Genomic DNA, 71,890 nt, shown 5'->3' on the forward strand with positions numbered 1-71,890 from the left:
TTCCTAACTGACTGACGACTTTTATCCCGCTGTGCTGAATGTAGCGGAGTAAGAGTAGAGTTTGTTCTTCACGAAAATACTCAAGTGAAAGTAAAAAAGTATGGTGCAGTAAAACTACTCATAGAAGTACTTGTATTTCTAAAAGTTGCTCAAGTATGTGTAACTGAGTAAATGTAACGCATTACTACCCAGCTCTGTAAATTAACATCACTCTCAGCAGTAGGAAGTTCAGGTCATGTGACCAACCAGTGACCACTTAACCAATCATGTGACTGGAAGCTGACAGAGCAAGAAACTTCCCAACTCATCATGAGAATAGAAAACTGATCACTTCTGGACCATGATCGTATCAACAATGAACGATATCTGAGGAGCAAGAAGCAGAACAGTGAGACAGAATTTACTAAATCAATCCTTTCTTTCATTTTTCTGAATTCTTCATATTGGGTCTGACCACACTGGTAAGTCTGATCTAATTCTGAACTAATGTCTACACAGAAATAATGTCTGTAACTTCTCTCACTGTTTGAAGCAATAGAATCAAGTAGAAGTAGAGTTGAAGGTGAACTAACTTCAGTCTAACTTAGAGTGCAGTACTTGTACTTTGAACAGTAGTGAGTATTTCCACAGTGAGACATCAATAGTTTTCATTCAGTTGTGCGACTGTTGTTAGAAACTCTGACGTCAGTGAGATGATTGACTGTTGTCATGTAGTTCACTTTGAACTGAACTAACTTCAGTTCAGTTGTTGTGAAATAATCAGATGTAGTTTGTTGATCAAGTCATTTTCTGTAGACGGAGAGATTGTGTCTGATCAAATCAGTGGATCTCAGTCCTTCTGTGTGTCAGTGAGTGTAAATGTTCGTCCATCATCCTGTGTGTGCTGGGCTGCAGCTTCATGCCTCCATCTAGTGGACTGATAGTAGAAGTAGAGCAGCTGATGGCAGCTTCCTCTGCCTCCCACTGCTGTCTGACTGCATTCAAGTGACACTGATATGAAAGAGGAAAGAAGAGCCAATCAGTGGAGGAGCAGCTGATCTTTGTCCAGGAGAAATGATGGAAAGGAGGATTTCAGTTTTCACTGCACATCAATGATTTGTGTTTCCTCTCCACATGAAGGTAGAAAGTGTGTGTGAGCTGATGTGGATGTGGATTCAGCAGCATGGATCAGTGTGAGGACAGAGAGGAGGGAGTCCCTCCCTCTAAAAGCACTCTGTGTGGGGACCATGAGAGCCAGACCAAAGCTCAGAGGTGAGATGAGGATCTCTAACTGTCCATGACTCTTCTCCATGTCAGAGCTCAGCACCAACAATCACTGCTCCATCAATATTCACACTGAAAGCTTTGTGTGTGTTGTGTTACAGTGCAAAGCAGCAGAAACCAGACTGTGCTGGACCTGGACCTGAACCCAGCTGTGTGTCTGTCCGGTCACATGATGGCCTCATTAATTTTAAAGCACAACAACCCCTTGCTGTTCCCAGGTGAGCTGTAAATAAACCAATAAATGAACCATGTGACCACTAAGGTAGAAACTTGTCAGTGAGAACAACTGGACTGGGATCAGCTGGGCCCTGTTCCAGTAACAGAGACCACTTTAACTCGGAGTTACTGCCTGTTGAGCTAAGTTGCTGCAGCTTCTCGGCAACACATTAAATTGTGTTTTCAGAACTGTGTGAAGCTTTGGAAACATGGGACACTGATGTAGGAAGAATCATGTCTCATGTTTGATGGATCGTTATAATCGTAGTTATTGATCAAATTGGAGATGATGTGATGGTTCAGAGTGATTTAACAACTAGGCTAAATATAGTCTGAATAATGGGAACAGTTTTAACAGCTTTTCAGTTTCTCTGTTAAAGTTGTCTACATGTTGAAGCATAGTTCTATAAAAATAGTTACTGTACCAAGACTGTTAAACACTCAACACTTTGTCACCTGCACATCACCAGAATCTTTGTCAGTGCGTCAGAACTTGACATTGAGCTCAATTAGAATGTGATGTTGACTCTGTTAACATCTTGTGGTCCCCATTCCCCTGCAGGAGCAATGTCAGTGTTGGTGCAAACTCAGGTCTTACGAGATGTGGAAGTAGAGTCATTAGAACTGGACTTCCTTCTTGTTGTTGTCCACTTGTCATGATTCAACTTCCAGATAACTTCACCTGGATAATGTTTTATTAGGCTGCGCCTACTCTTACAATTGTCCTGGCACCAGGAGAACTTGAGTGAACTCGTATGGGGCAACAGGCCCAGCTTGGTCTGTGTTTGAAGTTGCCATAGGGGTCATATTGTATGCGGCCTGGTAGCACAGTGGGTAGATCATCTGCTTTGAATGCAGAAGGTTCAGGGTTCAAACCCCACCAAAGACACCAGGTGTGTCCTTGAGCGAGACACTCCATGGGCGCTGTATGTAGCTGCCCACTGCTCCCCCAGGGGATGGGTTAAATGCAGAGGACAAATTTCATTGTAACATGTAAATGTGACTTATGACGATTAAAGGCTTTCTTCTTATTGACTCCCAGCACAACTCCACCTACTCATAAAACATTCCTCCCAGTAATGATGTATTCCGTCTGTCTTTCATTTTACACCTTGCTGGAGCTCGAAGCGCCAGTGTTGGTGGTCATGAAAGATGCCCATAGGCCGTGTTTTGGAGAATATGTCTACAGACAAAGTGACATACTGTATCTGAAAAAGTCTGTGCTGTCAGGGGCTGAACACAGTTGGAAGACGTAGTTGTACCAAAGGTCCACACATTATTCACTGTGTCCTGGCTGCAATTCAGTTGTTCAGTCATTCACTGGTGGTTTAAATCTACGTTTGTCCAGTTTCAGTATTTGGTTGGATCATACAGTGAAGTGACCTGACAGACTGAAATCATTCAGTATAAAAAGTTTAACTTTTTATTGATCTGTTCTGTTCAAAGTTTTCTAGTTTCTCCTGAAGCTCAATGACTCAAGATTAAAAAGTGAATTTCCATCTCTGGTGTCTTTTCCTCTGTCTACCAGGATGCATAAGAGGTCACCACAAGCTGGACCTGAACCTGAACCTGAATGTGTGTCTGTCCGGTCGCATGATGGCCTCATTAATTTTAAAGGACAACAACTCCCTCCTGTTCCCAGGTGAGCTGTAAATAACATGACAATATCAGTGACTGATGTTTCAACAGTTGTTTCTCCAGAAAAGTTTGATTCAAAGTGTTTCTGATCATTTCTGTTGTCGTATCTGAAAACTGAGCAGTAGAACCAGTTCTGAACTACAGACCTCTGCTTCATAGTTTCTCTCCTCTCTCTGACTGTTGGATCCTCTGTTGTTGTTTGAAGACTGTTTGGGTGGAAACAAGTGGGTTTCCTGAAGCAAACAGATGCTAACAGCTAACCAATGCTAACCTTGGTCACAATGAGCTCATCCATCAAACCAACACTGAACCATGAACCACAAATTAGAAACGTGTCAGTAAGTTTTATAAAGATTAGGTACTGTGTCAGGGGAACTCTGAACAATGTGATGTAAACTTTCTCTGATGATAAATTATTGTGTTCTTTGGATTTCGGGATATTTCTGATGTGAGTAAGTTTATTTCTGTTTGAACTGTTGATTTGAAGGAGAAGATTTCTTCACTATTCTTCCAGCAAACACTCTGATCATGGATCAAATCTCCATCCAGCCAGTTGCTAAACCACTGATCCTGTAGAGGGTCTCAGGGGGCTGCTCCTCTTCTAATGAAGTGCTGACTTGCAGGCAGACGTCAAAGGAAGCAGCTGAACACCACAAATGTTGAACTCTGATCAAATCTTTGTGATTGAAGTTCTCCAAATGAAGATTTTGGTACAAATGTCTTAAAGAATCTTGACTTCTTCACTTCCTGTTGGAAGACTTTAGTTGTAATGTTGTTGAAGTCAGTGTAGAGGACTGTTTGTCCCCAGTGTCAGTACCAGAGCTGACGTCTGGAGATTCATTTAGGATCCACCAACTAATGAATAAATGAAGTTGTTCAAATGTGAATTAGTCAAAGTGAATTGTGTGAGCAGCAGCACTCTGCCTCATACTCACACAGTTCAACATATTCAGACTGGGAGCTGCCCAGTACAACCAGTGTGATCCAAGCAGACTCTGTCTCTAGATGCCTTGTTCCAACACTTGAGCATTGTTCAGTGAGGGAGGCAGAGTTATCTGTTGTTCAGAGCTGCTGAGACTAAACCAAAGTGACTGGTGACAGTAAAGCTTCACCACTACAGGGAGTCTCTGATTCACTGTTCACATCAAATCTCTCTTCATGGACCTTTACCTTGTGTGTGTCTCTGTGTGGACAGACATACTGTGAGCTCATTCTTGATGATTCCTCCACAGAGTGGACCAGGAGAGCTCAGAGGTTCCCAGTGGTCAGTCTGCCCAGCAGCATCCAACCCAGCTGGACTCCATATTTCTGGTCTGTACATGTCCAGCTACTACTTTTCCATCTGTTGTGTTTCCAATAATCTCCATGCTGCACTTTTTAGACCAGTGGATTGTCAGTCTGTCCAACATGGATCTGATGTTTGGCTCCATGATTTGAGTTGGATTGTGTCATTCATATAGTTTCTGTTCCAGCTGCTGGAGGAGAACATTGTCACTTTTGTGAAGAAGGAGCTGAAGAAGATCCACAAGGTTCTGAGTCCAGATTACCCACAATGCTTAGAGAGACAGAGGGAGGATGAGGAGGTGTTGGATGGTGAGGATGAAGAGCAGAGGAGGAGCAGCAGAGAGGCATTTGTGAAGATCACACTGAACTTCCTGAGGAGAATGAAGCAGGAGGAGCTGGCTGACTGTCTGCAGAGCAGTAAGAGGATTTCTCTAAACATTTAACATCATGGACAAATGAGACGTTTACTGAGAGCTGAAGATGTGGAGTGTTAATATGTTGAAATGTGAATCATTTAGGGTCATGAAACTGTCAAACTGTGATTTCAGAAATTATATTGATCATGTTTTTGTGGTTTCATTCAGGAACTCCTGGTGCAGTTTGTCAGCGTGAACTTAAATCTTATCTGAAGAAGAAGTTCCAGTGTGTGTTTGAGGGGATTGCTAAAGCAGGAAACCCAACCCTTCTGAACCAGATCTACACAGAGCTCTACATCACAGAGGGAGGGACTAGAGAGGTCAATGATGAACATGAGGTCAGACAGATTGAAACAGCGTCCAGGAAACCAGACAGACCAGAAACAACCGTCAGACAAGAAGACATCTTTAAAGGCTCACCTGGAAGAGAGGAACCAATCAGAACAGTGATGACAAAGGGAGTGGCTGGCATTGGGAAAACAGTCTTAACACAGAAGTTCACTCTGGACTGGGCTGAAGACAAAGCCAACCAGGACATACAGTTCACATTTCCACTGACTTTCAGAGAGCTGAATGTGCTGAAAGAGAAAAAGTTCAGCTTGGTGGAACTTGTTCATCACTTCTTTACTGAAACCAAAGAAGCAGGAATCTGCAGGTTTGAAGAGTTCCAGGTTGTGTTCATCTTGGACGGTCTGGATGAGTGTCGACTTCCTCTGGACTTCCACAACAATCAGATCCTGACTGATGTTACAGAGTCCACCTCAGTGGATGTGCTGCTGACAAACCTGATCAGGGGGAACCTGCTTCCCTCTGCTCGCCTCTGGATAACCACACGACCTGCAGCAGCCAATCAGATCCCTCCTCACTGTGTTGACATGGTGACAGAGATCAGAGGGTTCACTGACCCACAGAAGGAGGAGTACTTCAGGAAGAGGTTCAGAGATGAGGAGCAGGCCAGAAGAATCATCTCCCACATCAAGACATCACGAAGCCTCCACATCATGTGTCACATCCCAGTCTTCTGCTGGATCACTGCTACAGTTCTGGAGGATGTGTTGAAAACCAGAGAGGGAGGAGAGCTGCCCAAGACCCTGACTGAGATGTACATCAACTTCCTGGTGGTTCAGTCCAAAGTGAAGAACATCAAGTATGATGGAGGAGCTGAGACAGATCCACACTGGAGTCCAGAGAGCAGGAAGATGATCAAGTCTCTGGGAAAACTGGCTTTTGAGCAGCTGCAGAAAGGAAACCTGATCTTCTATGAATCAGACCTGACAGAGTGTGGCCTCGATATCAGAGCAGCCTCAGTGTACTCAGGAGTGTTCACACAGATCTTTAAAGAGGAGAGAGAACTGTACCAGGACAAGGTGTTCTGCTTCGTCCATCTGAGTGTTCAGGAGTTTCTGGCTGCTCTTCATGTCCATCTGACCTTCATCAACTCTGGAATCAATCTGCTGTCTGAAGAAAAGTTAACTTCTCCGAGGTCCAAACTGTTTAAAATTGAAGTAAAATTTCTCCACCAGAGTGCTGTGGACAAGGCCTTACAGAGTCCAAATGGACACCTGGACTTGTTCCTCCGCTTTCTCCTTGGTCTTTCACTGCAGACCAATCGGACTCTCCTACGAGGTTTGCAGACAAAGACAGGAAGTAGATCATCAACCAATCAGGTAACAACCGAGTACATTAAGAAGAAGATCAAAGAGACTCCCTCAGCAGAGAAAAGCATCAACCTGTTCCACTGTCTGAATGAACTGAATGATCATTCTCTAGTGGAGGAGATCCAACAGTACCTGGACTCAGAAAGTCTCTCCACAGATAAGCTGTCTCCTGCTCAGTGGTCAGCTCTGGTCTTCATCTTACTGTCATCAGGAAAAGATCTGGATGTGTTTGACCTGAAGAAATACTCTGCTTCAGAAGAGGCTCTTCTGAGGCTGCTGCCAGTGGTCAAAGCTGCTAAAAACGCTTTGTAAGTATGTGGAAAGTTGAATGTCCATTAAAGTCTTGACCAGAGAATCCAGATTGTGAATTGGAAACCTCAAAGTTTAAATAACTGGGAGAGAACAAAAAGTCTAAATTTCTTAATATCAGGATTTTTGACTTGCAGAGGTTTCCCATCAGCAGTTTATTTTTATTATATAGAAATTCTTTGTCTTCTAGTCTGATTATATTTCATTGTGTCTTTTTAATTCAGAGTCAACATTAAAGATTGTAATTTCACAGTTTTCAACACAAATGTTGTCATCTTATACATCACTATTTTTCAGATTGAGAGGCTGTAACCTTTTACAGAGAAGCTGTGAAGCTCTGTCCTCAGTTCTCAGCTCCCAGTCCTCTAGTCTGAGAGAACTGGACCTGAGTAACAACAACCTGCAGGATTCAGGAGTGAAGCTTCTGTCTGCTGGACTGGAAAGTCCACACTGTAAACTGGAAATGCTCAGGTCAGGTCAAGTTTCTGTTTTAAAAAACTGGAGATGTTTAAAGTGTCCAAAACTGCTGATGTGAGAAAGACCTGAGCAGATTAAACATTGTAATGTGACACATTTTAAGTTACAGAAGTTTCCCATTAGTATTTTACCAATATATAAAATAACTGTACTTTTCTCTCCGTTTTTTTTTTATTGTGTTGTATCTTTTAAGTTAAGTGTCAACATTAAAGGTTATTGCAGTTTAACACAAACATTGTCATGTTATACATCACTGTTTTTCAGACTGAGTGGCTGTAACCTCTTGGATAGAAGCTGTGAAGCTCTGTCCTCAGTTCTCAGCTCCCAGTCCTCTAGTCTGAGAGAAGTGGACCTGAGTAACAACAACCTGCAGGATTCAGGAGTGAAGCTTCTGTCTGCTGGACTGGATAATCCACACTGTAAACTGGAAACTGTCAGGTTAGGTCAATTTTCTGTTTTAAATAATTGGAGATTTATATTTTTTCTTAATTGAAAAGAGAAACAAGCAGATTAGACATTCTTATTCCACGAGTTTATAATAATAATAATAATAATAATAATAATAATAATAATAATAATGAATACTTTATTGATCCCCTTGGGGAAATTTTAAATTGCTGTTGATGGTTTTTAAGTTTCTCATCAGTATTTTTACATAATACACTGCCCTGCCTAAAAAGAAAGTCACCACCTGGATTGAGCAAAGTAAATTGGTAAGAGCCTCTCATTGGTTAATGACTGCAATGAGGATTATGTTTTACCTGCCAATAAGTTATTTAACTGATGCAGTGAGTAGCTTCTAGTTTCTTAAACATCCTAAAACAAAATAAATATCCTGTGGTCTTGGAAAAAATGTTAATCTATTTCAGAAGGGTCAAATTATCGGCATACGTCAAGCAAAGAAAAATCTAAGGTGATTTGGACAGTTAAGAACTGTCCAATGGAAGAAGGTCATGTGGTCTGATGACTTCAGATTTACCCTGTTCCAGAGTGATGGGAGCAGTAGGGTTAGAAGAGAGGCAGGTGAAGTGATGCATCAATCATGCCTCGTGCATAATGTACAAGCCTGTGGGGGCAGTGCGATGATCTGGGGTTGCTGCAGTTGGTCAGGTCCAGGTTCAGCAACGCTATGTATCCATAGAATGAGGTCAGCTGACTACCTGAATATACTGAATGACCAGTGTTGTAGAATTTTTTTCTCTTCCTCTAAATGTTGTAGACATGTGTAGACTTCAAGGAAGGACTCAGTGTGACGAACCATCTCTGTTTAATACGTAAATGGAAGCATGGAGGAAACACCACAATCATTTAAATGCCTTCTGCTCTACCTCTCTAACCCTCATACTTATACTTCACAGGGCCCCCTCCACATAACATTCCTGAGGAACTAGGTATATGTGTACCATAAAGAAAACATAAATTCTTCTACACATAGGCCGAATGTTAATACCATAAGTTTCCACTACAGCTCTGTATTTTTCACTTGTGACCTTGTGACCCCAAACTCATCTCCTACCCATTTCCTATCTGTGAAACCTTGTCCTGTTTAGTATATCTTATCTTCTTTCATACTGAAGTTGCTCTTTTCTCCTACACCAGGTTATTCTATCAATAGATTTTTTTTATTTCTAGTTCAGAGTCAACATTAAAAGTAATTGCAGTTCAACAGAAATGTTGTCATGTTATACATCACTGTTTTACAGACTGAGTGGCTGTAACCTCTCAAAGAGAAGCTTTAAAGCTCTGTCCTCAGTTCTCTGCTCCCAGTCCTCTAGTCTGAGAGAACTGGACCTGAATAACAACAACCTGAAGGATTCAGGAGTGAAGCTTCTGTCTGCTGGACTGGAGAATTCTTACTGGAAACTGGAAACGCTCAGTTTCGGATTCATTATCTTAAGTACATTTTTATGCAGCAGATTTCTTGGACTCAGAGATTGTTAATTTGTGCATAAATTAGTCATTAAATCTGGCATTATTTTGTTGAAAGTCACAAAAATAAACAACCACAGCATGAAATACGCGTCTTCCTTTTCTACTCTCTTGTACTTACATCTCATGAAACAGAAACTTTTTTTTGATAGCACTTTGCTTTGATGTTTTTCTCTTTGACTTGGATTTTGTTTTGTTTCCCTTGTTCCTCACTTTCATTTTTTATTTATTAGACATGTAGCTCCAAACTACACCTCTATTCTTTATTGTATTGATTTGACTCCAGGTTTGCTAACACCTGACTCTAGTTGACATTGCGTGATGTTAGTATTTTGTTTATTTTTTCCACCATCACTCTGTTTGTGACTAAATTTCCTTCAAATACAAATAGAATGTGATGTTGGTCACAGCACCAAGTCTACTGTATGTTGTTTTGTGTGTCTGCAGATTGTCAGGCTGTCTGATCACAGAGCAAGGCTGTGCTTCTCTGGCCTCAGCTCTAAGCTCCAACCGCTCCCATCTGAGAGAACTGGACCTGAGCTACAATCATCCAGGAGACTCAGGAGTGAAGCTGCTGTCTGCTGGACTGGAGGATCCATACAGGAGACTGGACACTCTCAGGTATGGAGAGGCCTGCTGCAGCCACAGACAATGTCTGATGGAGAAGGAAGTAGGGATGTTAATGATTGTTCATGAATCAATATTAGTAATTTAATAAATTAAAATCTATATTAACTGATTGTGCAGAAGTTGAGAATAAGAGATGTAACTGTCAGAAATGTCCTGTATTGGTCTGTCATACCTGGTTGTTCCACTGTTTGTTTAAATGAGTAAACCAAACGCACCTTTTTGCCATTAAACGAAGAAAAATGTGTCAGCATTAGTTTGTTTCTCACTGTGGATTCGTGTTGATGAACACTGCAGCAGAAAGTAGTTTTGTGCTGAGAACATTTCCTCATATCTGATGAAAAATCTTCACTGAAGCACTTTACATTCAGCAAAGAAAAGAGGGGAGCTGCTGTAATTAAAATTGAACTAGACAATTGAAATCTTTCCTCCATGTCACCTCCCTGCTCCGTAGAATCCCAAGATAAGGACTCCAATTCCTTAGTTGTTTGCTGAATGTCCATCCCTACATACAAGCCTCCATTAGAACAGAACCAGAACACACTGTGTGTATGAGAGCCATGTAATGTCCATGTGTGCATGCTGAAAGAGAATGTGCTGCTCTGACCCCCCTCCTCCTTTCAGGGTGGAGCCTGGTGGAGTCCGATGGTTGAGACCAGGTCTGAGGAAGTGTAAGTGTGTTTTTAATGAGACTGATGAAAACAAAGCAGCAACATTCAACCATCTTCAAACTGTCACATCACTCCTTCAAATCCCTGATGTCATGAGTCCTCATCAAACTGATGATAGATTAATAACTGCAGCTGGATTGTGTCTTGTTCTCTCCATCAGATTTCTGTCAACTCACCATTGACACAAACACAGTGAACAGAAAACTACGACTGTCTGACAACAACAGGAAGGTGAAACGTGTGGAGGAGGATCAGTCATATCCTGATCATCCAGACAGATTTGACCAGTGTCGCCAGCTGCTGTGTAGTAATGGTCTGACTGGTCGCTGTTACTGGGAGGTCGAGTGGAGCGGATGGGTTTATTTATCAGTGACTTACAGAGGAATCAGAAGGAGAGGAGACAGTAAAGACTGTTGGTTTGGATACAACGATCAGTCCTGGAGTCTAAACTGCTCTGATGATGGTTATTATGTCTGTCACAATAACAGAGTAACATTCATCTCCTCCTCTGTCTCTCACAGAGTATCAGTGTATGTGGACTGTCCTGCTGGGACTCTGTCCTTCTACAGAGTCTCCTCTGACAAACTGATCCACCTCCACACCTTCAACACCACATTCACTGAACCACTTTATCCTGGGTTTAGGTTCTGGTATTCTGATTCCTCAGTGTCTCTGTGTTCAGTGTAGTACTGAGAGTCTCGTCCTGTCAGAGAAACGTCGTCTCTGTTGAACAGATCAGTTCAGTCTGTACATTTCTGTCTCTTTCACTCACACACACGTTTTCAGATTCATGGATTCAATCAGTTTCTTCTTGAACCTGTTCTAAATGATTCCTTGTAATCTTGTTCCTCTTCTAGTGAAGTACTTGTACTTTCCTTCAATGTAGTATTTTAGAAGTATTAATTGTGTACTTACCACCTCTGTCCACAACACTGTACAGTGTGGAGACAAGAAGCTGTTCATCAAGTGTGTAGGACATGTTTTTTTAAGTTGTTAGAAGTTGAACTAACTAAAGTTACAGCTGCAGTTTAAACTCCATACTACAGTTTGAACTACAGTCAGACAGATTCTCATCTGTGGTTTTAGGTGATTTGACATGACTTCCTGTCATTCTGATCATAAATGTGTCCATCAGCAGCTTCACAGGCCTGAATGTGAACTACAACCTACAGACATGATCCAATAGATATGTCTTTCAGGTCAGGTCGACCATGAGCAGATGATGCATAAACACATCCACCCTGACAGTCACATCAACAGCACGGACGGCTGAAGATACCTTTGAAACTCCACCCAGTCCATTTGGTGTTTTTATACCAAACAGACTGAAATAAAGAAAACAGTCAATATTGTCCAATCTGCCTTATGTTGATCTAGTGGTTCTTATTGGGATGGACTGTACATGTATTATTCCAACACTAGGCCCACAGAAATACTGCTCTAAGACTGTTTCTGACATGATGTGCTACTTTATTAATCCTCTCCCATGTAAACAGAGTGCTGACATCACAGAAACACTGGTCCTGGTTTCAAACAGAGGGAATAATGACTGTGACTCCATTAGTGACAGTCCAGTATGTTACAGCAGCAGATGACCATGTCAGCGATGCTCTCATGTTGGCACCAAACAGTGCACTTCAGCTCCATCCCTGTTATTTCTTCTATGCACCTTCCTTGAAGCAAACAGTCGCCTACGAAGTGAGACTGAATGTTGTTGGAGCTCTGCTTCAGCGTTACAGAGACTGACTTTAAATTCCACAGTACAGTTCCACATGAACAAGAAACTAGAACAATAGTTCCACATGTCATTGTGGGTTCAGAGTGTTTTGTGGATCAACAGTGGTTTTAACTTTCCTCTGTTTCACTGTCACATGTCCTCTTTGCATTGAAGTCAATGCTTCAGTTCAGGCTTTCACTCCCGACAGTGTGAGAGTGGACTGGGCAGGCGTAGTGTCGTCATTGTTTAGAGAACAACTGGATAAGAAATATTTAGTGTACTTTTACTGAAGTACATGAGGGAAACAACCGTTTATCAACCTTATGTAGCAGGTGGAATGAGGACTATGTTGATTAAGATGAATAATAATAAGAATTGATCCTCTTGATGAAATTCATTTTGGACAGGAAGCTGCATTTTAGGCAACAAGGGTTCAGGGTTCAGTGTCTTGTCCAGGGACACTTCAACATGCAGCCAGGAATCGGGGGGTGAACTGGGAATCGTCGCCTCTAAAGAACAGTTTAGTTTAATCCTAAAACCCATCGTAAAAAAACCCTCTGTGCTTTTCTTTCTTCTTTTACTTCTTATAATGAACTATTTTATTTCATGTGGTTATTATCAGAGGTGAAAAGTAACAAAGTACATTTACTCAAGTACTGTGGTTAAGTACAGTTCTGAGGTATTTGTACTTTACTGGAGTATGTCTTCTTCACTACATTTATTTTACAGCATTAGTTACTAGTTACTTTTCACATATTGTAAAAAACTAATAAACAGCTGATGTTTTTTTCATTTTAATAACATATTTATCAAAATTTCACTTTACTAGAGTATAAAAAGTTAAAGAGTACAAATACTTTTTCCTTTGCTCAGTTCTTGACTTTGTGTACTGTAAACACCTGGTTCTTATCCTGTGTTACTACAAACTGAGCAGAAGACCAGTTCACAGTATTTGTACCTTTTGATTTCTAGTGTGTGTCTAGTGTGATTCTACTTGTTAGAGTTTGATCCCGTGTTTCGCAGCACAACTTGTTCCATTAAACATTTTCTGTATCTCAGTGACTCGTGAAGCTGTTTCCTGAATGATCCACACACAAACACTCACAGTGATGGAGACAGAATTTCATCCACTTCATCAGTGAACTGATGTTTTTAATGTTTTACATGTTAAATCAAAGGAACTGAAGCTGTTAAACAAAGACGCAGTGAGCTGAGAGCTGCATTAAAAAGCCTGTTGAGGAGCACAACCAACAGAAAACAAGCCTTTGTATTATTACACAACACAAACTGGTCAATTCAAATGATTTGTACCATTGAACCTGAGGATGGGTCTGAATGTTCTCATGTAGCTCTGAGAGGAATCAGAACAGTGGACACAAACAAACCAAACTTTATTCTAAATACTCTGAATTACAAAGAATCATGTGTTTGTCGGTAAAGAATTTCATGTTGTAAATGTGATATTGTTCATGATTCAAATAGAAATATATCATAACCAGCAACGTACTAAAACCTTGGTGAGATGGTGTCAGACTAACTTTCCTGTGAACTAATGAGGGGGGAGTGTTTTTGAAAGTAAAACCTACAGCTCAGTTTCACACAGTCAAGAAAGTGACTGAGTAAAAACCAAAGTGGAAATAAATTCCAATCAAACGTCAGTCAACATGTGGTCTAAATGTAAAATGTCTTCCAGAGCAGCCACAGTAGAGATGCTCCCTCCATCCCAACACTGGCTGATAGAACTGGAGATGATCTCCTTCGTCTGTGATCGGGACTGTCAGTGCTGTGGTTTCCTCAGCACAGACAATTCAATATTTTCTCTGAGCAGTTGGAACAAGGCAGAGAAATGAGAACAAATCAAATACTGAAGTCCAGATGAAAAGAAACAGCTGAATGAGAACACCAGCACCTGTGTGGTGCGTTCACTGACGTAAGTCCAGGTCTAGATAGAAACGATTTCATCAAGATGGAGTCGTTGTTCACTTGGACTGACCCAGTGGAGCTGCTCAGTAACCAGCAGGTCAGACTGTGGTTGTACTGGGCAGATTGTGAAGCGGCTGTTCAGTAAAAACTAATCTGGAACATTAAGATCAAATGTGAGGATCCACTGTGTAGGTGCACATCATCACTCTGCAGGACAGTGGGACGTTTTCATTGGCTTCATTCAAATGTGCAGCTAATCTGGAGACACACAAACATCCTGTGACCTTCAACAGGTCAGTCATTAGCTTTAAGACGTTTGACACTAGAAACCAGAGTCCACAGTCTCTGTTGAAGACTTTAGTCATTTTGAGGGGAATGGTTCAGTGTAAGAAGGAGCTGGGTTTGAATCCACAGGTCGGCCGGGTGCCTTTCTGTGTGGAGTTTGGATGTTCTTCCTGTCTTTGAGCGGCTTTTCTCCAGGTTCTCCGGCTTCCTCCCACAGTCCAAACACATGTCTGTAGGTTAATGGACTCTAAACTGTCCCTGGGTGTGAATGTTTGTCTGTCTCTGTGTGTCAGCCCTGTGATAGACTGGACACCTGTCCAGGTGGACCCTGCCTCTCACCTAATGACAGCTGAGATAGGATCCAGCACTGCTGAGACCCTTCAGAGGACAACTGAGGACAGAATAATGGAGGGAGAATGGGTGGCTCAGTGGAGACACTGGTTGGAAGACAATGAGGTTTCACTGTATGTGGAAATGTGGAGAAAGGTTAAATAAGTTGTTGGACTCTGAGCGTCAGTCCCTCACCTGGAGACTCTGAACTGACCTCAGAAATGTTCTGGTAACTCAGTGAAGTCACAGTCTGTGTTTCTGTAACACAAGAATAGAGATAGAGAAGTTTTATATTAACGAAGACGCTCACAAAAAATTTGATCCTTCAGATAAAGTTCAGAGATGTTCACTGTGTGAATGTGATGGATTCAATGTCGGGTGGTAAGAATGAAATAAACAAGAACTAAATCCATAACTTAATAAATCTGGATTGAAACGGGTTCAGATCAGACTGTGAAAGCCTCGTTATTCAGTGAAAAGTTATCAGACCTGTCCCAGATGATCCAGTTCAGTTCGATCATCAGTGATCGCTCACAGAGCAGCCGGTTACTTTTCTGTCCGACTTGATCCCGACCTGCTCTGACGTCATTTGATGTAAACAACGATAACGTTTCCTGTTTGATTCACTTTGAAATGTTTCGATTTCATTAGTCACAGTTTAAAGATCAATTCTTTTACAGAACAGATGGGATTTATGAGAAAATATGATTTTACTCTCAGAGTAGATGATTCAGTGACAGAGTTCTTACAGATTATTAAAATAACATCAGATGTTTCAGTCTGAATATCTGACAGATCAATAATCAAATCTAGATCTCAGGTTTCTATTGACTTAATGTTTTACATTTATAGTTTAAACAACAAACTGACACAATTACTGTTTTCTTTGAATTTTAACACATTTCATGTGAAATATTTGAGTCATATGAAGGTTAAAATAATAAACTCTTCATCTCCTGTGAAGCTTTTTAACAACAAACTGAAGTAGAACAGAAAACTGAGTAAAGAACATTTTATTTATTCTGTATCGACCTCACAGGATGTGAGTAGTTCGTATTTTTCGTTCATCTTGACCGAGCTCATCATCATAATCTGTTTCAGCTGCCTTTTCCCACAGTGATTACCTACTTCCTCCTTGTTATCACCTGTTCACCTGTCTTCACCATCTTCTCTCAGACTGTCCTCTTATCTCCTGAGCCCCTCAACCCCCTGCTCCCTCCACAATCTTCATTTATTTGTCTTTTTTTAAACCTCTTTTCATTGTTCAGGTTCCAAACAGATAAAACAAACAGCTAAGTTTGTTCCTGAAGGTGGAGACAGTCGTTTACAGAAACTCAGTGTCCTGCTGTTCAGGTGAGTTAATGAGCTGTGTTCTCACTGATCAGTGTTCGAACCTGTAGATTTACTGCTGCTAACAGGAAACTGTTGATGTTCTCTGAGTAAACTGGTCTAAAAGACGTTACTTCACTAGTTTCTTATTGAAATCTTCACTCAGACTTTACTGTTGTAAGCAGATAGAGAGAGATGAGCTGTCAGGGCGAGGCTCCTTCTTCTGACCAATCAGAGAAGATCAAACCCACTGAGGTGACAGAATAACCTGAGAACCACTGACAGGTAACAGGTTGTGGATAAGTGGTTCAGACACAGAGTGTTTGACTAAAGTCTGAAGTTACAACTGATTTAATCCTAAAAGTCTTTAAAGTCTTTAAACTTTGTCCAGAGACGTCGTTACTGTGAATCCACTTGGACCTCAGTAAGAAACTGAACACGACACTGAACTAAAAGAACTGGAAGTATATACTGGAGTATTTTACTGAGTAGTTCTACTGTATTTACTGCGGTAAAACTAGTGACAGTAAAATAAAGACTGAAGACAGTAAAACCAGAATAAATGTTAATTTCACCCACAGTCACGTCTACTGCTTATTTCCTTTCCTGTCTCCTTGCTTGTCTCCTTGCCTGTCTCCTTTCCTGTCTTCTTTCCTAACCCCCAGTAAAAACCAGCATCCGTTTGTTAAATTGAACTTTTTTAAATTTATTAAACTACAAATCAAACAACTGATGGAAACAGACCTGTTGTCATGGTTACCGTGGTTAGTCTGGTTATGACCTGTTAAACTGGTTACCATAGCGACAACACTCTCTGGATGCAGACCAATGTTAGGTTTCCTGGTCCAATTGATCCTGTTTTCTCTTGGATCAGTCCTACACTGTTTCTGTGTAAACCAGCTGGACCCCGAGTGCTGGTCTGAGGGTGACCACATGGTCACAGGTACCGTCCTAAACCTAGTTCGGGCCAGGTTCATGGTGGTGGTGGTCTCTGATGTAAGAGCACTGAGTCAGTTTGAGTATGTTGAAGACTTCAGGTGTCCTGGTCTCCAGATTCTCCAGTTTTCAGGCTGATCAAGAATCTGTGAGAGAAGCTGGATCAAGTCTGATCCACATCAGGTTCATTTCCAGCTACTGGGACTGCTGCTTGTGTCCTGGTGCCAGACCCCAATGAGAACTGCCGAGGTCTGCAGAGTCCGGGTCTCAGGAGACCAACAGGTTAGAGAGGTGGTCTCAGTGATCCAGATCATCAGCATGTGTTGTGTACAGTGCGAGTCAGGGATCTGAGGATGTGGTTCTCTCTCTGAAGCTGCTGGTTTTTCTCCTGTAGGTCTCTAATCTGGTCCCTCAGCAGCTCCACCTCCTCCCTGACGGCCTGCAACAGGTGACTCTTCACCAGGTCCTACGGACACACAACGACAAGAACACACACACACACACACACAGACAGGGATCACAGAGTCACAGTGAAACTAAAGTAAAGTCACTGTAAAACTACAGTATTCACAGTAAAACTAAAGTAGTCTTAGTAAAACTACAGTAGAGTCACAGTAAAACTACAGTAGTCTTAGTAAAACTACAGTAGAGTCACAGTAAAACTACAGTAGAGTCACAGTAAAACTACAGCAGTCACAGTAAAACTACAGCAGTCACAGTAAAACTACAGTATTCACAGTAAAACTAAAGTAGTCTTAGTAAAACTACAGTAGAGTCAAAGTAAAACTACAGTAGAGTCACAGTAAAACTACAGCAGTCACAGTAAAACTACAGCAGTCACAATAAAACTACAGTATTCACAGTAAAACTAAAGTAGTCTTAGTAAAACTACAGTAGAGTCACAGTAAAACTAAAGTAGTCTTAGTAAAACTACAGTAGAGTCACAGTAAAACTACAGCAGAGTCACAGTAAAACTACAGTAGAGTCACAGTAAAACTACAGTAGAGTCACAGTAAAACTACAGTAGAGTCACAGTAAAACTACAGCAGTCACAGTAAAACTACAGTAAAGTCACTGTAAAACTACAGTATTCACAGTAAAACTACAGTAGAGTCAAAGTAAAACTACAGTAGTCTTAGTAAAACTACAGTAGAGTCACAGTAAAACTACAGCAGTCACAGTAAAACTACAGTAAAGTCACTGTAAAACTACAGTATTCACAGTAAAACTAAAGTAGTCTTAGTAAAACTACAGTAGAGTCACAGTAAAACTACAGTAGTCTTCGTAAAACTACAATAGAGTCAAAGTAAAACTACAGTAGTCACAGTAAAACTACAGCAGAGTCAAAGTAAAACTACAGTAGAGTCAAAGTAAAACTACAGCAGTCACAGTAAAACTACAATAAAGTCACTGTAAAACTACAGTAGTCTTAGTAAAACTACAGTAGAGTCACAGTAAAACTACAGTAGTCTTAGTAAAACTACAGTAGAGTCAAAGTAAAACTACAGTAGTCTTAGAATCAGAGTAGAATCAGAGTAGAATCAGACTCACCATTGCCTGCTCAATTTTGTTGTCGATGGCAATCAGACTGCTACTGGAAACACTGTGGAGAGACAGACAGGTGAGAGACTAATCAATCAGAAGAAGCCCCACCCCTGGTTGCCATGGCTACCTGTGAAAAAACAGCAGCAGTGACATCATTGTGGAGTCGGAGCCCCGCCCAGTGAGTGGTGCTCCAGGATGGATTGACCAATGAGGGTGGGGGGCTGGCAGGGTCAACGGAGGCTGTGATTGGTTGTTGGTTCTGGGACTAACCCTTGTGATTGGCTGAGCCACACAGGTTGGGGCTGTCAGCCTGGCACCAGGCCAGGACTCCCTGACACCCGTCCTGTGAACTTTGACCTTTCTTTCTCTCCGTAAGGTGTGTCTGGTTGCTTAGCAACAAACTGCAGACTCCTGAGGGGGAGGGGTGGGGTTGACGGGGGACGCCGCGGAGGATGAGGAGTGGAGGAGGTTTCAGAGATCCGTCCCCCATAGTTAATTTTCTTTACACCACTAAACATCTCTGACCAATCACAGCCCTACGACACACAAAACCGTCCAATCAGAGCTCAGCAGGAACATGATGACCAATCACAACTCAGAGATTTAAAGATACTGATCCTGATTTTAAGTCCCCTCCTGCCCATGTTTCCCGATGACGCCTCCAGTTTCATGTTGAAGTCTGTGGTCCCACTTTAAGCTGTAACGTTCCTTGTTAAGGTCTGCCGTTAATACTCAGACCTCATTAAGGACTCATGTCCTTTGTCGAAGTCACTGTCCTTCATATCCCTCATTAAAGTCCTGCATCTGTCCCGCGTTAAACTTCTCTGTCTCACTCATTAAGATCCAAAATGTCTTTAGTCCCTCGTTTTCCTCATCAGTGAGTGGTTGGTTTTCTGTGACCTAACAGGTCTTTAATGAAGACCTAAGACCTGGTCCAGTCAGAAGCTCAGTTTGTCCAGATGTGGACTTGGTGATGAAGTAGACATCAGGTCTACATGTGGACCCACTGCCTGTCTCTGTCCTACACACACTGTCTGTTCTCTGACTGGCTGCTCCTTATTCCAGCTCCCACCCACTCACTGTCTCAGCCAATAGGAGGGAAGCAGTGAGAATCTGCTCCCACCCACTCACAAAACAGCTACAGACTTTATAGAAATTATTTTATCAGTTTAATAGATCATCTAATTTATAATATTTACATATAAAATATATCAGGTTCTTTAAACAAGATATGTTCAGTGTATTTTTAATTATTTTTATTTTTTAATTATTAAAAATTAGTAAGAAAACATACTTTATATTTACTGTAATGAACTTCAGATTTCTTTTCTTCATATGTTTCATGATTAAAATGTTTTGTTACAGTTCCTTCCTTCGTCCTTCCTTTCCTTCCTTTTGTCACCTGGTCCCCCTCACTCTCCTGCCACTTCCTGTTTGCCCCTATATGGACTTCCTCTTCCTCCACTCTGTTGGACCTCAATTATGGATTTGATTCACCTGTGGGTCCCGTTTTCTTTATAGGCTTCCCTAACTCCTTTGTTCACTGCTGGTTTGTTGCACATTGGACTCCATACTGGACTTTACCACGTTAGTTAATTAATTGGATTTCACGTAGTGATGGGCAAATGATACTGAGGCTTTGGAGCTTGTGTCACTCTTCCTGAAGCACAGTGATTCAAATCACTGTATCGTAAATAGTATCGAAACACGCGACAGATGACGTTCGAAGCTTTGAATGTCATTGCTGTTACAGATTAGAGTTGTTTGGTGCTGAACCAGCTATATAAGATGCTTCATTATGCTTCAAATAAGGTTGTGAGGAGACAGAGATTTGGGAGTATTTTGGCAAGTTTCATGGTGAGTACCACTAATAAGAGATGTTCTAAAGTTTGGGATCATTTTGTCTCATACCACCAGACACTGTGACACTTGCTTGTCAGTCATGAGCCGACTGATCCTGCAACAGTAGAAAAAATTATATTTCTCAATAAAAACCTGTGAAGACAACTAATGTGTCTGCTTCTGTAAATAATCATTTAAAATCAACCATACAAGTCCTCAACTGACAAACCATTATCTGTAAAGGTTTTCCGTGAAAACGCACACAAAAAAAGATACAATCTTTCTGAATTCAAACACTGATCATTTACAAAGTAGGAAGGATCTCTAATCCTGTTAGGGATAATAAACCCTAATAAACCTTAATAAATAAATCTTAACCAACATTTAACCCATATTATTATATTGATTCTTGGGGTTAATCTGGAATGCGTTTTAGAGTATGGGAGAGAGCATCTGCATATTTTATTGTAATGACTTTATAATCATTATTTGGTGTGAATGAACAAAACACTTGAATGACCACACAGACCTTTCTGAACTTTTATTACTGTCATGTAAAAAATTTTATTAACTTTTATTACTGTCATGTAAAAAATGTAAAAAAAAAATGGGATTGAAACAGTGTCAGTGCTTCAGTCGTGCTCTTTAGAGGTTACTATGGCTTCAGTTGTCCACCAGATGTCACCGTCACTGAGGCCTTGAAGCTTTAAACCTTATTGGACGCAATTGTTAGGAAAGCCTCAGTGCTTCATGAGGCTTCATTTGCCCACCACTAATTTCACCACATGCTTGTTGGTCAACTGGACTGCACTTTACCACATGTTCATTTGTTTGCTTGTTCGTTCGATTACTCTGGATGTCATTTGTTGGACTTCATTCCCTGTTTGTGAGTTGGTTTTACTGCCTTTTGAAGTGTTTTTGTTTAATATTTTGTATTGGTGAGTTTGTTTGAGTCTGATCTTTGAATCAGATTTTTGTTTGTACTTTGTATTTTGAGTTAGTTCATTAGTTTGTATTTTGTTTTGCTTCTGAGCTTTTATTTTGTTACTTTGTGTGCTCAGTTAGTGTGTTAGTTTGTATTTTGCCTGTGTTACAATAGCGTTTTCCGTTGTTACTTTGTACATTTGATTAGTGTATTAGTTTGTATTGTCCCTGCGTCAGTACAGTGGTTTTTCATTGTTATTTTGTACGTCGCCATTTTCCGGGTCTCTTTATGTTGTTACTTTGTTTGATTATAATCGTGCTTGTTTAGTTTTTTCCCTTGTCTTATTGAGTCCCCGTGTCCTGTGTTTTCGGACTGAGTTGAAATTAAATACCTTTTAGTTTGTCAGCCTCTTGCCTCGTTCGTCTGTTAGTCAGATCGTAACATGTTCAAACTAAATCCAACATGCAACTAAGTCAAGCTGTCAGTGATGAAGGAGAACGCATGGTCATTGTGCTGATTTACAAAATAATGGAGGAACAAAGTTTCTCTGTTCTGAAATCTCACTTTGACACCTGAGGGTTAATGACATCACCATCGACAGCCAATCAGGGTCCAATATGAAACTGTGTGATGTGATCTCTACTGATCCACATTCCCACAAATGTGGGATCCACTCATCCACATTACACTTAACTTAAAAACTATAAGCTACACTGATTTTTTTTTTTTTTTTTTACGCAGGTAATGGAACCTGGTATTGGTAGTGTGAATTTTAACATGATGTCTGATACACTTTCAAAACATTACTGGTGGATGAATTGTAATGAGGTTTTACTAATTTTGCATATGTTAGATCTGATTTGGACTCAAACTCACAGTTGTTGCTCATCGAGTAAAACATGAATATAAAGGATTAAGGTCACAGATTCAGTTTCCTGAAGCTACGTGTGGGTGATAAGGGTTAACCCTAACCCTAACCCAGGCATAAAAACATCCCTGATTTTTCTCAGCTGAACAGACACAAACCTGTTTTTTTCCAGTAAAAGTCTGAGTCAGTCGGTCTGGTGAAGACAGTTTGTGGCTGCTTACAAAGATCAGAACTGATTGTTGCTTCAGTAGCTCTTACATTTTGTCAATACGTGTTTGACTTCTTCACAACTCTGAGTCTTGTTGTACGTGGACCAGATGCCTGGAAACAGCAGCACTGGCCCCACATAAACTCAAGCAAGTCACCAGGAGTATTCACGGAACACATGTACAGTAAACAGGGCCTATACAGCAGTACGCAGACGACACTGTTCCATACATCACTAAATAAAAGCTGCTGAACCCAAACTCTGAGACTGGTAAACACTACCACAGGAAAACTCATGTAAAGTCAAACACATAAACAGGAAGTCACCTATAATCCCCCGGCAGGTTGAAAACCGTCTTATCCAGACTAAAAGCTGAAGAAGTCTGAAACGGGGTCAGTGTTGGTTGGTACGGTCCAGCAGGGGGTGAGCTGGGTTGAGAGTGGGAAAACCTAAGGACAGACTGGACACAGAGACAAGTCACAAGTTAAAGACAAACTTCTTCCAACAGACATTTGTGACTTTTTGTCTGCATACCCGCCTATTAGCATCCATGTCCAATCTCAGTGGAGGAGGAGGCTTTCGTGGGTGGGGTGATGTAGGTGGAAGGGTGGAGTCTAAGCCCTGAACTCCCTTTGGTTGCTTTTGGTCCAGGAGGCAGATGTTGATTGGTTCTTGGTGTGTGGGGGAGGGTGGGCTGCTGTGCATCTTCTCCCTCCTTCTGACTGGCTGAGCAAGCAGGTGGGAGGTGTCTTGGGAGTGGACCCACCCCCTTTCTCTATCTCGACCAATCATCTCCAAAGACTCCAGCGAATGGGTGTTTCTCATGCTGTCCATCACCCTTCTGATACCCGCCCCCTCAGGTCTCTCCATTAAGTCAGTGCATGTCCAGCGTCCACGGCGATACAGCTTGCTTCGCCCACCTCCACCAGCCCCGCACACAGACAACCGCACAACCCTGAACCTGGAGGAAGAACCCCCTCCCTGCCCTTGGGCATCATAAGTGATGTATTTCCTCTTCAGACAGGGCGTGGTTGGCTGGGAGGAGCTTCCCTGACGGCTGCAGGAGGAGGCCTCTGATTGGAGGAGGTTTAGGACCATGCTGGGAGCTGATTTGCCAGCTGGGATCAGGTTTGGGTCTGAGGTGACACTGGTGATCTGGAAACTGCTCCTCGTCTTACCGCTGCTCATCCTCACACACAGACACAAGCACTGAGACTGAGACGCAGACAAAGACATTAGTGTAAAGTAGTGTCTGCTGGAGTCTTTGTAAAAGTATCTGGTTTGTTCTTTTCAGCACTTTAGCCAGGCTGCCAAAGAGTCATAGCTCTGTTGAGCCTAGTATTCCCTCAACTCTCAGCAGCAATGATTTTATGAATTTCTTTACAAATAACATCATAACTATAAGAGAAAAAATTGATCAGATCCTCCCTGCATACAGCATGGATTGTACAACAACTCTAGATTCATTTGTAAGACCACGCTTCATCCTACGAATTCTACATTTAAACCATCAACATGTCTCTTAGATCCCATCCCGACTAGACTCCTCAAAGATGTCTTACCTTCGATCAACACGTCCATATTAGATCAGATCAATCTATCTTTACAAATAGGCTACATACCACAGGCTTTTAAGGTTGCTGTAGTCAAGCCCCTGCTCAAAAAGTCTACTCTGGACTCAGGGGTTTTAGTGAATTATAGACCAATATCCAATCTGCCCTTTATCTCTAAAATCCTTGAAAAGCAATTGTACGACCACCTGCGTAGCAATAACTTGTATGAAGATTTCCAGTCAGGATTTAGAGTACATCATAGTACAGAAACAGCACTGGGAAAGGTTACTAATGATCTTCTATTAGCATCAGACAATGGTCTACTCTCTATACTCGTCATGTTAGATCTTAGTGCTGCATTCGACACTATAGATCACAACATTTTATTACACAGACTGGAACATGTTATTGGGATCAAAGGAACAGCACTAGAGTGGTTTAAATCGTATCTATCGGATAGATTTCAGTTTTAGTCGCTGCCTGTTGCACAATAACTATGAACACTGTGTGTTGAGTTCAGGTGCTGCTGGATTCCTCCACTCTGTCCTTCTACACGTCCAACAGCTGCAGCAACATGTTTCACACCACATGTTTCTCAGGTCACAGAGGTTTTGTCAGAACAGTTGAGAACAGGTTTGAACAGGTGTGAACAGGACCAGGAAACTGTTCTTCACATGTCTCAGTTTAAACATTTCACTGTGACGGACATTAAATATCTGATGTTTCTGATTTAAACTGGGACTGAAGTTAAAATCCACTGATCAAACTGGTTCCTGACTGATTTTCTATCAATAGACTGATCAATTGAGCAGCTGACGACAGCAGATCCACCTGAGACTGGACCACCTGCACAAACCGGTCTCACAGTTTAAATTGTTCAGATTGTGGCTGGAGTTTGGTTCAGGAGCTCAGCTGCTGTCCTACAATATTTATGAATTTCTAACTGGTCTGGCTGGTTTCTGCTGGTCTGACTGGTCCTCATTATCTACTTGAACAAGTTAAAAACCGAACCCGGTCCAGGGTCTGAACTGTTGTTGTAAACACATACTCACGTGTGCGGTCCGGGTCCTGATCCGGATCCCTCCGGTCCTCTTGGACATGACGTCACTATCAAGCCCGGCAGCACAATCGGTCCGTTATTCTCCCATACAGGCGCATGCGCGTTAGTGTCCGAGGGCCGAGGGGGCGGGAGCGCGCACAGAAACTGTCTTCCGAGTTCTTCTTCTAATGATTCTGCTGAGACTCTTCTTCTAAAGTCAGTCCGAGCTCCTCCTCCTCCTCAGTCAACAACACCTTTATCATCAGGTCCGGGTCTGTAGGTCTGATCTAGGATCAATGTGCAGTTTCTGAACTTTAACGCACGGACCTGCGCGTGACCGAGCGCAGAGAGCGAAGCGCGTACACGTGAAGAGTGTCTGAGACTGTTGGGCGCCAGCGCAGTAAGAGAGAGAGAGGAGCTTTAATCACAGCACAGTCACCGTTTCATTAAGTTTCTACAATGTCTCAACATTTATTCTCGTCTAGATCTTGTTTTCTTCAGCACATTCAATTGAATTCAATTCAGTTTTATTTGTATAGCACCAATTCGCAACAGAAGTTATCTCAAGGCACTTTACAGTGTTTAAGGTTTAAGACCTTACAGAGAATAATTATACAAAAAATGATATAGAAAACCCAACAATCCAATTTGAGCAAGCTTTAGGCAACAGTGGAGAGGAAAAACTCCCTTTAGAGGAAGAAACCTCCAGCAGACCCAGGCTCATAGTGGGCGGCCATCTGCCTCGACCGGTTGTGGTGAGTGGAAAGTGAAGAGAGAAAAGAACAGCAGGCAATAAAGACAACAACAAGCATCAAGAACATTGGGCAGATGAACTGGATTCTGGAGATGTACAGCTCCAGGCCGAGGATACCTGCAGAAAAGTACAGAGAGAGGGAGACACAGAGGAGGAAACACAACTAAAAGAGAGAGAAGACACAAAGTTAATGACATGCAATGGTGGACTTGCATTGATACAAGAGAAAGGAGAGAGGAGAGGAGCTCAGTTTATCTGTATCATGTGGAAAGGGTGTCTGCCTCCAGAACCTGAACTGGGAGCCGGTTCCACAGGAGAGGGGCTTGGTAGATAAAGGCTCTGTCTCCCATTCTACATTTGGAAACTCTAGGAACCACAAGTAAACCTGCAGTCTGAGAATGGAGAGTTCTGCTGGGAAAATATGGAACTATGGGTGTAGTAAAGCTTGGTAGTGTAAATTCAAATGTTATTAAGAAATGGTCAGATAAAAGAGGGTTTTGGGGAAAAACTATTAACTGATCCGCACCGTATGTCAGAATAAGATCAAGGGTGTGGTTAAAACAGTGAGTGGGTTTATTTACATTTTGGGTAAAACCAATAGAGTCTAATAGTGAATTAAATGCAGTGTTGAGGCAGTTATCATCAACATCTACATGGATATTAAAGTCACCCACTATAATGAACTAACCTAACTTTCAGATAGAAAGTCTGAGAATTAAAAACTCAGAGTAAGGGACAGGAGGACGGTACACAATTACAAACAGGACTGGTTTTTGATTTTTGCTGTTAGGATCAGAGAGGCTAAGAGTGAGGCTCTCAAACTAATTAAAACTATGTTTAGGTCTGGGGTTGATTAACAAACTTGAGTGGAAGATGCTGCTACTCCTCCACCCCGACCTGTGTTTCTAGGAACATGATAATTAACATGACTTGAAGGGGTCGACTCATTCAGAGAGACATATTCATCCTGCTGCAGCCAGGTTTCAGTAAGACAGAATAAGTCTATTTGATGGTCAGTTATCAAATCATTCACTAACAGGGATTTAGAGGTGTGTAAGACTGCGTCTCTGCGTCCTGGGCTCCACTCTGACATGTCAGGGTTTAGGTCGTCTAATAAACTCTGTCATATTTCTAGAGAGTTGAGACGAACAATCTAAAGTGGGATGGATGCCGTTTCTTCTAATCAGCCCAGGTTTAGTCTCTGTAGCCCACGTTGTTAGCGGGACACCACTTAGACAGCCAGCGGTTAAATGACGTCATGCGGCTAAACATGTCGTCACTGGTCAGATTGGGAAGGGGTCCAGAGAAAACTACGGAGTCCGACATCATTTTAGCAAAGGTACACACCGATTACACATTAATTTTAGTGACTTCCAATTGACGTAATCGGGCTTTGAAGCCGAGGAGAAACTAAACATATAACAAACTGAGCAAGAGAAGAAGAGGGAGAAGCAGCCATGGCTAACAGAGTAGAGCTAACAGACCCCACAACACAAGAAATTTAAAAAATGGTCCTTAAGTAACACAAGTGTGTGTTACAACTCTTACTCCAGTAGTGCTGTTCACTAAAACTATGAATTTAGTTTTAAGTTGGTTAAAGTTAGCAGAACAAACACAGGGAAACTGAATAACAAGTCAGCGTCGACAACAGGAAGTGATGCAATACGCCTACTGTAGGAGGAGCAGCACATCCCAAACATTCTCTGTGGGGTTAAGGTCTGGACTCTGTGGTGCCAATTACTGTGTGACAATGATTCTTCCTGCTCCCTGAACCACTCTCACACTCACACTTTGAGCCTGATGAATCCTGACATTGTCATCTTGGAATATGTCCTTATGTAAACCTCCATAAATGGAATAAACTGGTCATTCAATATATTCAGGTAGTCAGCTGACCTCATTCTTTGGACACATAACGTTGCTAAACCTGGACCTGACCGACTGCAGCAACCCCAGATCATAGCACTGCCCCCACTGACTTTTACAGTAGGCACTAGACATGATGGGTGCATCACTTCACCCACCATAGTTAGACATTGTAGATAAGTGTTCATATTTTCAAATTAAAATTCACTTGCGCTGGTCACATTTACTCAAAAGTACTAGTAAGTATAAATGAGCAGCACCTCCCTCAGCTGTAGATTCTAATTAGGACGGTTTCTGTAGAGAACTGGTTATTCATTACCTCTGTCCTTTCTTATTCAGTCAGTCCTCTAGTGTCTGATTTCTCTTTGTTTAATTACAGCTGACATCTTTTCATCTAAATTTCACTCTTGTTCAGTTAATGAGAAGTTTGCTGCTCCAGTTTTTTAACAGTAACTCAGTGGTCAATATCTGTTGTCTGTTTAATAATCTTATGCCAGATTTATGTGTCTACATCTGAGAGAGTCTCTGCAGCCTCTTTTCCTAAACATGATCTCTGGTAAAAGTAGATTAGAAACCTGGTTACACGACATGACAGAAGAAATCAGCTGGAGAAAGAGCTGAGTGAAGACAGCTGGTTCTACTTATTCTGCTTTAAAACTGAACCTGTAGGTTCTTATCATTTTACAATATAGAGAAAATATATTAATGATATTCGTGATGGATCAGTTTTTACCCCAGTCTGACCTCTCTGTCCTCTCCAGAGTGTATGGGCCAATCAGGCAGCTCCATCCCTGTGATGTCACACTGTGACTAAATGACCCACCTGTCAATCATGTTACAGCATCATCTCCGTGGCATTGTGTGACTTTATTTTTTACTTGTTTTTTATTAACAACAGATTTTCACAGACAGAAATGTACCGTGTTAGCTTTCTCTATTTAAATGAGTGTGCAGAGTTAGCATGTTGCTAACTGTTCATACGGACTGTTAAAACTCAGACAGTTTAATGTCAACACCTGGTACAGTTCACCTGGCGGTCAGGTGACGGTCAGGTGATTCTAAAAAGGTGAACTGAGTCAGGTCATATGTAGGTGAGGTGCTGGTCCTCTCTGAGACCGTAGGTGTGTTTGTGCTGCTCGAACAGGTCAGTCAGACTCTGCAGGTAAAGCTGGTGAAGACTGTTGATGTCCTCGCTGCTGGGACTGGGAGTCTGGACCACCGGGATCGGCTTCCCCACTGACAGAGGACAGAACACAGAGCAAGAACTGATCCGGGGGGCTGGCAGCTCCACATGAGGCTAAATAAAGCTAAATGATGCTAACTAAATCTAAATTATAGCTAAACGATGGTAACTGAAGCTAAATAAAGGTAACTGATGCTAAATGAAGCTAAACGATGCTAAATGAAGCTAAACGACACTAAATAATGATGATAATAATAATAATTAATACGGTGTTTCCCTTGGAGAAATTAAGCTAACTGAAGTTAAATGATGCCAACTCCACGTGTCCAAACACAGTTAAACTAATATAGTATCTGTTCCACTGTATGAGCTGTGTGGGCTTTTATGATGTTAGTTTACCATTAATCTAATGTTAGTTTAACGTTAATCTAAAGTTAGTTTAACGTTAAAGAAGCCTGCAGTCTTACCCACAGTGTGTATGGGCTTATCTAAAGTTAGTTTAACGTTAGTTTAAAATGTATTTAAAGTTAGTTTAATGTTAGATAAACGTTACGTGAAGCCTGCAGTCTCACCGACAGTGTGTATGGGCTTCCTGTAGGGTATCAGGCCGAAGCTGTACTGAAAAACTCCCCTGGCGTGAATCAGAGGCAGCGCTACTCCCATGATGCTCTGCAGCCGATTCTGTGGACACACGACAACTAGCTGTCATCCCATAATACTTTACATCAGCACTGTTACCAGATTTCCATGAGGTTTTAGGTGGTTGTTGGTTGGTTTCTATAAAGTTCTGATGTGGAACAGGTTTTAAATGTGGTCCTGGGAGGTGGGTTGAGTTTCTATGTGGTTACTGAGCATGCCTGGTTCCAGGTATTTACTAACTACTGTCTGAATGAAGGTTTCTTGCTGGATATTCGACCTGGTTCTTTGGGTCTGATCCTGAACCTGCTCACACTTCTTCTTCTCTTTCGGCTTTTCCCATCAGGGGTCGCCACAGTGAATCATCCTTTTCCATCTCACTCTATCATGAACATCTTCTACCCTAACATTAGCCAACCTCATGTCCTCTGTTAAGACATCCATATATCTCCTCCTTGGTCGTCCTCTTGTCCTCCTGCCTGGCAGCTCCATCTCCAACATCCTTCTACCAATATACTCACTATCCCTCCTCTGAACATGTCCGAACCATCTCAGTCTGGCCTCTCTGACTTTGTCGCTAACACAGGCAACGTGAGCCGTCCCTCTGATGTACTCGTTCCTTATTCTGTCTAACCTGGTCACTCCTAAGGAGAACCTCAACATCTTCATCTCTGCTACCTCCATCTCAGCCTCTTGTCTCTGTCTCACTGCTACCGTCTCTAACCCATAGAGCAGAGCTGGTCTCACCACTGTCTTGTACACCTTTCCTTTGAGTCTTGGTGACACTCTTCTGTCACACAACACTCCTGACACTTTCCTCCACCCGCTCCAACCTGCCTGCGCTCGCCTCTTCACCTCTTTTCCACACTCTCCATCACACTGAACTGTTGACCCCAAGTACTTAAACTCCTGCACCTTCTTCACCTCAGCCCCCTGTAACCTAACACTTCTACCTTGATCCCTCTCATTTAGACACATGTATTCTGTCTTACTACGACTGACCTTCATGCCTCTTCTTTCCAGAGCAAACCTCCACCTTTCCAGCTGTTCCTCCACCTGCTCTCTACTCTCACTGCAAATCACAATGTCATCCGCAAACATCATTGTCCAGGGAGATTCCTGTCTGACCTCATCTGTCAGCCTGTCCATCAGCATAGCAAACAAGAAGGGACTCAAAGCTGATCCTTGGTGTAGTCCCACCTCCACCTTGAACTCCTCTGTCTGACCTACAGCACATCTCACCCCCGTCATACTTCTCTCATACATGTCCTGAACTACTCTGAGGTACTTCTCTGCCACTCCCAACGACCTCATACAGCACCACAGCTCCTCCCTCGGCACCCTGTCATATGCCTTCTCTAAATCTACAAAGACACAATGCAGCTCCTTCTGACCATCTCTGTACTTTTCCATCAACATTCTCAAAGCAAAAATGGCATCAGTGGTGCTGTTACGGGGCATGAAACCATACTGCTGCTCACAAATCTCCACCTTCTTCCTAAGCCTGGCTTCCACTACTCTTTCCCACAGCGTCATTGTGTGGCTCATCAACTTTATTCCTCTATAGTTCCTGCAGTTCTGCGTGTCACCCTTGTTCTTAAAGATCGGAACCAGAACGCTTCTCCTCCATTCCTCAGGCATCTTCTCACTCTCTAGAATCCTATTGAACAAACTGGTTAGAAACTCCACTGCTGTCTCTCCTAAGCACTTCCACACCTCCACAGGTATGTCATCAGGACCAACAGCCTTTCCACTCTTCATCCTTTTCAGAGCCTTCCTAACCTCATCCCTGTTCCAGAGACAAACACACTCAACTCCACAAACTTACCGGAGTCTTCAACCTTCAGGTTCACAGTGTTGATGAGTTCAGGGTCACCTCTCCTTGTCCCCCTCCAATTCCACATCCATATGTTCCAGCATGGCTGATGTTGACACTCTGCAGAATCAAAGACACTTCTCCATGCTTCATCTCTGGATCTCTCAAATAATTATTTTAGACAGGCTACAGCCACAACCACAGCAACACCGTCATCCCATCATGGTCACAGGTAGCCTAGAACCCCTCTCAGCTGGCCTGAGCAGCATCTTCTGACCAACAATAAGAGCTGGTTAATGAGCTCTGTTTACTGATCCTGCTGTCTGAAGGTGGATACGTGCACTCGGTGGCATATATGACAATACAGGTCAGCCTTTCTACAGATCAGACGTTTTGCAGGTGGAGCTCAGAAACCAGAATTACCAAACTGTAGTTGTATGTTTCCACTAAGCAGCCAAATGATCTGTGTTGTTAACAGAACTCAGTGTAGAAAACATCTGAACAGCAGCTTCACTGCTGATCGTCGCTGTTGTTGGTTCAAATATCAAATAGTGGCTCAGACAAGACGTCACTAACTAATGTTAACTCCATTATTTAAACTGATGAGAGGCCAAAGTTCAAGTCCCACTCTGCAGGTTTGTGGTAAACTGCCTTTAATCCTACACAGATGGCCGCCCACCCTGAGCCTGGTTCTGCTGAACGTTTCTTCAGTTAAAGGGAGTTGTTCCTCTCCACTGTCTCCTAGTGCTGCTCAGATGGGATTGTTGGGTTTTTCTATCATTCTCTATAGTTGATTGTTGTATTTTCTAAAGTGTCGTACACTGTAAAGTACCTTGAGATGAGTTCTCCTGTGATTTGGTGCAGTTCAGTTTAACTGAATTGAATTCTGTCTTCTTGTTAAAACATCATGACGGCCCCTTCTAACGAGCTGTGACATTTAATCCACAAACAGCTAGGGCTCATGGGAAATGTTGTTCTTAAAGGCAGCTCCAAACCTATGAAAACACCAATATGAGGTCATTTCTCAGTAACCTGCTGTACTTATCTAGTATCTATCCAGGAATAAATTGTTGACTTGGTTCCAGACTTGGTGGTAAGACTTTGTTTTGTGGACCAGGGAGGAAACAGCCTTTTCTTCCCTCGTATGTTGAGCTCCTACCCTCTAGACAGGGGCGTCACACACTCAACATGTTTGATTTGTTGTCTCTTCATCTTCAGGACATATTCCCACAGAATAATGAGTCTGTTCCCCTCAGCCCTGACTGTGGATTTAGTTTAGTTTAAATACATGAAGCACAGAACAGAACAGAGCTTTCAGACCTGAATCAACAGTTTCCTGGAAATCACTTGTTCTCTGTATGGTTTTTAATCATCTGCAACTGTTCAAACATCATTTCACCTCAAACATGTCAAATGAAGAGTTTAAAGTCAGAGAAGAGGACGATGTTTTGCTGAAAACGCATCTGTCCTCTTCTTATTTTAAGTGTTTTTTAAATGGAGTTCTGAACTGAGAACAAAGACACAGAAACATGAGGTTTTCTGACTTGTTTTTGTTCTTTTCTGACCTCAGAGCTGTGAAATGAACCAGACTTCATTCACAAAACATGGAAAATAACTAAACTGTGATTTTAGTTGAATGAAAACATGTGTAAGAAGAAGTTTCTCTACAATCCCTCCAAAACTTGGAGGATGCAGACGTGTCATATTGAACATTTGAATTTGCTGTAATAAAATTCAGCATCAGCTTCTTCCAGCTGTTTTTCTCTCCACATGTGTGAAGTAGCTGTTTTCCGAGTCCCAACACAAATGTTCTCCCATCTGAACATCAATACTGATCAGTACATATTGATCCTGATGATCAGTGTGAATCTCAGTGTGATGTAGTGTTGTAGTGAGTCAGTGGGCAGTAAATCCTCAGATTATTTCTCCATCAGTCAGTTCAGAAACAACAATCTGACTATTGATCAGTATTTACAGCAGTTTCATCACATCTGCGTTCACATAGAGTCAGTATCACACTTATCTACTCAACAGCTGGATGGGGATGTTAGTCACATTAGAGCTGATCATTAATTAATAAAGTTGTCATCAAACAGCAGCTATTTTTATTATCTATTTATGACTTTAAGTCTTTGTTTATAAATAAAACATTACATTCTATTTAGGCCACTCTCTACAAATGTTGACGCTCTACTTACTTGTTTTACTCTTGATCTAGTCATGTGATCATGTTTTTTCCTATAAAACTAATTATAGACAAAACATTTGGCAAACATCAGCTGCTGTCAACACTGACTCATCCACATCGTCCTCATATGATCTCTGGTTCCTGTTTAAAGATTAGTTTCAGTTCCTCTGATGGTCGTGCTGCAGTGAATTATCTCCATGTAAAGATAATGTCAGTGACATTAGTTTGTGTTTTTGTCTTTCTGATGCTGTTTGTCACCGTTTTGGCCTGGCACCCGTCCGGCTTTGGATTTTCTCCAGTTCTTCTTCTCCCTCTGGTCTCCGCCCACCAGCCACTTCTCTCCCTATGCTCTTAGTACTTGATTGCAAATTGGCTCCACCTGTGTCACCCTCTCTTCAGTCCTCTGCCTGCTCTCAAACCTGTTTTCTTCCCTCCCGGACCCTCTGAACTTTTATATATATATTATTTATATATTTATATAAATTAATCGTAATTTATATTAATCACCAGTTTTCTATGAGTTGTCTGTCTGCCATTAAGCAGTAGTTTTCTTTTGTATTTTTGTTTCTTGTTTGTTACTTTGTCCTTGTGTTTTTGTATGTTGTTTTAGGGTCAGTTGACAGCCCCCTTAGTTCCCTGTTTTGTGTTTTTTTTCTGTGAATAAATTCTAGTTTTCAGTTCATACCTGCCTCGTCCCTTTCCCCTTCCCTTACTTGTGACACTGTTCACACCAACTACTGTTAGTTTGTTCCAGTAGAAACAGCAGAAATCTGCTGCTCACTTGTTAAAGTAATTCTACATATTAACTTTACTCTCAGCAGTAGGAAGTTCAGGTCATGTGACCAACCAGTGACCACTTAACCAATCATGTGACTGGAAGCTGACAGAGGAAGAAACTTCCCAACTCATCATGAGAATAGAAACCTGATCACTTCTGGACCATGATCGTATCAACAATGAACGATATCTGAGGAGGAAGAAGCAGAACAGTGAGACAGAATTTACTAAATCAATCATTTCTTTCATTTTTCAGAATTCTTCATATTGGGTCTGACCACACTGGTAAGTCTGATCTAATTCTGAACTAATGTCTACACAGAAATAATGTCTGTAACTTCTCTCACTGTTTGAAGCAATAGAATCAAGTAGAAGTAGAGTTGAAGGTGAACTAACTTCAGTCTAACTTAGAGTGCAGTACTTGTACTTTGAACAGTACTGAGTATTTCCACAGTGAGACATCAATAGTTTTCATTCAGTTGTGCGACTGTTGTTAGAAACTCTGACGTCAGTGAGATGATTGACTGTTGTCATGTAGTTCACTTTGAACTGAACTAACTTCAGTCCAGTTGTTGTGAAATAATCAGATGTAGTTTGTTGGATCAAGTCATTTTCTGTAGACGGAGAGATTGTGTCTGATCAAATCAGTGGATCTCAGTCCTTCTGTGTGTCAGTGAGTGTAAGTGTTGGTCCATCATCCTGTGTGTGCTGGGCTGCAGCTTCATGCCTCCATCTAGTGGACTGATAGTAGAAGTAGAGCAGCTGATGGCAGCTTCCTCTGCCTCCCACTGCTGTCTGACTGCATTCAAGTGACACTGATATGAAAGAGGAAAGAAGAGCCAATCAGTGGAGGAGCAGCTGATCTTTGTCCAGGAGAAATGATGGAAAGGAGGATTTCAGTTTTCACTGCACATCAATGATTTGTGTTTCCTCTCCACATGAAGGTAGAAAGTGTGTGTGAGCTGATGTGGACGTGGATTCAGCAGCATGGATCAGTGTGACGACAGAAGAGGGAGTCCCTCCCTCTAAAACCACTCTGTGTGGGGACCATGAGAGCCAGACCAAAGCTCAGAGGTGAGATGACTGAGACCATCGGACTGATTCTGTCTCCAAGTCTCATCTAGAATTGAATATTTTAAGAAAAAAAATTAAAAAACTTTATTAATCCCAGAGGGAAATTGTTTTGCCTCATTACAGTTGTTCTCAACACAGACAGAAAGTAAGGGAACCACAACCAGGAAAGAGCCAACACCAACATAAATACACAAAACCAATAACATCATTACAGAAAAACTCAATATATATATGGAATATGTAAAATAGATGAATGGAATTGGGTCAATATTTATAGCCTCTTGTTTATAACAACATTTTTACTTTTCTTTTGACTCTATTTGTCATTTATGAAGGAAACTTTGACTGAATATGTGAGCGTCACCGAAGTTGTTTTTCTATCAGGTCTCATCAAAGACTAGAATCTCCTGGACCAGAACCTGAACCGATCTGTGTGTCCTTCAAGAGCGACCAGTCAAAGGCACACCCTCTTGAGTTTAAACATCAACCTTCATCAGACACAGTAAGTTGTTGTGAGTTTAAAATCAGTCTGAACAATATGATGTAAACTTTCTCTGATGATAAATTGTTGTGTTCTTTGGATTTCTGGATATTTCTGATGTGAGTAAGTTGATTTCTGTTTGAACTGTTGATTTGAAGGAGAAGCTTTCTTCACTATTCTTCCAGCAAACACTCTGATCATGGATCAATTCTCCATCCAACCAGTAGCTAAACCACTGATCCTGTAGAGGGTCTCAGGGGGCTGCTCCTCTTCTAATGAAGTGCTGACTTGCAGGCAGACGTCAAAGGAAGCAGCTGAACACCACAAATGTTGAACTCTGATCAAATCTTTGTGATTGAAGTTTTCCAAATGAAGATTTTGGTACAAATGTCTTAAAGAATCTTGACTTCTTCACTTCCTGTTGGAAGACTTTAGTTCTAATGTTGTTGAAGTCAGTGTAGAGGACTGTTTGTCTCCAGTGTCAGTACCAGAGCTGACGTCTGAAGATTCATTTAGGATCCACCAACTAATGAATGAATGAAGTTGTTCAAATGTGAATTAGTGAGCAGCAGCACTCTGCCTCATACTCACACAGTTCAACATATTCAGACTGGGAGCTGCCCAGTACAACCAGTTTGATCCAAGCAGACTCTGTCTCTAGATGCCTTGTTCCAACACTTGAGCATTGTTCAGTGAGGGAGGCAGAGATATCTGTTGTTCAGAGCTGCTGAGACTAAACCAAAGTGACTGGTGACAGTAAAGCTTCACCACTACAGGGAGTCTCTGATTCACTGTTCACATCAAATCTCTCTTCATGGACCTTCACCTTGTGTGTGTCTCTGTGTGGACAGACATACTTTGAGCTCATTCTTGATGATTCCTCCACAGAGTGGACCAGGAGAGCTCAGAGGTTCCCAGTAGTCAGTCTGCCCAGCAGCATCCAACACAGCTGGACTCCATATTTCTGGTCTGTACATGTCCAACTACTACTTCTCCATCTGTTGTGTTCCCAATAATCTCCATGCTGCACTTTGTAGACCAGTGGATTGTCAGTCTGTCCAACATGGATCTGATGTTTGGCTCCATGATTTCAGTTGGATTGTGTCATTCATATAGTTTCTGTTGCAGCTGCTGGAGGAGAACATTGTCACTTTTGTGAAGAATGAGCTGAAGAAGATCCAGAAGATTCTGAGTCCAGATTACCCACAATGCTTAGGGAGTCAGAGGGAGGATGAGGAGGTGTTGGATGGTGAGGACGAAGAGCAGAAAAGGAGAGCAGCAGAGAGGCATTTGTGAAGATCACACTGAACTTCCTGAGGAGAATGAAGCAGGAGGAGCTGGCTGACTGTCTGCAGAGCAGTAAGAGGATTTCTCTAAACATTTAACATCATGGACAAATGAGACGTTTACTGAGAGCTGAAGATGTGGAGTGTTAATATGTTGAAATGTGAATCATTTAGGGTCATGAAACTGTCAAACTGTGTTTTCATTAGAAATTATATTGATCATGTTTTTGTGGTTTCATTCAGGAACTCCTGCTGCAGTTTGTCAGCGTGAACTTAAATCTAATCTGAAGAAGAAGTTCCAGTGTGTGTTTGAGGGGATTGCTAAAGCAGGAAACCCAACCCTTCTGAACCAGATCTACACAGAGCTCTACATCACAGAGGGAGGGACTGGAGAGGTCAATGATGAACATGAGGTCAGACAGATTGAAAGAGCATCCAGGAAACCAGACAGACCAGAAACAACCATCAGACAAGAAGACATCTTTAAAGGCTCACCTGGAAGAGAGGCACCAATCAGAACAGTGATGACAAAGGGAGTGGCTGGCATTGAGAAAACAGTGTTAACACAGAAGTTCACTCTGGACTGGGCTGAAGACAAAGCCAACCAGGATATACAGTTCACATTTCCATTGACTTTCAGAGAGCTGAATGTGCTGAAAGAGAAAAAGTTCAGCTTGGTGGAACTTGTTCATCACTTCTTTACTGAAACCAAAGAAGCAGGAATCTGCAGGTTTGAAGAGTTCCAGGTTGTGTTCATCTTGGACGGTCTGGATGAGTGTCGACTTCCTCTGGACTTCCACAACAATCAGATCCTGACTGATGTTACAGAGTCCACCTCAGTGGATGTGCTGCTGACCAACCTGATCAGGGGGAACCTGCTTCCCTCTGCTCGCCTCTGGATAACTACACGACCTGCAGCAGCCAATCAGATCCCTCCTCAGTGTGTTGACATGGTGACAGAGGTCAGAGGGTTCACTGACCCACAGAAGGAGGAGTACTTCAGGAAGAGGTTCAGAGATGAGGAGCAGGCCAGAAGAATCATCTCCCACATCAAGACATCACGAAGCCTCCACATCATGTGTCACATCCCAGTCTTCTGCTGGATCACTGCTACAGTTCTGGAGGATGTGTTGAAAACCAGAGAGGGAGGAGAGCTGCCCAAGACCCTGACTGAGATGTACATCCACTTCCTGGTGGTTCAGTCCAAAGTGAAGAACATCAAGTATGATGGAGGAGCTGAGACAGATCCACACTGGAGTCCAGAGAGCAGGAAGATGATTGAGTCTCTGGGAAAACTGGCTTTTGAGCAGCTGCAGAAAGGAAACCTGATCTTCTATGAATCAGACCTGACAGAGTGTGGCATCGATATCAGAGCAGCCTCAGTGTACTCAGGAGTGTTCACACAGATCTTTAAAGAGGAGAGAGGACTGTACCAGGACAAGGTGTTCTGCTTCGTCCATCTGAGTGTTCAGGAGTTTCTGGCTGCTCTTCATGTTCATCTGACCTTCATCAACTCTGGAGTCAATCTGCTGTCTGAAGAACAGTCACCTTTTCTTTGTTTCCAACGGTTTAGACCTGAACTAAAGGTTCTCCATCAGAGTGCTGTGGACAAGGCTGTACAGAGTCCAAATGGACACCTGGACTTGTTTCTCCGCTTTCTCCTTGGTCTTTCACTGCAGACCAATCAGACTGTCTTACGAGGTCTGCAGACAAAGACAGGAAGTAGATCACTGAGCAATCAGGAAACAGTCCAGTACATCAAGAAGAAGATCAAAGAGACTCCCTCAGCAGAGAAAAGCATCAACCTGTTCCACTGTCTGAATGAACTGAATGATCGTTCTTTAGTGGAGGAGATCCAACAGTACCTGGACTCAGGAAGTCTCTCTGCATATAAACTTTCTCATGCTCAGTGGTCAGCTCTGGTGTTCATCTTACTGTCATCAGAAAAAGATCTGGACGTGTTTGACCTGAAGAAATACTGTGCTTCAGAGGAGGCTCTTCTGAGGCTGCTGCCAGTGGAGAAAGCTGCTGCAAAAGCTTTGTAAGTATATGGATAGTTGAATGTTCATTAAAGTGTTGACCAGAGAATCCACAAACTCAAAGTTTAAATAGCTGAGAGAGACCCAAACAGTTTAAATTTCTTAATGTCCTGATTTTTGACTTGCAACAGTTTCCCATCAGCGGTTTTAGTTTTTTCCATTCTGATTATATTATTTTATTTATACAGTCATCATTAAAGGAGATAATTGAACACAGGTTAAAACAAATGTTGTTATACATTGTTACATATATATATACACTGTTTTTCAGACTGAGTGGCTGTAACCTCTCACAGAGAAGCTGTGAACCTCTGTCTTCAGTTCTCAGCTCCCAGTCCTCTAGTCTGACAGAACTGGACCTGAGTAGCAACGACCTGAAGGATTCAGGAGTGAAGCTTCTGTCTGCTGGTCTGGATAATCCACACTGTAAACTGGAAACTCTCAGGTCAGGTCAAGTTTCAATTTTAAATAACTGAAGATATTCAAAATGTCCATAACTGCTTCCAAGCAGATTAAACTTTGTAATGTCTCGTTTTAAGTTGCAAAAGTTTCTCATAAGTATTTTTACAGTATATAAAATAACTGTACTTGCCTCTCTGATTTTATTTTAATGTGTTGTATCTTTTTAGTTCAGGGTCAACATTAAAGGTGATTATTGTCAGGGAATGGCATCATAAGACACAAATAATGCAAAGAAAAGGATTTATTATAACACAATCTCAAAAGCAGAAAAAAACTGGAAACTAACTAAAGTGAGGTATCGAAAGAACACAGCAAGAAATTGGTCTAAACACAAAAACAAAGTGACAACAAAAACCAACCTGAAGCACGGTGGGGAACAAAGTAACAACCTAAACTAGAGAGTAACAACAGAAAATCACTGCACAGATGCAGGCAAAAACTCACACTGGCTGAGGTACAAAGTCCGTTATCCAAGGGCTGGTGAGTGAGGGAGGAAAAAGTCTGTTAAACAAGGCTGGAAGAAATCACTAGAGGGCGAGGTCCAGAGTATAACATGGGCAAGGAAGCAAGACTGGAAACAAGCAGGAAAATTGATGGATAGTTGTAGTCAAAACTGACAAACTACGTGGGAACTGAGGGCTGAAGTGAGCTTATAAAGGAGAGGGTGAATACAGGAAGAACTGATCAGTAATTAGTGCAGAGGGAACGGAAGTGTAAGTCAGTCCATGTATGGGCATAGCAGGAAGTGGCTGGGGAGCAGAACAGTAGGTGTTGTGGGACCAGGTGAAAGAGAGAGAAACAAACAGGACGAGGATCAGACAGGAATTGTGACAATTACAGTTTGACACAAATGTTGTCATGTTATACATCACTGTTTTTCAGACTGAGTGACTGTAACCTCTCAGAGAGAAGCTGTGAAGCTCTGTCCTCAGTTCTCAGCTCCCAGTCCTCTAGTCTGAGAGAACTGGACCTGAGTAACAACGACCTGCATGATTCTGGAGTGACGCTTCTGTCTGCTGGACTGGAGAATCCACACTGTAAACTGGAAACTCTAAGGTTTGGATTCATTATCTTATGTCAATTTTAATGCAGCAGGTTTTTCTAGATCCATAGACTTTGTGTCTATGTGGATCATTGGAGATATTTCAAAAGTTCGCAACTTCTGACATGAGAGAGACCCAAGCAGACTAAACTTTCAAAATGTCAAGTTTCAAAATGTCAAGTCCTCTACCAGAGGCCTGGGAGCTTGAGGATCCTCTACCAGAGGCCTGGGAGCTTGAGGGTCCTGCACAGTATCTCAGCTGTTCCTAGGACTGCACTTTTCTGGACAAAGATCTCAGATGTTGTTCCTGGGATCTGCTGGAGCCACTCTCCCAGTTTGGGAGTTACACCCCCCAGTGTTCCTATTACCACTGGTACCACTTGAGCCTTCACCTTCCACATCTTTTCCTGCTCTTCTTTCAGTCCTTGGTACTTCTCGATCTTCTCGTGCTCCTTGTTACTGATGTTGCTATTATTTGTGATTGCTACATCTATCACTACAGCCTTGTTCTTCTGTTTGTCCACCACTCCTATGACGGGTTGGTTGGCCATTACCCATTTGTCTGCTGCCTGAGGTAATCGCTAAGCACGCCATCAGTATGGGCCATCTTCCTGATGTATTCATGGAGTTTAGTTGTTTAATCCAGAATAGTGGCTTTGACGCTCACTAATCCTCGGCCTCCTTTCTTCCATTTAGCGTACAGTCTGAGGTTTGCTGGATTTGGGGTGAAACCCTCGTGCATTGTAAGGAGCTTGTCGTAATGTCAGTGGCTTCCATCTCGTCCTTTGGCCACCCTATTATGCCAGCGGGATACCTGATGACCGGGAGGGCATAGGTGTTGATCGCCCAGACTTTGTTCTTCCCATTCAACTGACTTCTCACGATTTGCTTTACCCTTTGGAGGTACTGAGTGGTTTCTGTTTTTGCTGTAGCCTCTTCATTGTTATCATTTGCCTGTGAGATTCCAAGGTATTTGTAGCTATCCTCAACATCTGCTATCTTGCCTTCTGGTAGTTCTATCCCCTCAGTTCTGACTACCTTCCCTCTCCTTGCTACCATCCGACCACACTTATCCAGTCCGAATGACATTCCAATGTCTTGGCTGTATATCCTGATGGTATGTATCAGCAAGTCGATGTCTCGTTGGCATACAGCTTGATGTCATCCATGTAGAGGAGGTGGCTGATGGTTGTGGCATTTCGTAGTCGGTCTTGGTGATGATCTGGCTGAGGGGTTCAGGCCTATGCAGAACAGCAGTGGGGACAGAGCATCTCCTTGGTATATGCTGCACTTGATGTTGACTTAGGCAATCGGCTTGAAGTTGGCCTCTAGGGTTGATTTCCACTTTCCCATTGACTTCTGGATGAAGGTTCTTAGAGTCCTGTTGATCTTGTACAGTTCCAAGCATTCCATGATCCATATGTGAGGCATTAAGTCATAGGCTTTCTTGTAGTCAATCTAGGCAGTGCACAGGTTGGTATGTCTGGTGTTACAGACTCTGGTGACTGCTTTGTCTACCAGTCACTGGTGCTTTGCTCCCCTGGTGTTACTACCAATTCCTTTCTGGGCACTGCTCATGTATTGATCCATGTGCCTGCTCATCTTAGCTGCTATGATGCCTGACATTAGCTTCAATGTTGTGCAGAGGCAGGTTATTGGGCAGTGGTTGGATGGGGCTGCTCCCTGCTGGGGGTCCTTCAGGATCAGGACTATCCTGCCTTCCGTTAGCCATTCAGAGTGGGTTCCATCCACTAATAGATTATTCATTTGTGCTGCCAGGCGCTCATGGAGTGAGGTTGGCTTCCTTAGCCAGTAGGCATGGATCATGTCAAGACCTGGTGCTGTCCAGTTTTTCATACCTGAGAGCCTCTCTTGGATGTCTGCCATTGTGATGGTTACTGGATCTTGTTCAGGGAGGTTGCTGTGGTCTGCTCTCAAGTCCACTAGCCACTGGACATTGCTGTTATGTGATGCCTCCTTCTCCAATATGCTTTTCCAGTATTGTTCAGTCTTGGTGGGTCTGCTCTCATGTCATTACCCTGCCACTGTGAGAACACCTTGGATGGCTCAGTGGAGAACATCCTGTTTATTCTCCTGGTCTCAACTTCTCTGGTGTATCTCTTCAGTCAGGTAGACAGAGCTGTGAGCCTTTGCTTGGCAATCTCCAAGGCCTCAGGTATGGTCATGTTACTGTACTTCTTAAGCACCTGGTTCTTCTTCATTATGCCTTTTCGTAGTTCTGATAGTTGGCTAACTTCTCTTCGTGTTGCCTTGTTCTTAGCCTCCAACTTCCATTTCCATTGGGGATACTGCACCTTATGGCTTGCGTTGATCTTATAGCCAAGGACCTCAAGGATCTCAATTGCTGTGCTGTATATCAGCTGATTGGTCTCAGTGATGGTCAGAGTTGGTATTGTCTGTAGTGCTGCATTCACATCTTCTAGCAGACTTTCAGAAAATACTTCACTTATTCTTGGTAACCGGCCTCGGGGGCTCCAGGTGCCCATCTTAGCCATGATTTTCAATCTTAGGTCAGCTGCTTTTGGATTAAGCTCTGTTATTATTGGGGCTTGAAACCCAATTTCTGATTGTGGGGAGGATAATGGTAATATCTCCTCGCTGACCTGTCATCCTGGCTCCCCCTTGTCATAGCATTTGTGTTGTACCTCATCAATCTCTAGTTGTGACATGAGGTGTTTCCTGTGGGTGGATGGATGGATGGATGGATGGATGGGGAAAAAAGTGGTCACTTTTTAATAATTTTTTTAATTTTGTACGTAAATTGGTCATTATATTTGACCTGAATACCACAAATATATAAAAAAAACAATTACTAACTAAATTATAAAATAAAACATTCATGATCTTTAATGTCTTTATTGAACAGACATGTAGCTTTAAACCACACCTCAATCCTTTATTTTATTGATTGGACTCCAGGTTTGCTAACACCTGACTATAGTTGACGTTGTGACATCAGACAGTGTTTCACTGATTTTTCCACCATCACTCTGTATGTTTAATGGTTGTGTTCAATAAAGACATGAAAGATCAGAACTCTTTAGGTGTTTGATCAACTTAGAAATATTGTGTTTGTTTGTTTATATTTGTGACTTTGGGGAAGATCAGATTACATTTCATGAACAACTGATGCAAAACAGGATATTGGAAATAGTTCAATTAGTTTTTCTTTCCACTGTATGTGATTAATTTTGTGACAAATAGGAGTATGTGATGTTGGTTTGTACAAAAAAAAAACAGCACCAACTCTTCTGTGTGTTGTTTTGTGTGTCTGCAGACTGTCAGGCTGTCTGATCACAGAGGAAGGCTGTGCTTCTCTGGCCTCAGCTCTGAGCTCCAACCCCTCCCATCTGAGAGAGCTGGACCTGAGCTACAATCATCCAGGAGACTCAGGATTGAAGCTGCTGTCTGCTGGACTGGAGGATCCACACTGGAGACTGAACACTCTCAGGTATGGAGAGGCCTGCTGCAGCCACAGACAATGTCTGATGGAGGAGGAAGTAGGGATATTAATGAATAATGAAAACAAACGCACCTCTTTGCCATGAAAGGAAGAAAAATGTGTCGGCATCATTTTGTGTCTCAATGTGGATTCTTGTTGATGAACACTGCAGCAGAAAGTAGTTTTGTGCTGGAAACATTTCCTCTCAGCTGATGATAAATCTTCACTGAAACACTTTACATTCAGCAAAGAAAAGAGGGGAGCTCCTGTAATTCAGACTTTAGTGTCTCATTCGGACTTTGGGAACAAATCTCCTCATGATGAAATCAGGTGTTACATTAGATTCTGTGAACTGAGCAGAAAATTCATCCAACTTATAGGTAGAGTTTTTATCCACAGAATGACAATAAATGAATATCAGAGGATTGAATCAGGTCACAGCATCATGTCTCTGTCTCTTCAAATAGTGATGATTGAAGCATCTTCACCTTCCTGAGATCCTGATCTTGTCACAATGAGATCTTGTGTCATATATAGGAGACAGTAAATCAGAACTAGAACATGTTCAGGAAAACACACACACAGAGTCCATGTATGTGGAGTTGAGCCTCTTGGACTTTGCTCTCCAGTTTCCTGCTTCCTGTGGTGTCACATTAGGTTGTCTAGTGACAGAGTGAGACTGAAAGCAGGTGTCTGACACCAAAACTGCTGTGAACTAGAGAATTGAAATCTTTCCTCCATGTCACCTCCCTGCTCCGTAGAATTCCAAGATAAGGACTCCAATTCCTTAGTTGTTTGCTGAATGTCCATCCCTACATACAAGCCTCCATTAGAACAGAACCAGAACATACTGTGTGTATGAGAGCCATGTAATGTCCATGTGTGCATGCTGAAAGAGAATGTGCCGCTCTGACCCCCCTCCTCCTTTCAGGGTGGAGCCTGGTGGAGTCCGATGGTTGAGACCAGGTCTGAGGAAGTGTAAGTGTGTTTTTAATGAGACTGATGAAAACAAAGCAGCAACATTCAACCATCTTCAAACTGTCACATCACTCATTCAAATCCCTGATGTCATGAGTCCTCATCAAACTGATGATAGATTAATAACTGCAGCTGGATTGTGTCTTGTTCTCTCCATCAGATTTCTGTCAACTCACCATCGACACAAACACAGTGAACAGAAAACTACGACTGTCTGACAACAACAGGAAGGTGACACATGTGAAGGAGGATCAGTCATATCCTGATCATCCAGACAGATTTGACTGGTATCAGCTGCTGTGTAGTGATGGTCTGACTGGTCGCTGTTACTGGGAGGTCGAGTGGAGCGGAGGGGTTGATATATCAGTGACTTACAGAGGAATCAGAAGGAGAGGAGCCAGTGAAGACTGTGTGTTTGGAGAGAACGATCAGTCCTGGAGTCTGAGATGCTCTGATGGATGTTACTCTGTTTTTCACAATAACAGATTAACATCCATCTCCTCCTCTGTCTCTAACAGAGTATCAGTGTATGTGGACTGTCCTGCTGGGACTCTGTCCTTCTACAGAGTCTCCTCTGACAAACTGATCCACCTCCACACCTTCAACACCACATTCACTGAACCTCTTTATCCTGGGTTTAGATTCTGGTTTCCTGGTTCGTCAGTGTCTCTGTGTTCAGTGTCGTACTGAGAGTGTCGTCCTGTCAGAGAGACATTGTCAGATAGTCTGTAAATGTCTATTTCACTCCCGACAGTGTAAGAGTGGCCTGGGTAGGCAAGTAAAAGTCTGTGGTAAATTATCAATAAAAAGAACTGTATAAGGAGTATTATACCAAATGAGGGAAACAACTGTTTATCAACCTTATGTAGCAGGTGGAATGAGGACTATGTTGATTCAAGAATAATAATTGATTCTTTATTAATCCTCTTGATGAAATTCATTTTAGACAGGAAGCTGCATTTTAGGCACCACGGGTTCACGGTTCAGTGTCTTGTCCGGGGACACTGTTACATGCAGCCAGGATTTGGGGTGTGAATTGGGAATTGAACCACCAACCCTGGGGTTCGTAGACCTCTTTTTAGGTTTACCGCCAGTCACTGATATTTCAAGTCTGCCACGGCCAGCTGCTGCTAGAAAGAAATATATCATCATTTATCACAAAGTTAATGATTCATCATAGATTAGAATAATGAATTTAGTGATGATGTACATGGTTGTACATCATCAGCAGACCTCCTCCTAGATCAAACACACTAATTCTCAAAAACACAATAAATACAGCAGGACTACTGGGCTGATACAATAGATAAAATACAATAAAATAGAAACGTATATATTTGCAGTTATTACAAGCACAAATGCCTAATGAACGAAAATACTAACAGCTAATCAGCTAGCTTAGTTTAACCATGTTGACTGAGGGGTGGATTTACACCTTGTAATAAGTATGCTATAAACTGTCCCAGTGATCAATAAAGTGTCATCTTATCTTATCTCACCTTTTGACTGTCTTGTTTTTTACTCTCCTGCACCTCCTTCATTGTTCTCAGGAGATTTGGTTTTTCTGGGACCAAAACACATCACAAGTTATTTCATAATATTCAACCACAGACACTAAGGTGTTAGTTGTTGGATTCATGAAGTATATTGAACTTCAAACTTCTTCTTATCTTAACTCACAATTGTTCTGTATCTTAGTTCAGACTTACTATTGCTTCTGTTCTCCTCATGTACAACGTTATTCCTTCTTTGTTTTGGATATGAGATATTCACATTTAGTCATTTGACAGATGCTTTTATCCAAAGTCACTTATATTAAGGGCAACTTGGGCTTCAGTGTCTCGTCCAAGGACACTTGTAGGAGATGTAGGAGGAACTAAGAGTCAAACTCCTGACCCTGTGGTTTGTGGACAACTACTCTGACAGCTGAGCTACATCTATTGTTCTAACACTAAACTACACAGACGTGAGTTTGACTATTGTTGAACTGAAATGAACTAATAATGGTGGAAAGAAATCCACTTCAAAAGCAAACTTTGATGTGGATGGTTTTCACTGGATGAGAAGAAAGTGTCCTTTAAAAAGTAGGTCGTCACACAAAGGCAGCGTAGTACAAGGTAGGAAACTGTGTTTTAAAGCATAATTCACTTCAATTAGTCTAATTACGTGCAAGAGCATCAGATTTGTAGTGAAGTACAAATTGTTGAGTAAATGTACCGAGTTCCATGTTCCACATCAGGCAGTTACAGCTCCTTTCTTCCCATATTCCACCAGTGTAAATGATCAGTGACTCGTCCTTCTGGTAGAACAGCTCGTTTCTCAAGTTCCCAATTTTCATATTTAAATATGGAGGTTAATTAGTTCTAAACATGTACAAGGAGCTGAGAAAAGTCCTGAAAAACAAATATCTGTCAGAGAGTATGAGAGACGTCCACTGGCTTATAGGTGTGGACAGACTTCCTGTCAGAGCAGGAGTTTCATGGAGCTGTTAGGTAACCACTAAACAGTGTCCCATGATCTACTGCAACCAAGATGAGACACAGCAACAGCTCCTGATGGACTGTTACAGAGCTCAGGAGGTGTGGACAGTCCTGAAAGGTCTCAGTCTGGACTTTAATGTTAATTCCAGCTCCATCATGTATGAACACTGAGGGGGAGTTACATTTCAAACAATAATCAACTTGATGGAATGAATCAATGGTGAAGTTGGAGGAAACTTTGTCAGAACTTTTTCTTGTCCTTCACTTCTCATTGAACTGTGGTGTTTGTTGAATTTGCATGATGCTCATATAAATACACCGTCACAGCGAGTCGGACTTGATCCGTTGAAGCAGCTCCAGAGGAACCAAAATGCCGGATCCCGTGAAAGGTTGGATTGTTCTCCAGATTATTGTAGCACACTTGGTGATGGACAAACACAACGAGGCTGTGGAAGAAGAAGGGACGGAACAAGTGCAGCATGATGGTGATGTGTTCAGATGGTTTGGGTTTGATTCTGTACTGTCATCTGCCTGTGCCAGCGTCCCTCACATTTCCCTCTGGGATGAATCAAGTCTCCATCAACTGGGGATGTTCTTCAAACTCTGAAATTAGTCACACACGACCTCAACCCCTAACAGTCAGTTTTCTTTTAACAGCCCCAAAAAAAAACAATTAGTAAAACTTTTACAAATTTAGAAACAATAAAAATTATTTTAGAAACTGATTTTAATGGAATTATTCATTGAATAAACTACATTCATCCACATTTGTTAAATGTGAACGGTAAAATTCATGTTTAGAAGAAATGTGATCTCCAAAGAAATGTCACCAGGTGCTGGATGGATCAGACTAAGTCCAGAAATGGAACTGATTAATTAGTGGTTTATTTGTCTACAGTGATTCTGTTGCAGTTCACACATATCAGCGTTTCTAAAAAGTCACTGTATGTTTTCTTTGACTATACCGACCTGTTATTTAGTCATCAATCACATTATATGAAACAAAGAAAGTTCACTCTGTTGACAATAAAATGTCAAAGTTGATCCAGTTTTCACATTTTTCAAGTATTTAGTTATTTGTACAGCGAGTGAAATAAGTATTGAACACGTCTCCATTTTTCTCAGTAAATATATTAATAAAGTGTTTTTTACAGGAGAATTTCATCAGATGCTGGTAACAACCCATGTAATCCACACATGTAAAGACATCAAACCATATATGTCCAAAGATTAAGTTCTGTACAATACTGTGAATTGACAGAGAAAAAAGTTTTGAACACACTTAGTGGAATTTATTTAACACTTTGTACAAAAACCTTTGATGTAATTTCAGCATCAAGACTCCTCCTGTATGGAGAAACTAGTCGAGTGCGTTGCTCGGTGTGATTTTGGTTCATTCTTCACACAAACAGTCTTCAAATCTTCTCTAAACTCTGATCTTTAGTTCTTTCCATACATTTCAGTTGGACTCTAATCAGGTGATTGTCTGGGCTGGGCCACTCCAGCAGCTTTACTTTCTTTCTCTGAAACCAGTTGAGAGTGTCCTTGACTGTGTGTTTGGGTTTTTACCAACATCTGGTGAAGATTTCATGTGAAAAGCACTTTTAGTTTTATATTTAATGAAAAGAATGACAAAGTGCTTAATACTTATTTTACCCTCTGTATCTGTATCGGCCCATATTACAGCTTGTTCTTATTTATGTATTTATTTCATCATTCATTCATTTGCCAGTTGTCCTCTGGTCCCACATTGTGTGAACTACGGTCTGAAATCAAGTTCAATCTGTTCACTCAAGTTGGATATTGGTCAGCACCTCCTCAGTCAGTCATGCTTAAAAATAGTAAATGGTATTTATTTATTCAGTTTATGGCTCTAGACGTGATCTTGTGTGAAAAATAAATACTGTTTCCACCTGGTTTTGAACTGGAGACCTTTCACATGTGATGTAAATGTGATAAACACGACACTACAGAGTCCACATGAGATGTCAGGTTTAGGAACATTTAATAACCAACTGTGCACGAAGATGCTGCACGACTTTCACAGTCCAGATAAAATGACAGTTGTGTAAAGAGCTTTGATGATAAATAAACTCATTTAATGAAGTTTTTGATGGAACCACGTAAAAAACTGAACAACAAAAAGTAGAAGGTAAAATTCATCATTCAACAATAAAGTAAACTGGAACAAAATGTAGGTGTCAGGATTTGTCTGTTAGGTCTAGTTAAGCACATCACTAACTGTTATATGGAGATACTATTGATCAGTATCTTAATAGAACCTGGAACAGTTCTTCACTAAAACTATATACAAACTAATTAAAGAGAATGTAAATTGAGGCATATTAGACTATAAATATGGCTCCATCTGAGATTCTGGTCCAATAATAAAGATGTAAGTGATAAAATAAGGTGTGAAAACCCTGAAAAGGTCCAGTGTGGCTGATTCCAGTGAACAGACTCCCTCTGAGAGCGCTGGTCCAGTGGAGCTGTTTCTTCCAAACTAACAAATGTCTGGTGACAGGTTGTGATGAGGACGAGACAGCACCTGCTGCTGGACTGTTACCGCTCCAGACAGGTGAGAGACCGACTGAACAGGGAGGGTTTTAATATCCAACTAAATGTGAAATCTGGAATATACGTTCTCTGCCAAGAATCTGTGTCCCATGAAGAAGGAAACCTTTTCTATTTCATCATTAACATCACTAACGTCCACATCTGGAAGACAAGCGCAAAAATGGTGTTGGAACAGAACATGATCTGCAGCAAGTCCAGTTTCCAGCAAACAACATTTGTGGGAGAACAGTTTGATAACGACCTCCTCCTCTGTTCTTTATCTGTCTGTTATCTATCAAGTGAGTCCTATTCAATGGGACTTGTTTGGTCTGTTTGAATTATTACATGGCTGCAAATCTTTCCAGTTGATCCTTGTTATTGTTGATACAAATATTTATTGGTGTTGAAATATTACAAATGTGCATTTTATTCACAGACTAAAGAATATGTCAAACGATGATGATTGATGAGCCAACAGTTTAGTAAGTTCATCTAATCACTGTGGCATCTGAATCTTTAGAAATAAATTAAAAAAGAAACGTTTCTCATTCATTGGTTGTTCTGCTTCTTATATCGACTGATGTAAAACCCTCTCTGACTACAACATGGGCTGCAAATGGACAGTTGAGCTGTTTCTCTGTCCCAGTGGTGAAATCTCAAGTCACATTTTAATGCATTGTGTACTTTTACTTTTATTAGTAGCTCCATGTTCCTGATTACACTTAAATAGAGTACTTCTACTCTGAGTCTGATACTTTTTTATTTATCTGCTGCTATTTACAGGTCAGATACTGGATAAATCAGGGAGGCACCACAGTGATGAATTCATGAATTAAATATTGATTGTTCATCCTAATAAGGTCAAATGTATTTATTCCCTCTGAAGACTTATTGTGCTCATGATGTAAACAGGAAAGACAACAATTCACACCAAGCTCCTTCATCTCTGCTCCCTCCATCCTTGATCCCTGTAGCCTTGGTGTTTCCAGGTGTGAGTCCTGCAGAGTAGAAACAGCTGTCAGAAGAACACCACAGAATCCACGTCCAGCTGTTCTATAATGTTTTCCTTCATCACTGCTTCATTTGCTGTTTCACTTATTAGTTCAACTCATGATCCACCAATAGAATTGAAGAACTGATGAGTTCTAATGAGGAAAGTTGGAGATTTGATCTTGACAGGTAAGAGACGTTTGATTGTCACAACAGGTGGTTTGACTTTGGCGACATCTGCTGGAGAAATGTGTTTTAAATGAGATCAAATGTGACTGAATGTTATTTCTATAGAAGACATTTGTGTTGAGCCAAGTTCCACAGCTGGACCTTCTACCTCAGGTGTTAAACACACACAGGGACAGTTCAATGAGTTCTGACCAAGTAGTATGTCCTCATATTCTGGACCTTCAGTGATAATAATGATGTGTTACGAGTTGAATGTTCCAGTTCTGCAGTGTGTAGTTCCGGTGCTTTTATTTTGATAGTTTCAGTGTGACAGTGACTAAATCAGTAGTTTTTCCTAAATGACCGAGTTTCTGTGTTATTTCCTGAGGTTCCTGCAGTTCAGCAGCTTTGTTCCCTGTCCTTCACTGACATTTAGAGTTTCATTATAAAACGGACATGATGACTGCGTTTCATTAGGATTTGAACCTTATTGTGAAATATTGGAGTCATATGACGCTGAAACCACAAACTCATCATCTCCTGAAGCTTTTTACCAACAAACCAAAGTTTGTGGAAACGGAGCATCAAATAGATTTGATTGATTCTGTATCCGACCTCACAGGATGTGAGGATTTGTTGCTGTCAGCACAAACAGCAGCTTGATGTCTTCACTGCAGCTTCTTGTTTCCGGAACAGTTCAACTCGATCGAGCCTCGTGGTTCGAGACGGAAGAGTCGGAAAGTTTGGATTCGTTTCCACCAGTAAAACTAGAAACTCTGAATCTTCTCTGCTCATCACTAGAGGTGAGTATCTGTAAACTCCAGCACAAACAGCAGCTTCAATGCTGCTAGAAAAGTTAGAAAGTGTCCGTCTGGTTTTCAGACGAACTTCATCTCAACAGACCTTTAGTTTCACTTCCTGTTGTTGTGACGCAGTAAAATGTGTCGTTTCAAACCGTCTTTACTGGACATAGAGTTAGTGGATGGTCTCTAGTTGAACACAGAGTCGTTGTTACTGTGGAGCTCCACTTACTGAGGACTGAAGGCAGCTTTTCCTGCCTCCATCAGCCTGTGGAGGAGGCGGAGATGAGCCGCTGCTCTCCCGCTGTCTGAGCCACTAAATGCGGTCTGAGCTCGGCCGGACAGCCGCTGGAGAACAGCTCCGACTTTCTCTGTCAGTAGATCCTCAGCTCGTTATCTGTTCTTGTTAATGTCGTTTTAACTGTTTCTCATTATTTAATTTAATCCAACATGTAGCTAAATAGTATTTTGACAGAACAAGAACTAGTTTGATGAACTGTGTCTCAGTTTCTGAGTAAATCTCTCTCTGTGACTTTCTTTGGTCTGTTTTCACTCAAACATCAAACTTGTGAGTTTCATCTTTGAAACATTGTTAAAGTGAATAAATGTCAATGACTCAACTTCATGACATTAAAACAAATAGAAACAGTTTGTTCTGGATTCAAACCACTGATCCAGCAGATGATCAGCACTTGTTGTCTGTTTGTCCATGTTCAACCTTCAGATTGATGTCATGTTTGATACCATGAACAACAATGGAAACATTTAATTTAAGTCCAATGTGTTCAGAATTTATCACAATGAGGCATTGTTTGTAAAACTAATGAGACCTCAGCTGTTCTCAGTCTTGTCATGAGCAACAAAAAGTGTTGAACAGGAAGTGACCAACAGCAAATGTCCTGTTTCTAAGTTCCTGTTTAACTAGAGACTCCATTTTGGTTCTACGGCCTGTATCATATTAGAAATATTCTGTTCCTTTATAGAAAAAACAAAAAAATACAAAAAACACACCACTGTGGTCAATTCAGTTGAATTCTTATTGCACCAAATGACAACAAAATGATCTCAAGACACTTTACATAAAGTCAGAATCTTATACATTTATAGAGAGACACTGAAATACTGTGTTTATTAATTCACTGAGACTGAAACCCACCAATCAAGTACTGGTACCATGTAACAATCTCTCTATTTACAGTATACTTTGATTAGACTGAGGCACAGAGGAAGTTTACTGTACATGCAGTTTTTAAAGTATCTCCATGATTTTCTCAGATAACACAGATGATCAGATTATTTTTCTGTGTTTATCTCTAAATGTTGTTTAGTGGTGGAAAAGTTAGTGAAGTATCAGCGTCAGTCCAAATGACTGAGTGATTGTAAATGTTGGTCCATCATCCTGTGTGTGCTGGGCTGCAGCTTCATGCCTCCATCTAGTGGACTGATAGTAGAAGTAGAGCAGCTGATGGCAGCTTCCTCTGCCTCCCACTGCTGTCTGACTGCATTCAAGTGACACTGATATGAAAGAGGAAAGAAGAGCCAATCAGTGGAGGAGCAGCTGATCTTTGTCCAGGAGAAATGATGGAAAGGAGGATTTCAGTTTTCACTGCACATCAATGATTTGTGTTTCCTCTCCACATGAAGGTAGAAAGTGTGTGTGAGCTGATGTGGATGTGGATTCAGCAGCATGGATCAGTGTGAGGACAGAGAGGAGGGAGTCCCTCCCTCTAAAACCACTCTGTGTGGGGACCATGAGAGCCAGACCAAAGCTCAGAGGTGAGATGACTGAGACCATCGGACTGATTCTGTCTCCAAGTCTCATCTAGAATTGAATATTTCATCAGGACATTTTTACTATTCTTCTGATTCTATTTGTCATTTATGAAGGAAACGTTGACTGAATATGTGAGCGTCACCAAAGTTGTTTTTCTATCAGGTCCCATCAAAGACCAGAATCTCCTGGACCAGGACCTGAACCCAGCTGTGTGTCCTTCAAGAGTGACTTGTCAAAGGATGTTGTTATTGAGTTCAAAGATCAGCCTTCATCAGACACAGAGTAAGTTGTTGTGAGTTTAAAATCAGTCTGAACAATATGATGTAAACTTTCTCTGATGATAAATTGTTGTGTTCTTTGGATTTCTGGATATTTCTGATGTGAGTAAGTTGATTTCTGTTTGAACTGTTGATTTGAAGGAGAAGCTTTCTTCACTATTCTTCCAGCAAACACTCTGATCATGGATCAATTCTCCATCCAGCCAGTAGCTAAACCACTGATCCTGTAGAGGGTCTCAGGGGGCTGCTCCTCTTCTAATGAAGTGCTGACTTGCAGGCAGACATCAAAGGAAGCAGCTGAACACCACAAATGTTGAACTCTGATCAAATCTTTGTGATTGAAATTCTCCAAATGAAGATTTTGGTACAAATGTCTTAAAGAATCTTGACTTCTTCACTTCCTGTTGGAAGACTTTAGTTCTAATGTTGTTGAAGTCAGTGTAGAGGACTGTTTGTCCCCAGTGTCAGTACCAGAGCTGACGTTTGAAGATTCATTTAGGATCCACCAACTAATGAAAGAATGAAGTTGTTCAAATGGGAATTAGTCAAAGTGAATTGTGTGAGCAGCAGCACTCTGCCTCATACTCACACAGTTCAACATATTCAGACTGGGAGCTGCCCAGTACAACCAGTGTGCTCCAAGCAGACTCTGTCTCTAGATGTCTTGTTCCAACTCTTGAGCATTGTTCAGTGAGGGAGGCAGAGATATCTGTTGTTCAGAGCCGCTGAGACTAAACCAAAGTGACTGGTGACAGTAAAGCTTCACCACTACAGGGAGTCTCTGATTCACTGTTCACATCAAATCTGTCTTCATGGACCTTTACCTTGTGTGTGTCTCTGTGTGGACAGACATACTCTGAGCTCATTCTTGATGATTCCTCCACAGAGTGGACCAGGAGAGCTCAGAGGTTCCCAGTGGTCAGTCTGCCCAGCAGCATCCAACACAGCTGGACTCCACATTTCTGGTCTGTACATGTCCAACTACTACTTTTCCATCTGTTGTGTTCCCAATAATCTCCATGCTGCACTTTTTAGACCAGTGGATTGTCAGTCTGTCCAACATGGATCTGATGTTTGGCTCCATGATTTGAGTTGGATTGTGTCATTCATATAGTTTCTGTTCCAGCTGCTGGAGGAGAACATTGTCACTTTTGTGAAGAACGAGCTGAAGAAGATCCAGAAGGTTGTAAGTCTAGGTTACCCACAATGCTCAGAGAGTCAGAGGGAGGATGAGGAAGTGTTGGATGGTGAGGATGAAGAGCAGAGGAGGAGCAGCAGAGAGGCATTTCTGAAGATCACACTGAACTTCCTGAGGAGAATGAAGCAGGAGGAGCTGGCTGACTGTCTGCAGAGCAGTAAGAGGATTTCTCTAAACATTTAACATCATGGACAAATGAGACGTTTACTGAGAGCTGAAGATGTGGAGTGTTAATATGTTGAAATGTGAATCATTTAGGGTCATGAAACTGTCAAACTGTGTTTTCATTAGAAATTATATTGATCATGTTTTTGTGGTTTCATTCAGGAACTCCTGCTGCAGTTTGTCAGCGTGAACTTAAATCTAATCTGAAGAAGAAGTTTCAGTGTGTGTTTGAGGGGATTGCTAAAGCAGGAAACCCAACTCTTCTGAACCAGATCTACACAGAGCTCTACGTCACAGAGGGAGGGACTGGAGAGGTCAATGATGAACATGAGGTCAGACAGATTGAAACAGCATCCAGGAAACCAGACAGACCAGAATCAACTATCAGACAAGAAGACATGTTTAAAGGCTCACCTGGAAGAGAGAAACCAATCAGAACAGTGATGACAAAGGGAGTGGCTGGCATTGGGAAAACAGTCTTAACACAGAAGGTCACTCTGGACTGGGCTGAAGACAAAGCCAACCAGGACATACAGTTCACATTTCCATTGACTTTCAGAGAGCTGAATGTGCTGAAAGAGAAAAAGTTCAGCTTGGTGGAACTTGTTCATCACTTCTTTACTGAAACCAAAGAAGCAGGAATCTGCAGGTTTGAAGAGTTCCAGGTTGTGTTCATCTTGGACGGTCTGGATGAGTGTCGACTTCCTCTGGACTTCCACAACAATCAGATCCTGACTGATGTGACAGAGTCCACCTCAGTGGATGTGCTGCTGACAAACCTGATCAGGGGGAACCTGCTTCCCTCTGCTCGCCTCTGGATAACCACACGACCTGCAGCAGCAAATCAGATCCCTCCTCAGTGTATTGACACGGTGACAGAGGTCAGAGGGTTCACGGACCCACAGAAGGAGGAGTACTTCAGGAAGAGGTTCAGAGACGAGGAGCAAGCCAGAAGAATCATCTCCTACATCAAGACATCACGAAGCCTCCACATCATGTGTCACATCCCAGTCTTCTGCTGGATCACTGCTACAGTTCTGGATGATGTGTTGAAAACCAGAGAGGGAGGAGAGCTGCCCAAGACCCTAACTGAGATGTACATCCACTTCCTGGTGGTTCAGTCTAAACTGAAGAACATTAAGTATGATGGAGGAGCTGAGACAGATCCACACTGGAGTCCAGAGAACAAGGAGATGATTGAGTCTCTGGGAAAACTGGCTTTTGAGCAGCTGCAGAAAGGAAACCTGATCTTCTATGAATCCGACCTGACAGAGTGTGGCATCGATATCAGAACAGCCTCAGTGTACTCAGGAGTGTTCACAGAGATCTTTAAAGAGGAGAGAGGACTGTACCAGGACAAGGTGTTCTGCTTCGTCCATCTGAGTGTTCAGGAGTTTCTGGCTGCTCTTCATGTCCATCTGACCTTCATCAACTCTGGAGTCAATCTGCTGTCTGAAGAACAGTCACCTTCTCTGTTGTCAAAACCTGAACTACAACTTCTCCACCAGAGTGCTGTGGACAAGGCCGTACAGAGTTCAAATGGACACCTGGACTTGTTTCTCCGCTTTCTCCTCAGTCTTTCGCTGCAGACCAATCAGACTCTCCTACGAGGTCTACAGACAAAGACAGAAAGTAGATCATCGAACAATCAGGAAACAGTCCAGTACATCAAGAAGAAGATCAAAAAGACTCCCTCAGCAGAGAAAAGCATCAACCTGTTCCACTGTCTGAATGAAGTGAATGATCGTTCTTTAGTGGAGGAGGTCCAACAGTACCTGGACTCAGGAAGTCTCTCCACATATAAACTCTCTCCTTCTCAGTGGTCAGCTCTGCTCTTCATGTTGGTGTCATCAGGAAAAGATCTGGACATGTTTGATCCATTTAAATACTCTTCAAACTTTTCAGAGGAGGATCTTCTGTTTGTTCTGGGAGTCGTCAAAGTCTCCATGAAAGTTGTGTAAGTGTAAAGATAGTGGAATTTAGTCATCATGAAATCCACAGCTACTGTATTTCAACCACAGAAAAGAACGTATTACTTGTTTTCCTGTATTACAGCTTATCTAATTTTATTTTAACATAAACATTGTCATCTTATACATCACTGTTTTTCAGACTTTGTGGCTGTAAGGTCTCAGAGAGAAGCTGTGAAGCTCTGTCCTCGGTTCTCAGCTCCCAGTCCTCTAGTCTGAGAGAACTGGACCTGAGTAACAACAACCTGCAGGATTCAGGAGTGAAGCTTCTGTCTGCGGGACTGAAGAATCCACACTGTAAACTGGAAACTCTCAGGTCAGGTCAAGTTTCTGTTTTAAATAACTGGAGATATTTAAAAATTCCAAAATTGCTAACATGAGAGAGACCCAAGCAGATCAAAGTTTTTAATGTCACAAGTTTTTATTTTTTCATCAGTTTTTTTACAGTATATATAAGAATTTTTTTATCTATTTACAAACTCTTATAATGTTTACATGTCTTTTTTTTTTTTTTTTTTTTTTTGCAAAAATCATTTGCTGTCCTTGCATATAATTTCCACTATCGCTTTGCAGTACATGAGATGTACATTGTACATTTCAGCTGCTGGTCACTGCTGTTTTTGTGTTTTGTGTTCTGTTTTGCACTGTCTACAGATCTCTGTCTGCATTTTCTCTATGTGTTCTTGCACTGTTTGCAGTAGGTTTCACAGGACGCACTTTATGTGGCTAGGACTACTTAGCAGTCCTCAGCCCCATGTTCTGTTTTGTTACTGTCTTGTGTTTTCATCTTATACATCACTGTTTTTCAGACTGAGTGGCTGTAACCTCTCAAAGAGAAGCTGTGAAGCTCTGTCCTCAGTTCTCAGCTCCCAGTCCTCTAGTCTGAGAGAACTGGATCTGAGTAACAACAACATGCAGGATTCAGGAGTGAAGCTTCTGTCTGCTGGACTGGAGAATCCACACTGTAAACTGGAAACTCTCAGGTCAGGATTTAAACAACCGAAGATATCTCAAAAGCACATAACTGCTAATGAGGAGGACCCAAGCAGATTCAGTTTTCTAAAGTCACAAGTTTTAAGATACAGAAGTTTATTAGTAGTAATTGTACAATATATAAATAACTGTAGTTTTGTCTCATTTTATTTAACTGTGTTGTATCGAGTCAACATTAAAGGTGATTACAGTTTACAACAAATGTTGTCATGTTATAAACCACTGTTTTTCAGACTGAGTGGCTGTAACCTGTCAAAAAGTAGTTGTGAAGCTCTGTCCTCAGTTCTTAGTTCCGAGTCCTCTATTCTGAGAGAACTGGACCTGAGTAACAACGACCTGCGGGATTCAGGAGTGAAGCTTCTGTCTGCTGGACTGGAGAATCCACACTGTAAACTGGAAACTCTCAGGTCAGGTCATGTGTCAGTTTTAAATAACTCAAGAACTCAAGTCCAAAACTGCTGACCTAGATTTCTTTAAAATTACAAAAAACAATAGAAATTTTTACTTATAATATTTCTACCAATATGAAATAAAACATTCATGATCTTTCGTCTCTTTATTGAACAGACATGTAGCTCTAAACCAAACCTCCATTCTTTATTCCATTGATTGAACTCTAGGTTTGCTAACACCTGACTATAGTTGACGTTGTGACATCAGACAGTGTTTCACTGACTTTTTCCAAAATCACTCTGTATGTTTAATGGTTGAGTTCAATGAAGACATGAAAGATCAGGACTCTTCGAGTTTTTTATCAACTTAGAAATATTGTTTGTTATATTTGTCACTTTGGTGAAGATCAGATTACATTTCATGAACAACTCATGTAGAACAGGAAATTCTTTCCACTGTATGTGACTAGTTTTGCTTCAAATACACATAGGAGTATGTGATGTCGGTTTGTACATAAAAACCCACCACAAAGTCTCCTGGGTGTTGTTTTGTGTGTCTGCAGACTGTCAGGCTGTCTGATCACAGAGGAAGGCTGTGCTTCTCTGGCCTCATCTCTGAGCTCCAACCCCTCCCATCTGAGAGAGCTGGACCTGAGCTACAATCATCCAGGAGACGCAGGAGTGAAGCTGCTGTCTGCTGTATTGGAGGATCCACTTTGGAGACTGGACACTCTCAGGTATTTAGAGGCCTGCTGCAGCCACAGACAATGTCTGACGGAGGAGGAAGTAGAGATGTTAATGATCAATCAATGTTAATAATTGAATCAATTAAAATCTATATTAACTGATGATGCAGAAGTTGAGGACGTGAGTTGCAACTGTCAGAAAATGTCCTATAATCCTCGGTTATACCTGGATTACCTATAATGTTCATGTCTACATGCTGAAAGAGAATGTGCTGCTCTGACCCCCCTCCTCCTTTTAGGGTGGAGCCTGGTGGAGTCCGATGGTTGAGACCAGGTCTGAGGAAGTGTAAGTGTGTTTTTAATGAGACTGATGAAAACAAAGCAGCAACATTCAACCATCTTCAAACTGTCACATCACTCATTCAAATCCCTGATGTCATGAGTCCTCATCAAACTGATGATAGATTAATAACTGCAGCTGGATTGTGTCTTGTTCTCTCCATCAGATTTCTGTCAACTCACCATCGACACAAACACAGTGAACAAAGAACTACGACTGTCTGACAACAACAGGACGGTGACACGTGTGGAGGAGGATCAGTCATATCCTGATCATCCAGACAGATTTGAACACTGGTGTTATCAGCTTCTGTGTAGTAATGGTCTGACTGGTCGCTGTTACTGGGAGGTCGAGTGGAGCGGAGACATTTTTATATCAGTGAGTTACAGAGGAATCAGAAGGAGAGGTGAAAATAATGACTGTTATTTTGGAAGGAACGATCAGTCCTGGAGTCTGAGGTGCTCTGATCATGATGGTTACTATCTTCTTCACAATAACACATTAACATCCATCTCCTCCTCTGTCTCTCACAGAGTATCAGTGTATGTGGACTGTCCTGCTGGGACTCTGTCCTTCTACAGAGTCTCCTCTGACAAACTGATCCACCTCCACACCTTTAACACCACATTCACTGAACCTCTTTATCCTGGGTTTACGCTCTGGAGATCTGGTTCCTGGTTCCATTGTCTCTGTGTTCAGTGTAGTACTGAGAGTGTCGTCCTGTCAGAGAAACGTTGTCTCTGTTGAACAGATAGTTCAGTCTCTACATGTCTGTCTCTTTCACTCACACACACGTTTTCAGATTCATGGATTCAATCAGTTTTTTCTTGAACCAGTTCTAAATGATTCCTTGTAAACTTGTTCCTCTTCCAGTTCTTTAAAGATGAAGCTCCGATTATTCCAGGATCCAGATGTAAGTGCTGCTGGTTCATCTACAGCATCCACACACATCTGGAAACACATCTGTGTGTCTGACTTGATCCAACAATGACTAGAAGCTGCAGTTGGACCTTTCAGAATAAAATAATGTGTTTGTATCCTGCAGCAGGACATCAGTGTGTTCCTTCAGGCTGCTGTATTGAACCAACACACTGAGCTCAAATTGAGCTTTATTCACTTCAACTTTGTTCTTGGTCTCTGTGATGGAAAAGTTTCAGTTGAACATTTGGAGCAAAATCCAAAGTGTCCAAGTGGAAGAAGAGTTTTTGTGTTGGTGTTAAAGAAGCTCTGAGAGTGAACCATCAGAAACATGAATGTGTGGTTGTTAGTAAGTAAACTTCTAGATATCTACCTAACAGAACCTGTCCCATGGACTAACTGTAGTTTGATGATCTGACTTTAGTTTGGATTGTGCTCGTGTTTCGTGAGATGAGACAGTATCACTTCTGACTTTTGATCTGTATCAGTTGTGATTTCCTCTACTAATTCCATTATTTCCAGTGATGTATATCAGTTTGTTCTGAATCCATATTGACTGTCAGTGAGTAATTGGAGCTTTTCCAAGAATGTATCTGATCTATTGTTGAAAAGTTTTTCAGCATTTTGAAAAATTGTGGAAGTGAAGAGACAGGTCTGTAGTTTGTGAAGTGGTGTTTGCTCCCAGTTTTGTACAAAGGTTTAACTTGAGTCATTTTCATTTAGTTTGTAAATAAACCTGTTTGTAATGATAAGTTACATATGTATGTTAATGGTTTGAAATCCTATCAATGACCATTTTTACTAATGTCATATCAGTGTCATTGAAATCAGTAAATTTTTATCGTATGAGGATTTAAAAATATTTAAGAATGTTTCATATGTCTTGTTAATGTCTTTTTCTTGATATACTGTGTCCCAGCTCTGAACCAGTCGGTCATTCTTTAGTGTGTTAATGTCCTCTGTCCTCACTCGTCTCTACTCGGTTTGCTTGTCTGCTTTAATATTCCTGTAATTGTAATTATAGACTGTAAAAACTGGCAGATGGTCACTAATGTCATTAATTAATAATCCACTCACTGTGTTGTTTTCAGAATCATTTGTAAATATGTTATCAATTAAAGTGGCACCATAAGAGGAAATTCTGCTGAGTCAGTGATTCATTTCATGCTATATATTGTAGTAATAAATTCATCAGTGATTTTATGTTTGTTAGGATTTATCAGATCAATATTAAAGTCTCCACATATAAAACTGATTTATTGGTCTTTTTGTAAACATACCCTCCATCCAGTCTTTGAAACTTTCAGTTTTGAACCTGGTGCTCTATATATGAACTGACAGTTTTTATTTTTGTCCATGTTGATTTCTATTGTTATACATTCTAGTAAATTATCCACCCCAGCAGTCGTACTTTCCAGTACTTTAAAGTTCAGAGTTTTATCCACATATATGTCTACACCTCCTCCTCCTCCTTTATTTTTCCTTCTATTATATCAGAGTTCAGAACCATCCAGCTCCAAATCATTCCCTTTTTCTAAGTGAAGCCATGTTTCAGATACAGATATAATGTTGAATGTTTGTGAGGATTTGTGTAAATAATCCTTAATGTTATTGAAGTTTTCATACAAGCTTTAACTATTGAAGTGGATCATTGATCATTTTCCTCTTGATTTAATGTTGTGGTTTCACTGATCATCGGTGTAGTAGCTACAGTTATTGTTGATGGTGGAGAAGAAGTTACTGTCCGGGTCTATGCCGTGTTCCAGATCTTGTAGGTTGTTGTCATTGTATTCAGATATTTTAGTTCCTGTTGATCATTGTTCTTCTGACTTACGTCCTTAATGTCTCCTCATGTGGATCAAAGAGTTCTTTCAGTGTGTGACAGGTTTGTGTGTATTTGTTTGTTACCTTACAATCCAGTTTTTGTTGATCACTGGTTCGTCTCCAGTTCCTCCAGATTTCTGATGATCAGTACTTTAACCTCCTCAGGTGAGTCGTTGACTTTGATGAATATTTCACAGTTTGTCGTCCAGGTGTGTTGGATTTTCCTCTGTTTCTTTGCTAAGTCAGCGTTGTGTTTGGTGAGGTGCTCGTTGATGAAGACTTTTCAACCTTTAAGTTTCCTCCTTGTTTAACAGAGCAGTCTTATGTTTTCAGTTTACAAACCTCATAATAGCTGCTGGTTTATCCTGGGCAGGACGTGGCCTACCTCTATGCAGTTACAGTCCAGCTGAATCCTCTTGGACTCCAGGAAGGCGACCACATTTCGCTCTGTGCCTCCAGCTCAACATTTTGATGTGGATCCTGGTGACGATCACGTTGTTCATCCTGGAATACTGGTCCAGGTCCACCATTCTGTTCTCCAGGTAGGTTATTACCTGGATTAAGTAAAGTACTGAAGTAGTTTAGTTTAAATTTCACCTTAAAAACTGTCAACTTGATCATGTGTGGTGTAAATTTTCAGCACAAACACTTCACCTGTGTGACTTTATGTTTTTATTTTGACCTTTGATCAAGCGTTGAGTCGAGACCTCTGAGAAACAGCTGCCGACGTCCGCCGAGGCCAAGACCGACTTCATAGTAGCGTGTGACCAACTCCAGTCTCCAAACGCATCCCATAGAGCAGACGGTGGATCCAGGTGACGAAATCTCCAGCCAGAAGTTGGGCATCAGGACGAGCCAGACAGGTCCAGAGGGCAGAGGGTGGAACGACGTGTAGCTCGACAGAGAGACAGAAAGACAGGAAGAGGGAAATAGAGAGGTAGAGAAAGAGAAGAAGAGAGATGGCAGTTAGTTGTATTCACAGCCAGATAAAGTTTGAGGTGAATGTATATTTAGATATTTAGAAGTGCAGCATGGACTCCGGCAAGACTAACTTTGACAGCCTAACTTAAAGGGTGGGACAGAAGGAAACACAGACATGAGGGCTCCCTGGGATGTGGAGCAACCGAACACTTCACCATCAACAAACCTGAGTGATCAGTGAGAGTTGGGAAGACAGCATCTAAACATACCAGTTCACCATAACGCTCTACGTCCATGAGTCCTTCTCAAATATATTTACAAAATGCTTGACTAAATAAATAAATAGGTTTTTAGACTAGACTTAAACACTGAGACTGTGTCTGAGTCCCGAACGCTATTTGGAAGGCTATTCCATAACTTTGGGGCTTTGTAAGAAAAAGCTCTGCCCCCAGCTGTAGTTTTTAGGATACGAGGTACTGACAGGCAGCCAGCATCCTCTGATCGAAGTAGGCGTGGTGGATCATAAGACACTAGCAGATCACTTAGATACTGCGGCGCGAGACCATTTAATGCTTTAAATGTCAGAAGTAGTATTTTAAAATCAATGCGAAATTTCAGGGGGAGCCAATGAAGTGTAGATAAGGAAGGCGTTATGTGCTCATATCTTCTGGTTCTAGTGAGGACTCTCGCTGCTGCATTCTGAACTAACTGAAGCTTGTTTATGCACCTGGTTGAACAGCCAGACAGTAAGGCATTACAGTAGTCCAACCTAGAGGTGATGAAAGCATGGACTAATTTTTCTGCATCATTTAGTGACAAAATATTCCTTATTTTGGCAATATTTCTGAGGTGAAAGAAAGCTGTCCTGGTGATATTATCTAAATTATCTTTATTACAGTGCTGCAGTAAACTCTCTCTCCCACTGTCTGCTTCGATGAGCTGCAGATCAGTCCAGAAAGAAAAGCAGGAGCTCAGTTGACTCTGGAGTTGACTCGGTCTGACTGATGACATTTATTTACACAGTAAAATATATTTGAAGTTTTGACTGAAGAGGACAAAGAGTTGACAACTAGGTCTACTGGAGGTCCTGGGGGGACCGGACTAATAGGATTCAAACCACTGTGATGAGAGAGAAAAGCTGCATCATGTTTTCTACATGAAGGATCTGGGGCAGCTTCCTGGAGACAGACCTGCAGAGGAGCTCACCTGCATGTACCAGGAATCCGGGTCTGGACCCATGAGTCCCTGAGAGACCGACATGGAGCCGCCTTACGGTGGACTCCCAACCTGCAGGAGGGGCATCAGGTGCTGTGGCAGCAGGAAAGGTGAGGGGGTCTTTAACATTCATTTTAGAGCATTGAGAGAAACTTGTAGCCACCAATCGAAACAACCATCATTAGTTTGTTTGAAGTTTTTAAAGTTAATAAATGTTATTTTGATGGTTTTTAATTCTTTGACATTTTACTGTAGAGATCTGTTTTCACTCTGACATGAAAGAGGATTTTGTTGTAAATTAAATCTCCATGATTCAGAGAACGTCCAGGGCCGTGAAGACTCTTCATACTCACTGTTCTTTGTTTTATTGGAGCCGCTCGTGTTTCTCTGCTCTGCAGCAAACAGGGTTTGGTTTTTGTTTTCCTGTTGCTCACTGTGAGAACTTGGATTGGGGGGTCACTGTGCTGAACATCAGTACAAAAAACACATCAGCAGGACTCAGACACTCGTTGCTTCTTCTGATGAAAACAAGGACAGGACAAACATTTCTCCCTGGAATCTGATGGACCTGCTGCGTTTCCTGTGTTTAATGAGCAGAATAATAATGAACTGTTGGTTCCACAGCAGTTTACAGTAACGATGCACTGACAGAAAATCACCAACTGATTCAACACTTATCACACTAAACCTTTGTTTGCAGGAAACTGTTGCTCCACACTTTGGTTTGTTGGACTTTGGTGTATTTACTGGAGGTTTTCAGGTTTTTCTTGGTGCTGTTGGATTTTGTTCAGACAGTGAATGAAGCTGCAGCACGGTGACACTTTCGACTTCTGGGGGAAGGGGACTGAAGTCACAGTGTCTTCAGGTGAGTCACATTTAAAAGGACAATTTACAGAGATTATTTATTTTTAATTTTAAAATTTCAATGGTTTTATTTACATTTACTGACAGAAATAGAAAAATTAAACAGACGTTTACTAGAAAGTATTTTTAAAACTTTTTTTATGGCATCTTCACTTATTATTTAATTTTATTTCTAATTGTGGGAGGTCTCTGTGGATTATAATTATTCATCATACTCTACCTGTAATTTTAAAGAATTTATTAAATACTGTGTGTAAACACTGGATAATACTACTTATATATAAAAATTGTGTTTGTTTTAAATACAAGAATCAACTGAACAGTCACTAAATACTCTCATATTTCTATGTGAGAAGGATTTTAAATGCTATTAATTTTATAATATTATTATGTTTTTTCAAAAACCATCAGCTTGATTACATTTTAGAAACAAAAATACAGTTGAACAAAAGAATAAAACGTCCACAGCATGAAATAAACAATAATAATTAAAGAATGGTCTCTGTACCATCAGTTTATTATATGATTAAATAATTATTAAATATACTATATAACATTTTGTTTCAGAGCTGTCAAGTTTTTTAAGTGTATCATTTGTTCTGTCCTCACAACACGTGAACTTTGTGTATCTAGACAGCTAACAACAAATACAAGACTCCATACAAGGATTGTTTTTCTTGTTTTTACAGAGAGTTGTAGTGAACTGAGGAGTACATTGATCTCTATTATATTTCTATCTTTATCTTGTAACTGAAAGAAACAGAAAGAAACTAAATTAACAAATAATACATAACGTTACACATTTATTGTGTTACACTCAGTAGCTTGACTTGAATAAAGCTAATTCCTACAACATGCACACGTTATTTATCATGTTACAGGAAACAATTCTAACATTCTTCTAATGTCAATAAACATGTTCATACTTACAAAGACAAATATTTAACAAGGTACAAACGTATAGAGCACATTCAGCATGTACATGAACTACTACTGTACCGACAGAGAACTACATCAAAGATGTACTATTGAACAGAGTGGAAAGAGCGCTCACTCTGTAACTATCTTCACAAGATCAACTGAAATACACAACTCTCACTCTGACCAGATTTTAGAACAAATACTTTTTAGCTGCCTTTGTCGCAACTTACTGTTATTAATTTATCACTTATGAACTAAACCATTAACTTATTCATGCTTCTCACTGAAAGGCATGATACAGATAATTAAAGGGTTGGACATGTAGCCCCTAGTAGACTTATGCCCTACCCTGGATATCAGAATCTACACTGCTGAACCAGGCTGAGTATCTAAATACGTGTTCTGTGTTTTTTTACTAAAGCTTACTTGAGTAAGTCTATGAATAGTTTTACTGCACCACACTTTGTACTTTACTTGAGTATTTTAGTGAAGTACTAACTTTACTCTTACTCCGCTACATTCGGCACAGCGGGAAAAAGTTCTGGTATGAACAAAAATGGCGGAGCTCTGTATCAGCGACGTTTCAGTCGAAGAGGATGACAAACCTGGCCTCATGCTAAAAGCATGTTTCGTTTACACACAGTGAAAACAAACAGCTTCGTCATGCGGTGTCTTCTCTGTCTGACAAAACAGATAAAGACATTTCAGAGTATAAAACTCAACGTTTAATCTGAGGAAACGCGGTAAGTTTAGCTGTTTCATTTAATGTTGCAATGTTAGCATGTTTAATTATCAAATAAGATAGAGGCTAAAAACACAAGTTTCTTAAATTTGTTCTACTGGATAAGTAAATACAGACATGTGGTAGCGTCACTGTGTCCTGTATAGAACGATTTGTTTATTATATCGCTAATAACGTTTAAATCTTCTTCAGTTCCGTGAGTACAGTGTTTGGCTACTCTACTCACCTCTGGTCATGGGAGTGTAGAAACTTCAGAACTCTAAAATAATAACCTGCATTACAGACACATATATTTAAACACATTTGGCTCAACAAAAGTACTTTTTATAGTACTAGTATTATAGTAGTAGTTTAAATAAATTGGCTATAATTTGGGGACATAGTTGTTTTTGTAATGTGTTCACAGTTTGAGACAGAACAGTAGACAACTGATAAGGGGAATTGGGAGTATTTTGCTAACTGATTTCATTCTGTTGTAGCTTAAACTAAAGCGGTGTTCATAGATCAACTTGGGGAAGTAAAGTTTATGAGCTCAGGGTGCTGTTCTTCTATTAGAGGGTGAAGGAAGCGCTACATTAAAATAAACATTCCTGATCTTTCATGTCTTTATTGAACAGACATGTAGCTCTAAAACCACACCTCCATTTCTTTATTTCATTGATTAGACTCCAGGTTTGCTAACACCTGATTTGGTTGTGTTCAATAAAGACATGAAGATCAGGCCTCTTTAGGTGTTTATCAACTTAGAAATATTGTGTTTATTTATATGTTGACTTGGTGAAGATCAGATTACATTTCATGAACAACTGATGCAAACAGGAAATTTGAATTTTTTGTGGATTCACTTTCTTTACACTGTATGTGATGTTGGTCTGTACAAAAAACAAACAAAAAAAAAAACAGCACCAAGTCTCCTGTGTGTTGTTTTGTGTGTCTGCAGACTGTCAGGCTGTCTGATCACAGAGGAAGGCTGTGCTTCTCTGGCTTCAGCTCTGAGCTCCAACCCCTCCCATCTGAGAGACTAGGACCTGAGCTACAATCATCCAGGAGACTCAGGAGTGAAGCTGCTGTCTGCTGGACAAGAGGATCCACACTGGAGACTGGACAAACTCAGGTATGGAGATGCCTCCATTAGAACAGAACCAGAACACACTGTGTGTATGAGAGCCATATAATGTCCATGTGTGGCATGCTGAAAGAAAATGTGCTGCTCTGACCCCCCTCCTCCTTTCAGGGTGGAGCCTGGTGGAGTCCGATGGTTGAGACCAGGTCTGAGGAAGTGTAAGTGTGTTTTTAATGAGACTGATGAAAACAAAGCAGCAACATTCAACCATCTTCAAACTGTCACATCACTCATTCAAATCCTGATGTCATGAGTCCTCATCAAACTGATGATAGATTAATAACTGCAGCTGGATTGTGTCTTGTTCTCTCCATCAGATTTCTGTCAACTCACCATCGACACAAACACAGTGAACAGAAAACTACGACTGACTGACAACAACAGGAAGGTGACACGTGTGGAGGAGGATCAGTCATATCCTGATCATTCAGACAGATTTGACTGGTGCCCTCAGCTGTGTGTAGTAATGGTCTGACTGGTCGCTGTTACTGGGAGATCGAGTGGAGAAGAGGGTTTGATTTATCAGTGAGTTACAGAGGAATCAGGAGGAGAAGAGCAGCAATGACTGTTGGTTTGGAAGAAACAATCAGTCCTGGAGTCGGTGCTGCTCTGATTCTGGTTACTATGTTCTCCACAATAACAGAGTAACATCCTTCTCCTCCTCTGTCTCTAACAGAGTATCAGTGTATGTGGACTGTCCTGCTGGGACTCTGTCCTTCTACAGAGTCTCCTCTGACAAACTGATCCACCTCCACACCTTCAACACCACATTCACTGAACCTCTTTATCCTGGGTTTGGACTCTGGCCCCTTGGTTCCTCAGTGTCTCTGTGTTCAGTGTAGTACTGAGAGTGTCGTCCTGTCAGAGAAATGTCGTCTCTGTTGAACAGATAGTTCAGTCTGTACATGTCTGTCTCTTTCACTCACACACACGTTTTCAGATTCATGGATTCAATCAGTTTCTTCTTGAACCAGTTCTAAATGATTCCTTGTAAACTTGTTCATCTTCCAGTCCTTTAAAGATAAAGCTCCGATTCCTCCAGGATCCAGATGTTGAGGACTTGTTCTGAACTCTTGTTCTGTCTTTTGTCTCTTTCTCTTTTTTGATCCACTAACATTATTAGACATCAGTTCTGCTGTTCATAGTGACGTCAGCACAAATGACCCAACAAGACCAAAGATTCAAGTCAAACACATCCATGAATTTTATGCAGGAAAGTTTGCAGTGCAGCAGGGACTAACTATGACAGCCTAACTAAAAGGGTGGGCCAGAAGGAAACATAGACATGAGGGCTCCCTGGGATGTAGAGCGACCAAACACTTCACCATCAACAAACCTGAGTGATCAGTGAGAGTTGGGAAGGACAGCATCTAAACATACCAGTTCACCATAAGGCTCTATGTCCATGAGTCCTTCTCAAATCTATTTACAAAATGCTTGACTAAATAAATAGGTTTTCAGCCTAGACTTAAACACTGAGACTGTGTCTCTGTCTTTTTAAGACCATTGAAAACTCTCCCAGCAGATTTATTTGATCTCTATCAGTTGTTATTTTCCTCTACTAATTCCATTATTTCCAGTGATGTAGATCAGTTTGTTCTGAATCCATATTGACTGTCAGAAAAGTTTTCCAGGATTTGGAAAATTGTGGAAGTGAAGAGACAGGTCTGTAGTTTGTGAAGTGGTGTTTGCTCCCAGTTTTGTACAAATGTATAACTTTAGTAATTTTCATTTAGTTTGTAAATAAACCTGTTTATAATGATAAGTTACATATGTATGTTAATGGTTTGAAATCCTGTCAATGACCGTTTTTACTAACATGTCATATCAGTGTCATTGAAATAGAAGTAGATTTTTATCATATAAGGATTTAAAAATATTTAAGAATGTTTCATATGTCTTGTTAATGTCTTTTTCTTGATATACTGTGTCCCAGCTCTGAACCAGTCGGCTCATTCTAGTGTGTTAATGTCCTCTGTCCTCACTCGTCTCTACTCGGTTTGCTTGTCTGCTTTAATTTTCCTGTAATTGTAATTATAGACTGTAAAAACTGGCAGATGGTCACTAATGTCATTAATTAATAGTCCACTCACTGTGTTGTTTTCAGTATCATTTGTAAATATGTTATCATTAAAATGGCACCATAAGAGGAAATTCTGCTGAGTCAGTGATTCTTTTCATTCTAAACACTGTTACAGGTACCAGGTTGCAGCACCTGTAAGCAGCTATACATATCTTGTAATACAGGAAAGAATTAGTGAGACAGGGAGACGTGGCTTTCCTCCGCTGAACTCTCCGCCATTATATTTATTTACACACAATTATTCATACAACTTTGTCACTTAATACTGTACATGTTGTCCATTCTCAGTGTTCTCACTGCACATTATGTATTTTTATACATTTTCCATGTTCACAAAACAACAATTCAATACTAACTCCATATGGAACTAATCTTATTTCACTTTTCCACTTCTTTGCTATCCAAATAAAGTTTTGGCTCTATTTACCTCTTACAGGCATTACAACAAAAATACTATTAAGTATTACTTGGACATGTACACCGCACTAACAACAACAAACAAATCTTAAACATGTTCAAACTCTTAAATTCTTTACATAACTGAATTTAAATTGAGAATGAATATATATAATAATAAGGAGCCGTAGTCACTGTGTAAATACACAACTATTAGCCTTGACATGTGGCCCAGAGCTAATCGTTTATCGCCGACTAGCATGCTAGCTAGCAATTAAACATGTGCGGCCGCTATTGACACTACTCGCGGTAAATACCGTTCTCATATATGCAAATAAACAAACTGTTCATCAACATCATCTCTCCTCTTTGTTAACAGAACTTTTACATAGTTTATACATGTTACTAACCTGAAATACAGGAAAGAATTGCTGAGACAGGGTGACGAGGTCTCCGCCATTATGAGGAAAGACGGGGGAGACACGCTAGAGGCTTCGACCTTTGACCTAAACCACAGACTCACACTGTCACCTACTGTCGTAAAATACAACATGGCATAGGACACTATTTAACCCTTTGTGAGAAACTAAGTCTTTACAGAAGAAACACTACATCATCTATCACTGTTCACATAAATGTGATCACACATTTGTGGGTATCACAACATTGTAGTAATAAATTCATCAGTGATTTTATGTTTGTTAGTATTTATCACATCAATATTAAATTCTCTACATATAAAACTGATTTATTGGTCTTCTTGTAAACATACCCTCCATCCAGTCCTTGAAACCTTCACTTTTTGGTGCTGTCCCCATTCCAGCCTCCTTGCTGCCCGTCTTCCCCTCGTGCCCTTATTTGGTCAGCTTCCTGTTTCCACTGCCCACTGATTGGCTGCACCTGTTATCCACTATAACTATAAGATCAGACTTGTAACCTCATAACAGCTGCTGGTTTGTCCTGGGCAGGAGTTGGCCTACCTCTATGCTGTTACAGTCCAGCTGAATCCACTTGGACTCCAGGAAGGCAACCACCTGTAGCCCTGCGGAGTCAGCCTCCA

The 71,890-nt window shown here is 41.3% G+C and overlaps 3 protein-coding genes and 2 long non-coding RNA genes across 5 annotated transcripts; 3 read left to right on the forward strand and 2 right to left on the reverse strand.

Moving 5' to 3' along the window:
* The first annotated feature begins 1,162 nt into the window (after window positions 1-1,162).
* On the forward strand, window positions 1,163-46,232 carry LOC117153049 (NLR family CARD domain-containing protein 3-like). Its single transcript, XM_033326637.1, has 11 exons — window positions 1,163-1,251; window positions 1,365-1,481; window positions 3,008-3,121; window positions 4,350-4,428; window positions 4,590-4,818; window positions 4,986-6,783; window positions 7,082-7,255; window positions 40,433-40,606; window positions 43,891-44,064; window positions 44,987-45,033; window positions 45,194-46,232. Exons 1-11 carry the CDS (start codon window positions 1,163-1,165, stop codon window positions 45,721-45,723), a joined length of 3,525 nt encoding a protein of 1,174 aa, XP_033182528.1. The 3' UTR covers window positions 45,724-46,232.
* Window positions 17,317-25,014, reverse strand: LOC117153064 (TSC22 domain family protein 4-like). Its single transcript, XM_033326710.1, has 5 exons — window positions 24,998-25,014; window positions 22,931-23,611; window positions 22,723-22,856; window positions 18,560-18,611; window positions 17,317-17,474 (listed from the first exon to the last, which is right to left on the reverse strand). The coding sequence occupies exons 2-5, from the start codon at window positions 23,582-23,584 to the stop codon at window positions 17,322-17,324; spliced, it is 993 nt and encodes a 330-aa protein (XP_033182601.1). The 5' UTR covers window positions 23,585-23,611; window positions 24,998-25,014; the 3' UTR covers window positions 17,317-17,321.
* LOC113168171 (2-acylglycerol O-acyltransferase 2-A-like) lies at window positions 28,508-29,490 on the reverse strand. Its single transcript, XM_026369187.1, has 2 exons — window positions 29,364-29,490; window positions 28,508-28,844 (listed from the first exon to the last, which is right to left on the reverse strand). The coding sequence occupies exons 1-2, from the start codon at window positions 29,452-29,454 to the stop codon at window positions 28,690-28,692; spliced, it is 246 nt and encodes an 81-aa protein (XP_026224972.1). The 5' UTR covers window positions 29,455-29,490; the 3' UTR covers window positions 28,508-28,689.
* LOC113168192 lies at window positions 35,264-35,982 on the forward strand. Its single transcript, XR_004463530.1, has 3 exons — window positions 35,264-35,282; window positions 35,667-35,784; window positions 35,949-35,982. It is a non-coding gene; the product is annotated as an uncharacterized LOC113168192 (long non-coding RNA).
* An 18,528-nt stretch (window positions 46,233-64,760) lies between the features above and the next one.
* Window positions 64,761-68,500, forward strand: LOC117153091. Its single transcript, XR_004463526.1, has 3 exons — window positions 64,761-64,811; window positions 65,402-65,566; window positions 68,463-68,500. It is a non-coding gene; the product is annotated as an uncharacterized LOC117153091 (long non-coding RNA).
* The last annotated feature ends 3,390 nt before the right edge of the window (window positions 68,501-71,890 follow it).

This window comes from Anabas testudineus, chromosome 18 (assembly GCF_900324465.2).
Source record: "Anabas testudineus chromosome 18, fAnaTes1.2, whole genome shotgun sequence".
NCBI classification, from domain to species: Eukaryota; Metazoa; Chordata; class Actinopteri; order Anabantiformes; family Anabantidae; genus Anabas; species Anabas testudineus.

Excerpts from the sequence above, each read along its gene's own strand:
- LOC117153049 (XM_033326637.1), top strand. The coding sequence starts at position 1,163 with ATGGATCAGTGTGAGGACAGAGAGGAGGGAGTCCCTCCCTCTAAAAGC. Across the intron at positions 1,252-1,364 it reads AGCCAGACCAAAGCTCAGAG|TGCAAAGCAGCAGAAACCAG; the intron begins GTGAGATGAGGA and ends GTTGTGTTACAG. Across the intron at positions 1,482-3,007 it reads CAACCCCTTGCTGTTCCCAG|GATGCATAAGAGGTCACCAC; the intron begins GTGAGCTGTAAA and ends TCTGTCTACCAG.
- LOC117153064 (XM_033326710.1), bottom strand. The coding sequence starts at position 23,584 with ATGAGCAGCGGTAAGACGAGGAGCAGTTTCCAGATCACCAGTGTCACC. Across the intron at positions 22,857-22,930 it reads ACATGGATGCTAATAGGCGG|TCTGTCCTTAGGTTTTCCCA; the intron begins GTATGCAGACAA and ends CTCTGTGTCCAG. Across the intron at positions 17,475-18,559 it reads ACAAAATTGAGCAGGCAATG|GACCTGGTGAAGAGTCACCT; the intron begins GTGAGTCTGATT and ends GTGTGTCCGTAG.
- LOC113168171 (XM_026369187.1), bottom strand. The coding sequence starts at position 29,454 with ATGGGAGTAGCGCTGCCTCTGATTCACGCCAGGGGAGTTTTTCAGTAC. Across the intron at positions 28,845-29,363 it reads GAAGCCCATACACACTGTCG|TGGGGAAGCCGATCCCGGTG; the intron begins GTGAGACTGCAG and ends GTCCTCTGTCAG.